The sequence below is a fragment of the Ricinus communis genome, chromosome 10, assembly GCF_019578655.1.
Source record: "Ricinus communis isolate WT05 ecotype wild-type chromosome 10, ASM1957865v1, whole genome shotgun sequence".
Lineage (NCBI taxonomy): Eukaryota > Viridiplantae > Streptophyta > Magnoliopsida > Malpighiales > Euphorbiaceae > Ricinus > Ricinus communis.
In genome coordinates, this window is record NC_063265.1 from 20504936 (window position 1) to 20575842 (window position 70907).

Genomic DNA, 70907 nt, shown 5'->3' on the forward strand with positions numbered 1-70907 from the left:
TAAAACATATATTTTAATTTAATTATATAATGAACTAGTAATTTTAATATCTTATTAAACTCTATAATGTGGTGTTACTCAATTTTAATTGTAGTAACTATATAGTTTTTATTACTATTAAAATTAAGCCGCCCATAGAGCGATGACTAGTCTAGTTGTTTTCTTGATGCGTTTGCCAATGAAGAAATTTATATGTGGAGAGCATATTGGTCTACTTTGGTCTTGAGTTATTAGCATGATTTGTGCTTGTCCTCATCATCTGTTTACCAGTTCCCTGATTAGAGTCGCATTCTATCCTTCGTCACCCAAATTTAGCTATATCTTGACGATTTAAAATATATTAAAGAAAAAAAATTGCTTATTCAATAAGTTTGTGCGCTTACCCATTGGCTATACCCATAACGGGAGCCGTACGAGATGAAATTTTCATATACGGTTCTCGGAGGGGGAGGCCTATAAATTAGAGGAAAGTAAAATAATTATTTTTATGGTTTAACATTTTGATATAAGAGGTTCTGTTTGTATTTTGGTGACACTTTAATACTCTCAGAATTACACCGTCAGCAATTTATTTTCAAATTTATTAATACTAACACTAGTTTTGTCCATTAAATTTTAATCGAAGTCTAATCGGTCCTATCAGATAGATAATAAAATATAGAGTTTTCTGATCTTGTTAAATTATCTACGACTCGTTGAAATTTACTAGAATTTTAAAATAAATATTGAATTATTAGAATGTTTTTTCTCTCTTTTATTTTTTTAAAATTTTTTATAAAAAAGTTAATATTACTAGCTTGGATGAAAGCTAAGTTGGTAAGTAGTAGAATGATAGTGGAATCACAACCAATTGGCTCTAAATGAATTACAACTATTGAATTTACAACATTAGTGAATTTGGATGCTTATTGTTAACGTCTTAATCATCAGAATACTATAAAGTGTCACAAGAAAAATCACAGGTCTCTTTATATTAAAAGATTAAACTGCATATTTAAATATTAAAATTTAATCTATAAATTAAAATGTTGCATAATAATATATTAATTACTATGTTTCTAATGGAAAAGTTACATATGTTATATATATATATGTACACACGTATTAAATATGTTGAACTAATGTTTTGCCATTTGTTTAATATATTTTATTGATATAAAATAATTTTTTTAATGTGTTATAAAATTAACCTCCGTTTATATATAAAATAATTTATATAAAACAACATATAATATTGATATATATCTATATAACTAAATATTACCTAATAAGTTATTTTTTTAATTAAATAAGTACTCTAATCTTAAAAGATAATATAATTATATTTTGCTATTAATTTATAAATATAATTAATGTACTAACTAATAATATTAATAGTTCCCCCACAAACAGCTAGTTATGATATATTAGAAAAAAATTGTAAATGTACTATTAATGGAAGAAAAAGAAAAAAAGGAATAATCACATCAAAATACTTGAACAATATATGGAAGTACAAAAAAATATCTTTCTAATCAATAAATATCAAGCAGAATAGAACTTCCATTCATCTTTATTGTTTCTTTATTGACTTTGATAAGTTTATAGTCTTTGGATATTGATGTCCCTGCAAATTAATGTGAGTTATTGGTGGCCATCCAATTTTTTGCACTAATTTTAATCTATGAAAGGGACTTACTTACGTAGAAAATGTGGGTTTTGAAAACTTGCACTAGCAGTCACATGGGGAAGAAGAAGAAGATGAAGAAGAAGAAGAAGAAGAAGATGAAGATGAACACATATCTTACTTCAATAATCCGTAAGGGTAATCCTCGAATAGGAAACACTAATCGATCAAAGAGTATTCTGATTAATATTTTTAATTATATTTATCAATATTAATAGGATTTTATCATATTATATAAACAATTAATTAGTCTTATTTTGTAGTCTACTATCATTGTACATCTAATACATAAAAAAAAAAATAAAAAAAATAAAAAAAACAGAAAAGAAAACGTTAGAGAAATAGAATATTCTGCTGTAAAAGCTATATGCATTATATTCAACCTTCAAGCGAAAGTTGTTCTTTGTCTTATGGGAACTTGTCTACTAATTATATATGTAATATTTAATTTATTTAAAATATGTTATCTTTTAGAAAAAAAACATTCACTATTTAATTAGAAGATTTAATTCTTTAAACCTTTTAGAATTATAAAGAAAAATTATTAATTATGAAATGCTAAAGAAACAATAACTCTTTCTGGATGGATCTCAATTATTTTGAAGAATTAACAATTATATGTTGATATATAATATAATATTAAGAATATAAGACCTAACTCCATTAGAATTTTATTTTACTAAATTAATTAACAACTTTTCTAATTCTATTAGGATGTTGTTGTATTAAATGAGTTATAAAAAAAATGGACCAATTAATAGGATGGTAAATGCAAGTAATTAAGCAGAAATTAATTATTAGGAAAATTTTGATCTTTATAGAACCAAGAAGTTAACTCAACATTCATCAATATAAATTAACTTCTCTAAAAGTAAATATAATTTCTAAAAAGTAAGAATTTAAGGTTTCATTGGGATGTTTATTTAAGTTAGTATGGATGTTAGCTAAAATATTATTAATAGATTTTTGGCTTTTCTAATGTATCTTTTAGTCACATAAAGCTTGATATTTATCAAGTATACTGAAACATCTTTTTATAATACCACTTTAAATAAGAGCAAGAATGCACATGTTAATATCTTCCATTATTCCTTCTCTCTTTTTAATGATAATTCTTATGGAAAAAAGAAAAAGAAAAAGCTTCGGGTTATAGAAATTCAATTTCTAAAATTTAATGATTATGAATTCTAATTATTTAGAATAAAGATATCCTTTACATTATTTCTGTTTTTTATCATATATACACGTAATTTTATTTAAATACAAGTGAAATTAGTAATTTTTAAATAATTGAATATGTGTCAATTATCCAATACTAGTATGTAAAATATATATAAACCGCTAATATATTTCTTATACACCTTATGTAAATAAGAATTCTATATATCTAGAAAAGATATCGGATTATATTAGCTAAGAATGCCGTGTTGTGCATATCAAGTTGTTTAAACTATAGTTTGTGCCAAATCTACACACCAAGTCGTTTTCATTAATGTGTAGTTGCAACATATATACACATCCAATCAAATATAAGTGGAAACAAAGACTCTTCAAAGGTGCATGAATATGGAATAAGGTTTAAGAAGGGCATATTGCTAGTTGGGCAATAAAGTATACTAATTTTATGTGGGCACGTTTGTGGAATTTTTTTGGCTTGAATTGGATTTTCTATGGAGTGACTGACTTGTTAAAAAGTGGAGAAAATTTATGCCTTTTATATCTTTAAAAGGGGAGCAAATTAGTGGAGTAAAGTAATATATTTGCAACCTCTTCCTAGTTTATTATCTATTACTTCTTTCAATATGGTGAGATCTTCTTCAGTTGGCAAAAGCCCTTCCATGCTTTCCATAATGCTGCTCTTCGGGCTGCTACTTGCAACCCTAGATACAACAGGTATAACCTGTGCTAGGTTTATGAATAATTAAACCCTATTGTTGGTATAATGTACGTTAAGATTAATCTTAGTTGTCAAGAAAGTTTGCTCTATTGATTACTTTCAGAGCCGAGTTACTTAAGTGCACTGTCAAATTGTAACATTTTATTAGTATTATTAAATTATTAGGTTTTCGTAGAAATAACTTCAGTACTACAGTGATTTATATTTTCCTAATAAAATAGTTTTTCGTGTTGATTTTAATTCCATGCAGGTGCCCAAATAGGTGTTTGCTATGGAATGCTTGGAAACAACTTGCCACCATCACGAGATGTTGTAGCTCTTTACAACCAAAACAACATCCGCAGAATGCGACTCTATGACCCAAATCAGAATGCTCTCCAAGCCCTGAGAGGTTCCAACATTGAGGTTATGCTTGGCCTTCCTAACGATGCTCTTCAGAGAATTGCTAGTAACCAAGCTGAAGCAAATTCATGGGTGCAAAATAATGTACGGAACTTTGGCAATGTCAGATTTCGTTACATTGCAGTTGGAAATGAGGTTAAACCTTCGGATTCATTTGCCCAGTTTCTTGTTCCTGCGATGCAAAATATTCGCAATGCGCTCAACTCTGCTGGTCTAAGCAATATTAAAGTTTCCACTGCCATTGATACTGGAGTTCTTGGAGAGTCTTTTCCTCCTTCGAAAGGCTCTTTCAAGCAAGAATATAGACCAATTCTTGATCCTACCATTCGGTTTCTAGTCAACAACCAATCTCCCTTACTTGTCAACTTGTATCCTTACTTCAGTTACATAGGCAACCCCAGAGACATTCGTCTTGATTATGCTCTTTTCACAGCTCCATCACCAGTAGTCTCTGATCCGCCCCGTAATTATCAAAACCTTTTTGATGCAATTCTTGATGCAGTATACGCTGCCTTGGAGAAATCTGGCGGAAGTTCTTTAGAGATTGTTGTATCAGAAAGTGGTTGGCCTACAGCAGGAGGGACAGCAACATCAGTTGATAATGCAAGAACTTACATCAACAACTTGATTCAACATGTCAAAAGAGGGACCCCAAAGAGGCCTGGAAAAGCAATCGAAACTTATATTTTTGCAATGTTTAATGAGAATAACAAAAGCCCAGAATTTGAAAAGAATTGGGGTCTCTTTTCTCCAAACAGACAACCTAAATATCCTGTAAATTTCAATTAAAATTCCTCCTAGCTAATGGCAATGTTCCCTATATACCAATAAATAAGACTTTCTAAATCCCTCTTAAAAGATGGGGGAAAAGCTATTTATATGATTTTGGCAAGATAAATCAAGAAAGGTTATTATATATGAGTTGGTATTAATTCTATACTAAATCTTTTATTTTTCATCATAAGTGCAATTGTACAACTTTTGTATCAAAAAACAATCTTTTCATTTTCTTTGCAAGACAGATCTTCACTGCAAAACAAAAGGCATTTAGTAACCACAGAAAAATAGTCGCTAAATGCCAATAGTATTAACCACTTGGCGACCTTATAGAGCGGTTAATTACATGATGGTCGCTAAATAAAATAGAGATCAAAATTCATTGAGATTGCTAAAATAGAGTTCACAAGTAATGATATTAAAATAGCCATATAAAATGTAATCACTGTTTAATCTCATTGTGATCGCTAAAAGTTAAATATAGGAGATCTTAAAAGACCATTTAACTATCATGTAGCGACCACTTATTTGTAATTGCTATATAATGGCTAGTTGGTATTAGTTGGAGACCACTTGGCAATTAAGTACATGTGACTGCTATTATTAACGACCATGGAAAGTCGTCACTAAGTCGTCTATATTTAGCTACTACATTGGAGGCCTTTTAGGAAAACAATATTCACACAAGTCCTTGCACAAAGCTGGTGAGATAGTTTTGTTCTTCTTTTTCCTCTTTCTTATTCACACCAAGCCAACACATGATTTGCTCTCTCCTTGACTTGTCCACAAGACTAAAATCAAGAGTTGTCATCCTTCTCTTTTTTTTCTATTTCTTTTTTTTATATGATCAATGATGTAGCATCATGGACCAGCTTAGATAGTACTAATTTCATCACTACAGGTGCAGATCAGGACTAGCAGTATCTGAATGTAATGTGCCTTTCGATTGTCCTTAAAAGTCATCGATTTTTTATTTTTTTTTTTAACTTCAAGATCCTTTTTATCTAATTCATCAAAAAAAATTTGAAAATCAGCATAAAAAGATTAAATTTTAGTGTGAAAGCAAGAATGAAAATAGGTAATCATTGTAGGGAGATTCTTACCTAAACTTAGTGTATACACTACAATTAATAGAAAAATGACACGTATGTCCAAGTATTTTATACACTTTGGTATTTGATGATTGTCACATGCTTCATTATTTAAAATTAATAAAAATGTGTCAATCATCTATCGGTTTGGTATATAGATGGGACATACACCAAGATTAAACAAGAATTTTCCATCATTGTAACATAAAATTGAATCATTCATATCAGATTCAGTTAAAAGAAATTATACTTTTCCTAAAAATAAGGTTTAATAAAAATGCAAGAAATCAATTTATTGAATAAAGAAAATTAATTTATTTTTTTGGCACTCAATATTTGAATAAAATCTTAAAATTTTCATTTCTTTTTTGAGACTCAACAATAATCCTAAATAAGGAAGCAGCAGATAATTTATATCATCAGTTTCTAGAAAGCTTAATTTCACTTTGCTTGCTTTTTTTATCTTCTTCTTTTGCTCTACAATCTTTATAAACCTAGTTTTTTTTATCCAGATGCATTGATATACTCAATTAAATGAGTGATCTTCTCATCTATTAGGAATTCCATACTACCCCCATAAACTGAAAATTCATAATTCCAATTACTACGTTAATACCGTTTAGTTGATCTCTGATAAGAATCAATACAGCTTTTATAAGGTTTCTCTTCTCAATGACTAGATCTTGGTACTAATCCATAATGACTAACGTTGAATCGTGAGTCTATTAATGAAACAAATTCAATAAAGTAACAACTGGTATCATAAAGAAGTGGCCATAAACTAGAGTTTTTATCAATTTGAAAGATTATTTGATATAGTTAAAATAACTAAAATTTGAGTAAATACAAATATTAGTAGCATAGTAAAAATGTGTTATTTGTCAATAATATGTTTACTGGCGGTAATTGTGGCCTCTCACGAGAATCGATGACTATAAATATTAGCTATTTGACTCGCTATTATTAAATAGATATTTAGCATCATAAAGACTTTTAGTACTAATATAAGGATAAAATTTTTAAATTATAGTATGTTTATCTATAAATGAATCTATTTATAATCCATAAATTTTTTATTTTTTATTTTTATTGCTAGAAATAAGTAAATCTAATGCATTTCATGGAAAGAATCCGCAAAGGATTTGCACTATATATATTGATCTAACTTCCTAATTGAAATACAATTTAAAACATTAGACTAACATATTCAATTAAAGTACTACTATCACTATAATCATTATATTATTATTAGTAGTAGTCATGAATTTTAGATAATTGAATTCAACGTTCTTATAAATAAAAATAAAATTACTTTGCCGATTTCACGTCTCAGATTTACATATATAACATATGTTACTGATATGAGCCGATTCATTACTAATCAATATTGAAATTAATTTATCCAAGTAAATATCATTATATGTTTTTTTGGAATATAACTCTTGTTATATCTATAATTAATAATAACTTGGATAATAATAGTTTATTATAGATAAAATATATTCTCTTCTTTTTTCATATAATAAAAACAGTACTTTATAGTCAATATTGAAAATTCTAATGGAATTAAATTTTTAAAATTAGATATGTGATTAATAATTTATTAATATTACTTATTAATTAATTTAATTAATAAGTAAATTCTTTATATTATAAACTTTTTATATACTAGTTTTTATGCATATGCTCTCCACGTGATTCGTTATATTTTAAATTCATAGTCTTAAAAGTTAAGAGTTTGAGCATGTCTCTAAATTAGTACTTGCAAGCGTACGAACCGTTCTTATGGTAAATTCACATTGAGGTCGACCTCTCGAAGAATTGTAAAGCTGCTTATTCTACAGATTAATTATCAACACAAAATAATAAAACTAAATTTAAACACTCTAAACCAATATTTGAGATAATAATATTCATAAAGTAAAGTATAAGAAACTATAAAATAAATATGCAATGATGTGATGTATAAAAACTATATGCTAAAGACAATATTTAACCTAGCCATTTACTTAGTAATCCTCTTAGCTTATTTTAAGTCTGGATTTAATGAATAAGATGATGATGTGTCTTTTTCTTTAATTACTCAAGCTAACGATGCAATTAAAGTTTCTTCTACCAATATAGATTGAAACAAAGATGGTGTCTCTAATATATTCACACAACAATTACTATTATTAAATTGATATGATGGTCAACTAACAATAACAACTCAAACTAATAAAAATATGAAGGTAAAGAAATCATTCATCAAATACATAAATAACAAGGTTCATACATAAGTAAAACGGCTAAACTAAACACTTATAAAAACTAGTCTAACATATTTAACCCAATAATCATGGTATTAAATAGAAAGACATGAAAACAAGAAAATAAAAGCTTCTTTGAAATCTAGAATCCTTCAAGTAGGAAGATAATTGGTCTTTACTTTTTACTTATTGAAAAGCTCTTTAGATCGTAAAAGAACAATGGAGACTAAAATTAAAGTGTTTATGGAAGATGAACTGTAGAGAATATTGTAAAGATAAGAATGGTGGACAGATGTAGAAAACGGATAGGAGAAAGCTCTCATTCCCTTTTTTGAACTAGGTTTGCTGAGATATATATATATAAAAAAATAGTCATCCTTTAAATAAGTATCCCTAAAGATAAGTATACTAATATAAGTATATCTAATAAATAAGACTATAAATATTTTTATTTCCACCAAATATTATCTCATAAATAACTCTTAATATAAATACTAATAATAATATAAAATGACTAAAGTACTCTCCTTGGGCATTGTATAATTCGGTTATGCTTAGCAATCCCCACGTCTTCTGGGATTTTGATAACAGCAGTTCTATTTAAGCTCTTTCTTGAGTATATATATATATATATATATATATATATATATATATATATATATATATATATATATATATATATATATATATATATATATATACACTACTAAAGCACTAAAACATCTTAAATATATATATACATAATATTAATCCATCATTGGGATATAAATAAATATTCTTTTATTTCTACTAACATTGTTAAAAAATATTTTTTAGATATTATTTTTATTATATACTATACCTAATAAATTACTTTTAATTGTTATCATATAATAATTTATTTCTCAATTAAACTTCTCAGACATGTGCTTTACGCATGACTCGATATATTTTAATTTATATTCCTATTGTTTTAATAAAATTTATATTAAATGACTTTTACTGTTTATTCTGATTAATTGAATTAGATGATTTCTTTTTTTCCTTATTCTATTTAAATTACATAATAAATAACTATCTACAGATTATTTTTCCTTGTATTTTCGTTGTATTATATTTTCACCCCTCCATTATTTTAATTCAACTGTATACATACTAAATGAATTATTTTAATCATTCTCACCTATAAAATTAGATGCACTTTTAGTATTAGAAAATAGCTTTATATTTCAATACAATTGGTTCATTAATATTTTAAATTATAGTTTTATTACTATCACAATTATTTTTAATTTTAATTCTATTAATTAATACTTTAGTGATAAATTTTATAAAATTTTATTAATTATATATTCATATTGTAATTCTTTTTATTTTTAACAGTAAAAAAATTCAATTATCTTTTCTAATGGATACAAATTCATTATATAGGCAAGGCAGTGGAAGATTTGGGGGGCCAAATATTAACTTAGGTTTCTTTTTATGTATATATTACAAAAATGATTTGAAAAAGTTTAGGGGCAAAAGCTCCTCCTTCCTTTCACAATGTTAAAAAAAAAATGCCTTGAATTAGAGAGTTTCTTTCTTTTTTGCTTTTTCTTTGTTTTTTCTTTTCATTATAATTTTTTAGAGTATTTCTAATACACTCTTTATATATGTCAAATTCTTCATTTTAAAGAGTCATAGTATAGAAGGACACTCCAATGACTCTTTATTCTTTAAATATAAAGTAAATAGTTAATATATAGAGAGCCAAATTTCACTTTTTATTCTATATTTAATAAATATTTCTATACATTTGATTTAATTGATATTTTTAATTCTTGTTTTTCTTTGAATAAAAATTAAAAAGAGAATAAAAGAAAATTTAAATCTATTAATTTATTTGAAAATAAAAACAAGATAAAAAATAAAATATAAAAGAGTCTATTGGACTTAAATAAAAAAATTTACTCTTTATATTTAAATATTTCTTAAGATTCTATTTGTATACAAACTTTGTCCCTATACTATAACTATATATTATCTTTTTAAAAAAAATTATTTTAAATTAATAAAAAAACCAAATCCATCAATCTTATTAATATTAATTATGAGGATCTTTCAATAAATTTATATGTCCTCCTCTTCACAATTTTATATATGTTTAAAGTCCAAAACACATATGCTTTAATCTGTCCTTGTATATGCAGATTCCTATTTCATTTTCTTTATTTTTATCACTATCAAATATCATGTAACCCATGCACTAAATGAATTACTATAACTTTCTTTTAAAAAAAAAATTAGATATTTCATTAATAATAATTAATATGTACATATATTGATATAAGAAATAAATATTAAATATAAAAAATATTTATAAAAGAAATAATTACTGACAATCCTTAATTATATTGATGCTCCATGTATACTTCATTCAATGGTGCTATGCTACATTTATAAATATCTTTTAGAAAGGCATGATTGTTTAGATATCAAATTTAATCTTTTTATTTTTTCACTCTCATAAAAAAGAAAATTTAAGACTTTAATAATGGAGAAATCATATGATTCTCTAAGAAAATATTATTTACTTATTAAAATTGACTAATATAAAATAAGAAGAATCCAATCTAAAAAGATAATTGGTAACTTTGATAAAATACAAAAAAAAAAAGAGAAAGAAATAAAAGACAAAGCATTATTTCAACAAAGCTTCAAAAGCATATTATATTTATTACACATATTTTGTTTATGCCACTCTTAATACACGCTTTTATTTAGACAAACTTTGATTGTTGATATATACTTTTATTTTTATATAAATTATATATATAAAAGAGTTAAAATACTCTTAAAATTAATTAATGACTGATGTATTTTCACTTAATTCTATATATATATATATATATATATATATATATATATTAGTAAAAGTGGTCAAATATTAGGGATGGCAGTCGGATAGGTATTTATGGATATCTAACCAGATCGAACCTTATTTGAATGGATACAGATAGTTATAAAAGAAATTGGAATGGTTTTGGAGTTAAATTTTAATACTTGTGTCAGGTTCAAATCATATTCAAATTTGATCCTTTGGTATTTAAAAGGATATGGGTATAAGGTATTTGAATCCAGTATTTGATACGCATTTAAATAATATATATATATATATATATATATATATATTATGTATATGAAATAAAATAATAAGAAAAATTAAAATTATTAATTTTTATTTAAAAATGAATGGTTTAGAATTTGTAATTTGTATTTTTTTATTAATTTTTACTAATATATTTCAAAATTTAATTATTATAAACGGATTCGTAAATGGATATCTATTTAATTATCCAAATATTTATGTAAATGGGTATTTAACGGATAGAATACCCGCTGCCTATTTAAATATTCATAAAGTTTGTTAAATAATTACATATAGTAAACAGATTTTTATCAGGTTCGAGTAGTATACGGATACTTCTATTCGAAATTGAGATAGATTTAGATAATAAAAACTAACTTTTAAAATGGAATTGGGACGAATTCGAATTCGAATAATTTTAAATGGGTGAATATTCTATTCGTTGTCATCCCTAATTATTATACTTCATCAAATATTCTTTTTATTGGTCTGGATACAAAGGCAGAGCTATCATCAAGTGGACAGCTATTCATTAAATATAGTATAGCATAATTTATTTAAAGGTGATTCTTATCTAGGCTTGATGTATATACCATAACTAATAAGAGATAGGATAGTGGCACATATGTATAAGTGTTTTACACTTTAGTATTGGATAATTGACATATATTTCATCATTTAAAAACTAATGAATATGTATCAATTATTTATTTATCGGTTTGGTATATAGGTGGTGACATATACCAAGCCTAAGGTAAAAATCTTAATTGATTGATTGGGCGCTTTCTAAATGCAAAATCTAGCTATTTCATGAGACCATGGATATAATTTAATTAGCTAACTTCCTGCAAGTTTAGTCCCAAGAGTAACCGTGCCAAACATGTCGAGGCAAGTGCCTGCCCTTCAATAACCTCTTCCAGCCAATTTCAACTACAAGTAGCAAAGTTGATGAGTTCACACAGTAGGCCTATGACTTGAAATTGGTCTACTATGCAAGCTTGGACAGGTTTTCCAGGCATATCATCAAGCACTTCAGGTTGCATTAGGTCTAAGATCATGCACTGGCATGTCATCTGATGTTGTGTCTCCAAATCTCAGGCTAACATGATTTGAAGTATCTGCTCTTCATTGCATAGATGCACAATTCAGCATCTGCATATCATCGAAAACCATCAGATTTCTGTAATGGATTAGAAATGTAGAAAGTTTAATACCTATCAAGAGCAAATTTTCTTGTATAATTATGTATGTCGTGTCAAGTTAAAACTAATCTAACCTCCTGTAAGACAAGGTAGATTAACCAATGACACTAATGAGGAACTCTGAGAATGAAATCCCGTGAAAAACCAAATCACTGCAGAAAAACAGAAACAGCAGCAGCTTCACTTAAAGAAAGAATACAGTATGCGCAGCCAAGGCACAAGCAAAAATGAACATGAGACATACCCAGGAAAACGAAGGCTCTACAGACATACGAGACCACTTTCTAACAAGAAATACTATGAACTGGTTGCATAATCGACACACCAGAAACAGAGAAGAACTCACAATTCAGTAGTCAAGTATTTTTCTCATAATAGAAATGGCTGGAAACTCAATTCACAGCATTGCACTCTCATTTCAAAATTTGATGTACATATGTAAACAAGAGTCTCAAACTGAAAGCACTTTAAATGCAAGCCAAACTTTACACTTCTGATAGCAAGTATTTTAGCACTTTTTAAGCATACCAATTCCACATGAAAAACCTTCCCAAGAAACACAGACCAAGCGCTTCTTCTTGTCAAAATAAAACGGAACAATTAAATAAAAAAAGAAAACCAATCATGTGATTCAATATGAACATCAACGATCGAAATAAGCTCTCAAAAGAAGAAAAGAAAACTTTCGAGCTTTCCTCGTCAATCAGGGCATCAATGGATCACTCGAGTTACTTTGGTCGTGTTGTTTTTCTATGGAGGCCTCAAATGACCGGATCTCAAAGTTACTTCAGTATCTTGTTAGAAGTTGACTGATCAAGTAAATACTTAAGCAGTCTTTTTTGCAGAAAGTCCTTTCAGAAGGGCTGGCATCTCAGTAGTGTCCATTTACGTTTACAGGAATACTCTGAGAAGCACCACTCTTTCCACTAGTGCTGAACAACTCACCATCATAAGAAGACCAGAAAGAAGGTCCATTCTTTTGTGACAAGCTGTGATCAAAGAAAACTTCCTGAATACCTATTCGTTGCCTTGGTGTGCTAATCGACCTTGACTTCGCCTTAGCAGATTCTGTTGCAGCCATATAAGTTGGAAAAACTGGAGAATTTGGGATGGAACTGTCATTTCCTATGTTACTCCGTTGAGTGCGAGAAAAAGATCTTCTTGGAAATGACACTGGTGAATTGAATCCTTCTATGGAAACTTGTTTTTGTGTATTTCTTGTTTTAACCTGTACTGCCCCCAATATATCACCAGTTGACAGATTAGAAATGGGAACTGGTTTTACATTTTCCATTCCTTCTTTAATATATGCCTCTTTCTCTGCAAATTCTTCCCACCAGTGGCTCTGTCTACCAATTTCCTTGTGGAGTACTGATTCTTCCAGCATTTGAGTGCTTCTCCTCTCCTGAAATAAATAAAATATTACAGCATTTGAACATGAGAAAGAAAGTTATATATATAGTAGTAGCCATACGAGAGCTTTGAATTACACCCTAGAAGGAGTTAGTCAAAGCAAAGTCCGTCTTTCTTAATTTAGTCAAAAACAAAACTTTCACAGGTCCAATAGGAGCTCATTGAACTGAACTTGTAGAGTGAGACCTGTGCTCAATAGGGTTCATTTCATTGCTTCTTTTTCGATATGCGGCAATAAACACCTGGCTTTCTTCAAAGGACAGTAAGAGGGAAAGGGAGACAATGGTAGCAGTGCTAAATTATTATGGAAGTTCTTTTCACTGTAATCAGCAGTAGGAGAAAACAAGGAAAGGTCATAAGATATAAATTACCCGGTGTGAAAATGAATATTTCATCATCCGATCTCTTTTCGTAGTAGCTTCTTGCCTTTTCGTCCATAGGGTTTCCATGTCTTCCTTTGAAAGCATGCTGTAGTCCCAACATCTTTGGCTTTTGCATTCAAGCTGTACATTAGGACAATGATGAACCTTATGAACTAAAGCAGTAAAATTCAGCATATAATGCACTTATGTCTTGGATTTTACCATCTGAACTAATTGTGAATCTTGTCTTTGATTCTTCCCCTGGAAAAATGGGGAAAAAAAACTGATGTCAGAATTGCACAAAATCTTCTCAACATTTAAGGAAACTCTGTCCCTCTACAAAAAGAAGTTCAAGAAAGGATTTTGGCTGTTGTTCCTTTGTTGTCCTCAAATTTCTTTTTGAACTTCCCAACACACAATTTGTTGAATTTAAGGAATTAAAACAAAAACTTGAAAATCATACACCTACCTTACTCTCCATGTCTCCAGAATCTTTGGACTTGAAACCTTTGTATTTATCATCTTTACAAATCTCGTCTATGCTATGAATGCTTCTTGCCTGTCCTTGTGACCGCATCTTTGTATTGGATGGCAAATGCTTCAACTTCATGACTACTTGGCGTCTTACTGCTTGTCCACGGACAATTGCTTGAAGCCTCACCAATCCTTTTAATGCACGCAAAGCTTTCTTTGCCTGGTTCAATCCGAGTCAAACTTCCAGTTAGGCTAGTGCATGATCATATAAATTCGCAAATATTCCAAACTTCAATTTCTGAAATACCATTGTACAATTCTGTTGATTGGAAATCAAAGTACAACTGAAAACTACTCGATTATATGGGAAATATTGTTGCTTTTTCTACAGAACGTTAAACCGTTACTAGAGCAGAACTTCTAGATTAAGAAAGCCAGCTGCTTTTTGTCAACTCTATTGCTTATTTCCAATGATAATTAAGAAATCAATTATCCTTCTAACCCAAGAAAATTCACATGGTCCAAACATCACTTTCATTTAATATTTTACTCAGTAATATCCTTAAAGTCTATCCTGCAAAGTCACTCCATCAAAGAAAAGACTTCTAGGTAGTGATCAATGAATACTGCTAATCAAAGCTACTCAAACAAACTATCCTCTCTTTTTGAGATTGAGCACTATAGATTGTTATATAACTCATGATCTCTTTCACATTGCTATCATTGATTAATAAACACAGGCACTAACAATCCAGTACGAACACAAATTATGAACTTTAAAAGGATATATGATTACCTACTGCAAGAGAAAACAATAACTAAGGCAAAGAAAGAAAGATCAAGAATGTCACTAAACTTACAAGATAAGCGCGAAAAGCACTCTGTATCTTAATGGCAGCCAAATGTTGATCTGCCTTGGTGAAATAATGAAGAGACTGGGAAGAACCGGTAAGGCGGACAACCTCTGCTGCTGCCTTAGCGGCAGCAACTGCAGCCTCAGCTGCAGCTGCTGTTGCAAGGGCAACAGTCATTGCATATTTTCTATGCTTTTCTGATGCTTCATCAAATGTCCTTTCTGGTGATGGAAGTGCAGGGTGCTGGTTAAACTTTATTCTTACATAAGGAATCCATCTCCACCTCTTAGATTTCTACAACAATTATGAGCAAAAATATTAGTGTATAAAAAATACAAAGATTTAGCAAATGTTAAAACCCAAAAGGATCATTATAAAATAACAACATCAAAAGTTATTAAAAAAAAAAAGAAAAAAAAAAAACTAAACCTTTTCTTTATTTGTTTTTTCCTCAGAGACAAATAGCTTCTTGAACCAACCAAACCAGCAAGTCTTCTTTGCCATTGTAAGATTTTACACGAAATCACATTAAGCCTTACTAAACCTCATGATCTCCAATTTCTTCAAGTACATGTACTTCTGAAATTTCCAAAAGAACCCAGAAACCTTATAACAATCTATTCTAGAGACAAGAAATTAAGAGAACAGAAAGACCTGGTGGATTGATAAACTAAGAAACAAACACTAAAAAAGTCCACCCAGTCAAATTCAACTAGTTCACATTTCACTATCCCCAGTTCACAGTAATAGTTGAAATCTGAAAACCAGTATCACGACCATTTCAACATAATAGCTAAAAGAAGTTACTACAAGAAAACCCAGAAGCAGAAAAGTGAAAATTTAGCAAAAAGATCATACATCAAGAACAAAAGAAAGAATCTGTGAACCTTGAAGATAAGTTTATAGGTGTATAAAGGAATAAGAATGTACTGAAAAATTGAAGTGGGTTTCTGTTTATAAAGAAGAGAGACTATATAGGGAAAGGGAATATCAAAATGGAGAATTTTTATGTGGGATGTGTCAAACAATGGAAGTAGCTAACTCTGTTCTACTTCAAAAGGAGACCCCACTCTCTCCTCTCCCTCTTCCAACTGTCTTTTTCTTTTTTTTACAACTGCCACTGACCTTTTCAAATGTCTGCCCTTAACAGAATTACTCTACTAACATTTTCCAATATTATTTTTCAATTTACATATATAATTACATATTTTATGAATCAAATATATTAAGTTTGAGTCTCGTTACCCATCATTATATTAACAATCATTATGTTAACAGGAAAATATATAAAAGATTAGCTACCCGTATTATATAACAGAAGGCTTTCTACCTTAATAATCACTTCAAATTTCAATGGGAATCATGCAATAATAAAAGGGTCATTACCAAAATTATGCCATTAATTTAGTCTCTGTATTTAAGCCAAAACTAAATTAATATGTTGACAAACATGACTGAGCAAAATTGAGTGTGATTTAATCTTTTTTCTTCTTTTTACTAAATCTCATTCGAAATTGTTCCCCCTCCCCCCAAATACTATATTTAATATAAAAAAAGGTGAAAAAAAAAAACCCATTGCTAGATGAATATTGTGAAAACAAACTACTTACAGTGAGGCTTTTTTGCATTGTATTTTGGTGAGAGCATGAAGAAGACATCAGGTTAACATGATAGTAAAATGATGATGTATGTTAAATTAATTAATGTTGAAGAGTACAGTTTTAGATTTGTCTCCTGAATTTTGGTAACTGTGAGAGATCCTTGGAATATTTGAGGTCACACACTAAACTAACTTTCTAGAGTTTGTAGGTTTCTTCAGCAGTTGCATGAGAGCCCATACAATGGGATCATGAGAAGCATAAGAAATTTTACTTAACAAATAAATAAATAAAATTGGTCATGCCCAAATAAATAAATTATACACATATTTTCAATCTTTTATATTTTTATAGAGTCAAGTACTAAATTAAATTGTGTAATTTCTTGTATTATAAGATAGGCATTAAATAATACCAGACATATATGATAAAAGGGAAACATCTACAAGCATGTAAACTTGCATGTATTTGTACATGTGCCCCATAATTAGTGCAAAATTAGAGGCATTGAAGCATGTACATCTTTTGTCAATATCAATTTTTTCTCTATTGTCTTCATCTTCTTGGAATGTTGAGTAAGTATGGCCATCCTCTTCTTCTTTTCCTTATTCTTATAAAATCTTTTGGACATTTTACTTAAATATATACCATTCCAAAAACCATATTGAGGGCTCTTTCAAATTTTTCTATAAAAAAAAAAAAGAAGAAAAAGAAAAGAAGAAAAAGAAATATTCAAGCATGTAGCTGCCTTGTATCTGATATGAAATTTAACAACTTTACAAATTTGGACCTACAAAATTTGTAAAACAAGGCATGCAAAATTTTGGCCCCCACATTCTCAATGATAACCCATGTGAACCTTAACCAATTTCTTGAAACCATATAATTTTAATGCCCAAGAATTGGCTACTTTTTGCTCTTAGCCTTCCTCTCTATTATGCCCCAGCTGCATTCACAGGATAATCTGGCTTTTGAGCTGTAGAAGTTTGTGAACCAAACTCTATATGAAAAAGATGCATATATACTCTTGAAGTTTTAGTTAAATTGCAATTATATCTCTAAATTTTAAAGTAATTCAGTTATATCCCTAAGATCTGAGTAAAATAATTATATTCTTAGAATTAGTTCGTTTTTAATGATGACGGTATAGATTTTTCTTTTAAAAGTGAATGAAAAATTATCATTTGATGATTCTTTTTACCTACTAAACAGTAAAAGTAATACTTCCTCGTATGAAAAATAAAAAAATATGAATTAAAAATAATTAAAACGTTTTCTTTTAGCCCCTATTTATGTCAAAAGCATTGCATAGTACAATAAATGAAGTGAGTTTCAAGATAATAATTATCAAGTTTTTCAAATTTTAATGGTGCAATTAAATTATTTTAAATTTTAATAATTTAATTGCATTCTTATTAAAAAATTTAAAAAATTATTTGTATCATTTACCAACTATATATAAATAAGTTATACCAACCGGGTCAAGTCTAGATCGAGTTTGAATATTTTCATCTATCAATAAAAGTTAAAATTATCATTTTTAGATAAATATTATTTCCATCGTATCATTCATAAATTTCATCCTATTAAATTTAAGTGAAATTGAAAAAAAAAGGTTTATCTATTTCTTGTACCTTTGCGGCAACTCCAATGAATTAAAGAAACAAAAGTTTTGTTTAATTCATCTATTCTTTGAATTTTGCTTATAGGAAAAGGCAGAAATTGGCCTTCTAGCTGTACTATGGCCCTTGAGAATGAACTAATCATGCAAACAAAAAACTTTGGAACCTTTGCTTAATTTCTCCTTTTGTTAATTAGTATCTCACTTTTATTTATTTATTTTCTCATTGATAAATTTAAAGCTTTAATAAATTTCTCTACTATTTGACTTGATACATTTTTTTTTTAATATTTTCTAAATAATTAACTTCCCCCTGAAATTTTAATTTATATTTCATAGAACATTTTTGGAACCCATTGTAGGTCTTCTTTTGTAGTTTGCCCTTTTCTTGTTTAATGAGACCCTTTTAAGTCATTTCTTTTTCTTTGAAAAACAAACTTAATTGTGAGCTAGATTTTCTTGAACAGAACCCTGTCTAGAATTTTGTTCTGCAGAGAACTAAGAGTACTATCAAGTTTTTATTAAAAGAATAAAATAAAATAAAAAGTTGTCCCATGTTATTGTTTACTGAATTAAAAAAACTTATTGTTCTTAGCCTTAAAAGAAATAAAAATTAAAATTGAATGTCTCTTCCTCTTGTCCTTAGGGCTATATTAATATTCACAAAATTTCTGAACCAATCTATGAGAAAATATTTACTGTCATTCTCTTGATTTCATAGAAATGATTTTATTTCAAATTTCAAGTAAGATTTTAAGTTCAAATCTTTTTCTTTCACTCCTATATTATTATTATTATTATTTTGATGATTAAAAAGTGAAAATTCATCATAAGAAGGAAGAAGAATTGGTGGTAGGGGACCTGAGTTCTAATATTTAAGAAAAGGTAGCAAAAATTAAGGATGAATGAATGATCACATAGAATAAGAACTTTTGACCATGTAATGATGAAAAATGGTATTAAAATTAGATTGCATATGCTACTTTTGATAACTTGAAACTGAACTAGAAGGAACTTGACAAAAGCAATTAAGTTGATATATATAAGTTGCCACAGAAAAGAAACCTTGAATAGTTAATATTATACACTATTATCACTGTCACTATAATTACTCTCACAACACCCCATTTGCCAACATTGATGCCTTGAATTGCTTCACTAGATTTTGTTATTATTTTAAGAAGTTTCTAGTTTTATTATTAGGCTTGATTATGAAAAGAGACTTCATAATTACATTGATGCAGCCAGGAGCTGCTGAGTGCTGACCCAACAAAGGAAAAGAATAAATTAAAATTAAGAAAAAAAAAATTAGAAAAGAAAGGTCATAAGTTGAATGCATTAGTATATTTATACTCATACAAAGACATTTCGGTGGCTTACTTTGAATGGAAGATGCTCCTTTTCTTTTTCTTTTTTTATGAGTAAGAATTATAATTATAATTGGAAGTTACAAGTGATTTTCTATATTTTCTAAAATTGATATGTTTAGTTGAAATTCATAAATAAATTTATTTTATTTAAAAAAATATATAAGAGAGAAAGTAAATAAAAAATAATAAAATTAAATAAAATATTTTAATAGTAACAAACTAATTTGAAGTTTATTTAGAAATTTTATTTATTTTAATAAAATTTAGTCAATTTCACATAATATTATATAAAATTTTATATTAATTTTTACTTCATTCAACTCACATAAACTTTAAGTTTTTAAATAAATTCTACAAATTTTAGCTAAATATAATATAAAAATTAATATAGTCGATAATTTTATTTATGCAAATTAAAAAAGTTTAGTGTCTGAATTTTCTCATTCTCTTCCGGATTTTATCCTTTTTACCATTAGAAAATATATTAAAAATATAGCACTCCTCCAAACCATTAGATTTCTAATAAAAAACCAAAGTAAGAAAAGAAAAACACACAAACAATGTTGAAAGATTGACTTTTCAAACAATTATGTTTCCTCATAAATTCTTAATTGACAGAAGAGGGAAAGAGGGTTCTAAGCATTGGCTGTGGACTTGGAGGAAGGAAAATCAAAATCAAAATAAAAAGAATCGACTGTCACATTTTGAAAAGGAAGCCTTATGAATTAGCTTATCAGACTTGTTAGATGAATTTAAATTAGAAAAAATTTCATTATTTATCTGTTTTTTAAAATAATTATAAAAATATTGTTTTTTCTTTTAGAAATACCTATTCTTCATCTTTTTTATCTTTTTCGTTTTTTTAAATTAGTTTTAGATACTTTACTAATATATACTATATTTTAATAAACATAAAACGTTTGTTGTTGAACATTTGAATTAAATTTTATTTTATATATTCAAAATATACTATTATTTGGTAATTATATTATTTTTTTCGTTCAATCTTTTTAAATTTGTATTTTTTATTTCATTTGTAAACGGTTGAGATACCTAAAATATATGTAATGTATACTATTTTGGTGAAATATATACTTTTAATTGTTATTTATATTAAATAATATACTATATATATATACTTTTTTTCTTTAATATATATTATAGTTTTTTTTACCTTGTAGCAATTTATTTAATTTCTTAGATATGATATTCTCGATATATCTCTAAATCTTTAAACCTAACATATACTTAATATATATTATTTTTGGTTAAATATATATCTTTTACTGTTATTTACATTAAAATGATACCAAACATATATTCTCTTTTTTTCAATATATACTTAACTTAGACTTTTTATCTTGTAGCAATTTATCTAATTTTTTAGATATAATATTCTCAATACATCTCCAAAACTTTAAATTAGAAAAGTACCTTTTAAATTTATTTATCATTAATATCACAAAATTAAATAAAATACAACAATATTTCATAAGAGATAATATATTTTAAATTTATTATCTATCGAAATTATACTAAATATATATATATTTTATTTAAAGCATACCCGACATATACTAAAAAAACCAAACCGAATATTTTTGTAAATAAATTCCGCTTTAAGATATTTCTTAAATAAAATTTCATTTTTAAATATTTTTGTTTTCAGAAATTTTTGCGGATGTGTTTGTAATTATTTTATATTTTTGTAGCATTTATAAAGAATCCCTTTAAATTAAAACCTTTAATGCACAATCACAGGTCAAATATTTTTGCATATGGTTAAGCAGTTCATAAACTTTATTTGTGTGCATATTAATATACATTTTTTGTATGCTTCTAGAAATTTTAAAAGGAATTTAAAAGAGAAAAGAAATTGTCAGAATTTAAATACAGATGTATTCTAACCTTTTTCAAGAAGTAGGCATTTGTTCATGATAATAATACAATTTAAGATACAATAAAGACAGTAAATTTAGCCAATTTTTCGTTGGGATATCAAAATAAGCAAAAATAATTGGTCTTCTCCTTTATTAACTTATAATTTAACTGACAATGCAATTGGAGAATCACTACTAGCAGATTTGTACAAGATAAACATTTACACATCTATTCTTCTTTTCCACTTGAGTGTTGTACTTACCCTTTACAGCTAAATTGCAGAAGAAACCTGTCAAGAGCTCAAGAGAACTTCACTGTGTACACTGCCATCTTCCATCCTTATCCATGACTTGATCGAGAAGGGCCGCTCGTTAACCTCCACTATTCTAGCTCCTCTAGGCCAATTCCCATAGCCTCCATAACCAGTATGCCTAGCATAGCACAGCCATAGCTTGCTATAAGGGCAGCACCAGTCTAGTCCATGGTTGTGTCCTACAAATACTGCCTGCCACAATCAAAAGGAATACAACCAATAGAACCCATTTGTCATTATCAAAGTTAAGAAAATACAAAGTCACTAGCTTTTATTGAGTTTCATCTTTCAACAATACTAACCACACATAGCACATGCATCATTTGGACCCTACTGCAACTTCTTGAAACTATCTTATTAGATATATTGACTTCCTTGTTTTGTAGACTTCTTTTTCCTTTTAAGAAAAATAGGTTCAGAAATATGCATCCAAATTTATTAATCAGCTCAAACATTCAAACTTCTGCATGTGAGGGGTGCAAGCTGCCGCTGTTGACTGTCACTCATGAAAAAAGTGTGAACCAAAGACCCAAATAATTTTAGGGATTAGCGATCCATCATAAGATGAATAGCTACAATTTGATAGAAACAAACGCAGAAAACAATGACCCATGCAATTAAAACAATATCTGATTGGAATGTATTCACATCAGATATTATTTGGACTTGGAGATGATTGGAATATGTATAGAGAGGAATTCATGCATGAAAAAATAGCCATATGATAAACCAAGGAAAATTTGCAATAGACATTATAATCTTATGCATGATTGAAAGTAAAAATAGTCTCATCACATTTTCAGGCACGAGCACTGGTCAAATATGATGAAACCATGCATTAGTTGTATACGTTTTCTCTTCAGAATTTGTGAGCAATGGAAAAACCCTATTTCTCTCCTTATGTCTGAGTGAACATTGGTCATAAACACTTGATGTTGAATAATGCATTGTTGTCAATTGAAAATAGCTTCCTAGCTTTGGGAAAGTTGATAAGAACCGGAAACAGCAACCCACATGAAGCATGCAAAGTATAAGAAGAGCCAAGTCATTTCGAATTTGAAGAGCTCATGCATCTTACTTGATCATTTTATTGGGATGCTTGTCTGTTCAAGTTCATAATCTAGGTGTTGTGCAAACTGTGTACTTTTGGTGCATAGACATGCAATCTGATGCTTACATAAATAGGTGTTTTTTGGCCCCAACAGATTAGCTCTTTGCATGGACATATATCAAGTAGGCACGAATAAAGACCTGACCTTAACAGAAGGCCTTTTAACAAGAATGTTCATGATACCATATTCAGCTTCTTGAGCAGCAACATGTTCCAAGTTAATGGAGCCCACACAAGGCTTGTGTATCCAAAACCTAGGAGCTACTTTCTTATATGCTTTACTTGGTATATGCCAAAAGACAATCTCAGGAACTCTGTCAAAGGAAGAAAAAGAAATGGCTGAAAGTTAAATAAAACATCAGGGAAACAGAAGGAGGATAAAGTGGAAAAAAGGAAATTTTCTTAACCTGACTTGATGACAGTAATTTACATAATAAAATTCACATTCTTCCGTTTTCACTCCCAACTTTAAGAGCAAAATTCAAGATTGCAAATCTTTAATTTAACATTGATCTGGCTTATCATTACTTGACTGTTAAAAGAAGTTTATTGACAAGTTATGGTCTTGCATTATCTGTACCTTGAATCAGGGTTTATCTCTTCAGATTTATGCTGGAGCCATTTTGCTTGGGCACTTGATATAACTTCAGGATAGGAACCGCCACCAGAGTCTAGAAAATACATCATCACAACTTTCGCTGTTGGATCACTGGAGGATGCAACTTGGAGGACATAGTTGGATACACTTGGCCATAGATCTTTAGGACCTGTTTTAGAAAATGATAAGCTATTATGCTTAATCTCGTTCTTCATCAGCTCTATCCGCTGTGTGCCCCTGAAGCTACAGGATTCCTCCCCTGGAACGGAAACCAAAATCCTGTGTAATAGAAGATAATACCAGTTTTTGTAATTAAAGGAAAAATCACATAAAAGCCTGAATCATCAATAACAATCTCTAAATTATTCAAAAAGAACAGTTTCTGATCCTTCGTTTGGAATCAGTTGCCAATACGAAAGACATCACATGCCATGCTTGTAATAGCAGTAAAATCCATTTTCTCTTTCTGCTATCTTTTAGATAAGACGTAATATGACTAAACCAACTCGAGTCAAGTTTTAATAAGATACCTTATTCTTCTTCTTGTTTTAGGGGCTGGAGAGATGCACCATTATTTTCTTCTTTTTTCTTTTTTCCCTTTCTCCAAGAGATTACAGATGTACACAAGGTATGGAAATATATAGAACCAGATAGGGGTTTCATTTTAAGGCTGGAGAGGTTATAAGGTACTCAACTAAAGAAGGGGGAGGAAAGTTTGTAGAGCTTGAGCGATAACAAGAGGATACAATATAGCTTGAATGCTACAGAGAGATTATAGCTCGAGTGATAGTTAATTTTAAATGTAATGCAAAAGGAGTCAATTTCTCAAGAAGGTAGATACGAGGAAAAAACATCGTGCTAAAGTTAGTAGTAGTATGGCATTATGTGTATTATAAGCATGGCTAAGCTAGCAAACCGACTTTGTTTCGTCAATTTTTATCCGACACCCAAAAATTGCATGCTATTCCAATAATCCCAACACACTCCACCCTAACTTGAGACTGATAGGTAAGACCTTTAAAAAAAGAACATTTACCTTTAAAGAAAATGTAAATAGTTTTCAAGTTTTGTATAACCTACATGTTTATTGTTGCCTTGGAAGGTTAGCTCAAAGAAGCAACCTCAAGAATAAAATGCAAGCAAGTAAAAAATGACCGCAAGTTGCAAACTAGATGAAATAAAGCATAATAGGTCTCTTTTCATTTTCTTTTCTTCTGTCATCAGAAGCATAATAGGTCTCTTATTTCTTAGTAATGGCCAATCTCATAGACATAATATGTCCATATCTCAAACATTTTGCTCACCTGAATGTGACTTATTAGTTGCAGGGCAATGAACAGGTGGAATTCCTGGGGATGAAAACCACTCCATCGGCCACTCAAATGATGCATCATCATGGTTCCCGAAAACACTAGACCAAGGTATACCCCTCTCCCTTGTCGGAGAGATTGCTTGATCCCAGTACAAACTTGCATTTGCAATTGGAATATTGTTGGCCGTAACGACATCTCCCAGATATACTACAAAATCTGCAATTTCATTCTGTTAAGTAATTAAAATATCAGGAAAAGAAAGAAAACAAACAAATTTCAGCTGAAGTGGCGTATTAAATTCTTAATAGTAATTAATTACAAAGTCAAACTCGCCATGCCATATTAGAACAGATTTAGCATAAATGTCAAAAACTTGACCAAGGATTTGACATCAAATTTACATTCAAATATAAATCAATTTAGTCGTTGGCATGCTTCGCCTAACTTACAGGAAACTTCACCCGGACATAATAATGCTGAAATATAATAATCAAAAGTTATGTTTGAACATTGAATATGATAATTATTGACTAATAAGCAAGACTAAAAAGTAATTATTGACTAATATATGAGCTTGCCATGGTCAACTTAAGCAACATAATAATAAAATAAAATCTTAAGGAGTATGTATGAGAGAATGACCTGGTGTTTCATGGTCAAGTACAGTGGACATGACTTTGACGGAGTTAACGTCTTGCTGCGGTCCCCAATCAGTCCAAGCGTCTTCTCCGAAATGTAAGTCAGCAAACAGGGCAATCTTGAAAGTTCCTTCAATCCTATTCTCCTTTGGCCGCCTGAGGGGGGTGCAGTCCGGGTGATGATGATGAAATCCGACGATCAGGATTGAATTAAACAGAGAGGTGAAGGAAAAGACGGCGATTAGCTGATTACCTAGCCACCGTTCCATAACCGGAGAACGTAGTGAGCAGGACAGCTGTTGCTCTTGTTTGTTGGCTACTGGCTACTCGTATGGTTTATTTGGATGCTGTTATGTGCTTTTTATTATTATTATAAAAGAACTTAAAAAAAGTTAATATAATTGCCCATTATCATTATTTTTATTTTCTTTTTACATTTATTTATAATTATCCGATGAGAATGCGACTTTTGAATTAATAATTAAAAAGATCCATTAATGCAAGTAAATTTCTAATTTATCTTTTAAATTTATAAGTCAGTAAATTGCATATAAACAAAATTATCACTTTTCACCCAGAGTTTTAATTTTAGTTCCAATTTAGTCTCTCTTATTTGAAAGCTAAATGAAATCATTCTTTATTTCTTTAAATTAATATATTTTAGTTCCTTTATTAAAATAATATATATCTTAATCAGTGATTTATGCACTCTAAATAACTTTTTGATTTATTTACTCAAAATAATATGCTTTGTTATTGCATGTATAAAATAATAAATTGTTAGCCTCTAAAAGTTGACAAATTGTTTTATTCTTGAAATACAAGGACTAAAATATGAGTTTATTATAAAACCAGAGGAATAAATATACTATGAGAATTAATAATGTGTATTTTTTTTAATTTTGTTTAGTTTTTAAAAAAGATGAAAACTTAGGATTAGGAAGAAAACAATAGTTTTGTTCTTTTTAAGAAAACTCCCTATAAATAGGAGATATATTATAACCGGATAAATTTCAATTTCCATTCCATATGACAATCCAAGCATAATGGATGTCTAATACCAAGCACCAAATCCCTTTTAGCAAGCAGAATTTGTATTTGGATACTTAATATTTAATTAAATTAATTATTTTAATATTTTGAAGTTTAATTTAATTTAATAAAAATTTAAATATTTTTATGACCTATTAAACACTTTTAATTTTTCTTAACCTAACAGCCCCTTGAATTTTATTTAATGATAATATTAAAATACTTATACATAATATACATTGACATGTTAAATAAAACTATATATTAAAAAATATTTAAATATTATAAAAATTATAAATTAAAATATCTCTTAAATTAAATTAAAAATTATAATATCAAAATAACTAAATGATCAAATCGCCTATTATCAAAAACTCTTCGAGCCATGGATAATGCTAAAGCATTTCCAACATCAATGCCATGCGATGTCAAAAACTTAGTGTTAGGCTAACCTAGATTCAACTCATGCCATTAAATAAGGAAAATGTTGACATCTCACTTATTTTTATTTCAACTCTTGCATATATTCATGTCTAGCATATAATATTTTTACTAAATTATCCTTTAATACTTTAGAATTAAAAAATAATTTTATAAAATATTAAATATATCTTACACATAGATAATAGTTAAGATAAAAATAAATAAATTATATAGTATTACTCTAATGGTTGAAAAGGAAAAAATTAGTATTTATCCTTTGATAAAGTCAAATATTTTTCTAAGATTTTGTTCATTTGATAATGCATGTGTTCTTAGCTCAAAATCGACTAAAAACTTGTACTAAAAGTATTAATAAGTGTATAAACATATAAATAATTACGTAATAAAATTTAATATATAAGTACATATTGGTATTATCTATATACTGTAAAAATTAAAAATAAATAAATAAATAAATGAAATCTTTTTCCTTAATATCTTGTTAGGTAACCAGTTTCTTTTAATCAATTTTTAGTATCTTTTTCCATGACCTACGGTGAAAATTCATATTTTATTATTCTGCATGTGTTAATCATGTATGATTTTTATTTTATGGTAAAGTAATTAAAATATAGCAAAAGGAAAGCAAAGCTCACTCAAACGCTTGTTTTATTTCTAATTATACAACATTTTTTGGTACGAGACTCAAAAAATCTAGAACGTTGTTGACTGTATCGAGATAGAACTAATTATTAACCTTTTTTTGTCTTTTTAATCTCTCTTATATTTAATTTTTAGATTTTTATTTTTATTTATTAAATTTCATATTTTTATTTGTTTGAATTGGGTTATAATTTTTTTATTTGCGAGTCCTCTTACTTTTGTCCTTTTTTCTTTTTTTAATTGAGGACTGCAAAATAAAAATTAAAAGATTTAATATAATTTTTATTTAAAAATTACAAATTTAAGATGCAGTTTGCATTATATCCGAAGCTCTGTTTGTTTCACAAGAAAAGTTTCTAAGCCTAAAAGATTGTTATAGCAATAATTGTCACTAAAATCATGATTTTATAAACCAATTATTCGTTGTTAATTATTATTATTATTATTATTATTATTATAAAACTACGTAACTTTTATGTTTTGACAATGTTTTGATGCATGGAACTTATAAAATTGAACTCACAAATAAATAATAAATTGATAAATCATAGATCGAACTGTCGATTCGGAAAAATGGAGTGCTATCGTATAGCTTTGTACCGGCTAAGTTCACGAGTTGGAGTCCGCTGACATCCGCCACAGGGTAAACCACCGCCTCTCGGGCCCCCGACTGATTCGAGGCCAACGATAGACAATAAACCCCCACCCCCCGAATATCAATGAATCCAATTATTAAAATTGCTCAAGATACCCTTTTTTAGCTTCTAGAATAATCCCAATTCATTAGGCCTTTCGATACAATCAAATAGAAAGCCCCAAGGACGCCATATTCTAAGAGACCAAAGAGAAAATTATTTAGAGATATTTTGTAATGACGGATATAATATTTGCCAGTTACACTAACTTAACTACCTAAGTAACAATGCACACAGATAATTCTCTATTTATAATAAATAAAATACTGATGCTATCTTTAAATCAAAATACTATATATAATTAAGATTTTAATTTATTAAATGGCTTTATTATAAAATATTAATTTTTTTATTTATGTGTCAAAATTATTGATATTATTAGAATTTTTGTTCTAAATTTAATTTATCATATAATTAGAATATTGGATGATAAAAATTTTATGTTTATATTCATTTTATAAATATTATAAAAATATTTTTAATATTTTTACTTTGATTAATTTTTGAAAAATATTTTATATTTTTTACATTTTTTATATATAATTTATAATAAATATAAAAGCATGATGAAATTTATTAAAATACTTTTATAAGTAATCACTAATTACTAATTTTATTTTCATTCTATATATCATTAATTTAATTTTATAATACTATTTGTTATTACTCTAATTCAATTCTAATCATTAATTTAATTTTATATATATATATATATATATATATATATATATATATATATGTGTGTGTGATGATATTTAAATAATTTAGATATAATTTTTTATAAAAATTAAAAAAATTAAAAGAAAATATATGATATTTTTATTAATTTATATAATCTATTACTATTAAACAGTAAAGGATATTTAAGTAAATTTAATATTTCTGTCGATTAGTGTGAATGTGATGTCGACTTGTATTATCAAAATCGGACTACTTAGGATTGCCACTCCTTACATTTACAGATGCAATCCCACTCTACCACTCCTAGCGTCACTCTCCTTTACACTACATTTTTGTTAAAAATATAACCAACTATTGTATTTTACTACTAGTCATTTATTAAATACTATTATTTTAATAAATTATGATAATAAATAAATATATTATCCGGAAACTATAATAACTACTATTAATAACAAATATGAATATAATTTATGATTAATTAATTAATTATTATCTTTTTCATTCTATACTAATTCTCACTTGTTAGTAGTTTATTTAGATTAAAAAATATTTAATAGGCTTAATTATAAAAAATATTGATTACATTAGATTAAATTGTTCTTTTATAGACATTGTAAAATCTATTACACCCATGACAATACAAGGATAAAATAAAAAAAATTAATACTGCATTAGATATATAAAAGTATCAAATAATTAAGATTTTTTTTACTTTAAAAAAGAGGTAGTTAGTATGGAATAGAGAGAGTAATCAATAATAATAATAATAATAACTTATCAATCATTGTATCATTAATTAATTATTTAATTAAATTATATACTAAAATAATCAAGATAATTGTCTAATTAATTTTTTTTCATTGTGGATCTAACGAGTTATAAATACTTAATAAGAATTAACTTCTTTTTATTTGGAATAAAGTTCAACTTAGCCTTTGAATTTTGTAGTCTTGTTCAATTTGGTCCTTTTTAGTTTTTACAGTCATTTTAACCTCTAAATTTTTTGAACAGGTTCAGGTTAACTATTGTTAAGCGAGTTCATTGCACGAATTATAACAACAGTATGAAAAAACGGCCGAATTGAATCTGACTGCAAAGTTTGAGGGCCAAATCAAACTCGAGCGACAAGTTGAATGGTCAATTGAAGTTTATTCTTTTTCTAAGTTAAAATTTTCAAAACGTATATTATTTTTTATAGTCATCAAAATTAATAAATAAATAATTTAACTATTATGTTTCTAATAAAAGACTCAACATAATAGTTAGTTGATTAGTTGTATATTTGTTTTTAGTATTTTTGCTAAATCTTTGTGCTATGGTATTATTCAATTTTAATATTAATAAATTTATAATTCTTATTGATGTTAAAATTTAACTGCCTATGGAACGGGTAATTATTTAGTTAAGATGGTAGAATCCATGAATGGAAATAGGTAACTGTTCAATTATCAATAGAGACGATAATATACAAAATTAATTTTTTAAAATTTTAATTGAATAACATAAATACTAATATTATATAATTAATAAAGGAGATGAAAAGTTAAATAATTTAAATAAATTTTATGATATTAGTTTGTAATAAACGAAGGAAAATTACTACTTGCCTCTTATATATTGTCAAACACCAGTTACTTTTTAATATTTAAAGTTATATTTTTTTATTTTTAATTTTATAATAAAAAATTCTTTCATCAAAATTTTTGATAAAAAATCATAAAAAGGGTTGCATTAAATAATATTTTACCTTTTGATTTTTTTTATCTAATATGCAAATTAACCCTTATATTTTTATTGCACTATAATTTCCTTGTATTTTAATATTATCTATCTCGTACAAAGTCAAGATAGAAATTAAATTGATATAAAAAGATTCAATTTGATAATATAATTTATTATCAAGTATCATATTAATCTAAATTTATTTTATCAAATTATAATAAAATTTATTTTTAGAAAATAATCAATCTTTTACTTGCTTGACTTTTTTAAAGCCCTTAGATTTAACAACATCTCAAAAATTCATATAATTCACTTTCGATTATCAGAATAAAATAAATATGTTTAGTTAAAAAATTTCATTATTAGTTTTATTAGATACTAGACTTGTAATAAAGATAAAAAAAGGATCAAATTATAATTTTTCTATCAATTTACTCATTTGATTGTGTTGACCTTTAAAGTCTAAAGAGAATTTCGTGCAGTAAATAAAATATAATGGACAACTTATGTATTATATAAAATATCAAGGGAGTACAAAGAATTTAACAAAACCTAGTAGCAGAAATTTCGATAAATAAAATAAAATAATAAAAAATTATAATTTTTAAATATCAAAAGTAAATAATATAATATAAAAAGATACATACAATAGATAATAAATAGATATAAATAATAGAAGAAAATTATAAAAAGAAAGAAAGAATTTAGTTGTAAGAAGCTAATTTATAATATTTCAAATCACATATTAAGCTAAATCAAGATAAAGAAAGCAAGTCAGATTATTGCTTTCGTATATATTAGTCTCTTTTTATTATTTTATTTTTTTCATTTGGTATTATAATTTTAGCCTTAATTAATAATATGGTTTTGCTGAAATTATTATTATTAAGTTATTTATTTTTAATAATTCCACTTTACTCAAATTTATATAACAATAAATAAAATCAATCTCTTTAAATCTGTGGTTTAATTGGGCCAAAACGAACAATAAGGGGATAATTGATTTTCCCCAAAAAGTTCAAGGGTTTATTTTTTTCTTTTGACGCTTTGGCCTTTTTCATGGTATTTTCTATTTTGCAGGCTAAGGTTACAGAACGCGCGGAGGGAGCGTGGTGTAGGTATAATGGTGAACATTCCGATAAAACCGACAGACGAAGTCCTTGCCAATCAAGTAAAACTCCAAAACCCATTTTAGTAATTTAAACAAAAACTAAGGGCTATATAAATATCTCTTATAAATAAATACCACCGGCTTATTTTACTCTCTTTTACAGCCAAAAGAAAAAAGAAAAAAGAAAAAAGAAGAAATATATTGAAACCCGCAAGTAACTTTCCTTGTTGTGATCATCCTCTCTAACAAAGCAAAACACTGTTAATCAAATCTCCTCTTTGGATCAACTCTTATCTTTCCAAATCAGGAATACCCATAAAAAATAAAAGTTTTTAGATTTTTTATTCTTTCTTGGTTCTTTCAATTCAGTTTGCTTGTTTCTCTGAACAGAAACCTTTTGTTTTTTGTTTTTTCTTTTTTTGTTCTGTTTTTTTTTTTTTTTTTGCGGGAAAACAAAGAGTTCTGCTTCTTTTTTTTTTTTTTTTTTTCTTTTTCCTTTCTTTTGGCTGTTTTTTGGAGTTTTAGATTTGATTATGAGCAACAGGAGGAGACATAAAGGTGAAATTCATAATCAAGAAGTTCAAGGGACAAGATCACAGCATAGAAAGCCTCCTTTTCATGGTATGTTTTTATTTTCTCTTTAATTACATTATTATTTCTTGCTTTGTGATTTTATTTGATAAATGTCTCTCTTGCATGATCAGGTACGTGGGTTTTTGTTTGATTTTGATTTTGAAGCCTCTGTTTTCTTTTTCTTTTTTTCCTTGTATGTAGTTAAATTTGTTAGGCTTTTATGCTGATTATAGAATATTTTTGCTATATGGTCATGTTATTATGGGGTATTTTTGGTAATGATAGCCATTTCTTTTAGTTGGGATTTCACGTTATTAGGAGCTTAAAAAGATGAGCTTAGATGATGAGAAACTTCTATTGAGGGTTACTTTTTATGATGGTTCTGTGACCTTATGTAATGTTAGAATTGAATTATCTAGAGGAGACAGCCAGACAGATAGACAGGTAGTTCTTCGTTGAATATATTGAATGAAACTAAGTTGGATTGTCAGAATTTGTTTGGTCCCCTTTGCTTGGCCTTTTCTGCTTGTATAATGTTGTTGCTTGTTGGCATGTGATTTGTAGCATGAAGTTCGCAGTTTCTATTTTATCTTTATTCTTAGGATTGAAGATTACTTCCATTAGATATATTCTTTTTTTATGTAAAATTATTTTCCTGATCTATCAGATTGTCACTTTGGGATATTTTGGAGTGAAACGTTTTATGTTGGTCTGAAATGATGTAATGATGAATTAAATGTACATTTATACTGTCTTCAGCGCTACAATGTCTTTTGAATTATATCTGGAAAGTGTGTGTAAATGGTGCAAAAATGACCCATCAAAATGGAAAATGTGGCACAAAATATGAACCATAGATGTGTGTTTTTTCTTTTGAGGTTGTACAAGGTATTATCTCAATCTCCTTTATTTCATTACACTTGCTGTTGATTCTTGTCATCTTTTGCTATTGTTTTATTCAGCACATATCTTTTTGCATTACCTTTCTGCTGCAGTATCTCATGTTCCTGTAAATATGTACTCACTTTCCTTTGCATCCACTGCATGTTTTCTTATAATGTTTTTTCTTTTTTCTTTTGCTTTTGCATTTTAAGAATAGTGACCTATTTGTTGTTTTATCTGTGAATTGGTAATTTTACATTTTGTTTCTAGGTAATTGGCAACCAACTGTACCATCATGGGAGAAAAGATTCTGCTATGCAGTTGGTTTGGTTCCATGGCGCAAGCTATTGGAAACCAAAAAGTCTATGTACCTCTATGAGAATGTGGTTCAATGGAATGATTCTGCCGGCGAGGAGGCATTTCATAATGCTAAAAACCGGTTTTGGGCAGAGATTAATGGACTTCACTGTGACATTTCATTGCCTGATCCTGATATCTATATTGATGAAATTGACTGGAGTTCAAACATCGACCCTGAATTGTACTTAGATTTGGAACGGGAGCCCAAATATCCTGCTGAGAAAGATAAAGGGGAGGAGGTTGTGATTTTTGGTAGTTCACTTCTGAATCAGTCGTTTTCATGCACTGGATGGGGGGAAGCCGAAGAGGAGTTACAAAAGGCAGGCACAAGAGCTTTGGATTCTGGGTATAGAGACTGCGGTCAGAAAGGCAATAATGAGAATCCCCAGGCTAGCAATCCTTATCAGGAAGATGGAGCCATGATAAACAATGAATGGGGAAATCGTTGGAATGATCCATATGAATGGAAGAATAGTTATAATGAGAGGGGTGGTGATAATAATGAGTGGAATGAAGTTGGTGATAGAACTGGTGGAGACTGGGGAACATGGGATGAGAATAGCAGGAAGAGAGAGGGCGCTGGCTGGAATATGTCAAGGTATAAAACTTCCAGATTTCATAATGACGAGCACCAGATGGATCGTGGTGGATGGTGGAGAAATGGAAGAGGGAGAAAGAGGACGAATTTTGTATATTAATGGTCATTTCTGGATTTGAATGTGATTTTGAGGTGGGGCAACACCATGAATTCTCGATGGGGAAAGTAGGTTGTTCATTCCATGGATCTGGATGACGGAAGTTTTGCACGAGTGAAGTATATAATACTAGTAGGCAGTTCATTTCCTATTATTTTATTTGTTGTTCGTGCGGGAACGTATATATAGTACATAAAAGTAGGATGATTCTAACTAGGCAAAGTCATTGGCAAGTTCGATTTGTCATGCATTTTTGTAGCTGGCTTGAGAAAGCTGAAAGCATGGGGACTTAGTAGGAGGAGGGAGTGTCTTGTTAGTCGATAATCTTAAATACACGTTTTGAAATATGTTCTTTCTGTAGGCTCATATGTAGCAAGGATTCCAATGTTGCAAATTGGTTTCTTGCTGCATTAGTTGTGTGAAATTCCATGGAGGGGTTTACTATTCCTGCTACCTTGAGCTGTTTTAGCATTGTCAAATTTGCAGCAATTCCTGACAATGCCCTGAAAATGTATTACTCCAATATTGTTTTGGGGAAGGTATAAAATTATATTGTTTGCTGTGAAAGATAATAGCAGCTAGAGAGTCCAGGGCAGCGGCGGAAATGGAAAAAGCAATGTTAATAGCGATGAAGCTGGCAAAGATGGTAAAAGATTTTGATTCACCTGGTTTACCGACAAACATTATGGTAAACCATGTGAATGTTTGGAAAAAGAAAAAACTAGCATAAATGTAAAATTAAAATTGAAAATCTTTTAATATAAGAAAATATTTCTTAATTTTAATTTATTTAATTAGTTTTAATCTTATTTTGTTACTTTTAAGTTTAAAAGGATGTAAATAAAAGAAAAGAATTTGAGCGAAGGGAAAGAGAACGATGAGTCGCTAAGTTATATGACCAACAAAAAAAAAAATGCACTCGGAAGTTATAATTTAGGCAAGTGGAAGTGTCTAAATAGCCACGAATGTATTTAGCCAATAATAATAATAATAATACCTCTAGTAAATTAATAAGAATTAAATTTGTTAAAATATTTAATTTTATTGAAATAATAAAATTATATAGCGTAAATATTGAAATTCAGTTTGTAAATTTGACTCAGTAGTGCTTTCTTAATGTTAAAATTTATACTTGAGTTAGTGTCATGTTAATATTACTGTAGTTTATCGATGCTAAAAAAAATATTTAAGAGTCCACTAAATTTTTTTTTTTTTTTTTGTTTCAGTATTAGAATAAAATACATAGTTGCATTTTTAGAATAATAATAAATTATTTATATTTTTAATCATTGGTCCGCCTAACTTGGATAAATTTTGAAAAGCGTTCTTTGCTATTCTTTTATAGATTATAAATACATTAGAGTTGGACTTTTTTTAAAAAAATAAAAAGAGTTGCACTGCATTAACTTGGCTAAATGGAGCTCTAATTTTAATTTAGTTAATTTATTATATAAGTTAGACAATTTCTAAAATTAGTTTATTCTTTTTAAATTTTTAACAAAAGAAATAGACATTTTCTTTTAAAATTTAAACAAAAAAGAATTCCTCGACCAAAAAAAATTAGATAACTTATATTATTATAAAAGTGTTAATGTTGATAACTAATTTAAAATATCTTCTTTTTTAAGCATTTATCTATAATCATTCCAATATTTGAACAATTTTTTTGGCAAACCAAACACCAATCATCAGATTTGCTGATTTCAACTCTAATCCCTAATTCTCACCAATTTCCCACTCTTAAATTTAATTTTGATTCAATTTTACTTCATTAATGAATAACTGGCATAAGTTCCCTAAGCTCAAAAATCCCCAATTTATTTTGTAATTCCTTATTTATGCTTAGCTAAGATTTCTAATTTCATTTGTCAAGTAAAGCTGAGATCAATAGAAGCTACATTATCCTTATCGACGAAAGTCGCATTATCCAATTATACGAAAACACTAAAGCTTTATCGCGTCTGTGTAGGGAAGAAAGCTTAGCATTCAAAGCCTATTTGCAAATGGTTTATTTGACAAAAGCTTGAAGAAGCAAAATTCTGAAAATTGTACGAGTTTTGTTTAGTTGAAAGTTTTGTTTGGTGAAATATGTTGGTTGATGTAATTCCAATTATATTATTGTTATTTTTTTACTTAATTTAGGCATTTTATTAACTAACTAAATTTGCATAGAGTTGAGTGAGATTGGCTATAGATAATAAGAAGATTATGTAGTTGGAGAAAAAAACAGGCATTGTCGGTGGCTTAGGCCAACTTTTATTCTTTGAATTACAAAATGGACATGTCAATCAACCTGAGGTGGTAGTTTTTTTTTAAAATTGTAATACTTGATATTGATTGAATGTGTAATTAGGTAAATATTGTTGTGCCTAATAATGCTGATGGTGTGAGAAAAAGGAATGTTCCATCAAAGAATATTGCATCTCAGGTTGGATTAGTGACACACAATTGGTATATTTGTTGCAATTTACACTCTCATCTCATTCATGCTTCTGTTAATTACTTGAAACAGGGTGATACTAGTGGTGTTCAATCAACTGTAAACCTAACACCAGGAATGCCTAATGCATCAAGGAGACAAGTATATTTCTTATTTGTATAGATATCTCTTAGATCTGTTTGTTTTCTTACAAATTGAAAATGACTTTTTATTATATTAAAATAATAGACTGCTAATCTGAAGACAAATGTAAACAATAGAAGTAGAGGCATGGGTTATATAGTAGGTAATGTTGGAAGAGGAAATAACAAAAGTGCAACAGAACTCCAACCAAAAAGATAAAGATTGAATGGCCTAGGGTGTTACATTAATAAAGAAACTGATTTAATTGCCTTATTCAACACTATATTGACTTTCAGTTTTATTTTTTTTCTTATAATAATTTGTTGAATTTTACAATCTCAGCAGCCTGGCCAAAGCAGCAGTAGAGTCATTATAAATCTAGCAAATTTGAAGCATGCTTTACAGCTTGTTGATCTAGGTTTCAAGCCACCAGGACTCAAGTGGAAATGCAAAAATGTTGTGACCAGCAAACAACTACAATAAAAAGCACAAGTTGCAATGCAAAACAGAAAAAATGCTTAGGGATTTCAAGATACTACCACACAAGCATCAAGTGCCCCACAACTTAATGTATCTAAATCAATATGGAAGCCATAGTTCAGTTAGGGTTTAAGTCCAATTTTTGAGTGCCTATTTACTTTAATAACTTTTTTTTATGTAAGTCAACGGTTAGTATTGACATTGTCAGTAAATTTTGCTTCTTTTTTGAATTGTATTACTATTAACAATTAGATCAATAAAGCCTTCCTTTATCTATATTATGTCTCTTTATCAGGATTCAACTACTTAAGTTAATATTCAAGCAAGAAATTGCCAATTACAAATATAAAAGGCAACATTGATGGACAAACAGATTTGATTATAGTAAAATTCAATATAGTCTTTCCATTCAATTTGCTTTTCTACAAAATATCAGAATTTCATATACCACAAATTGTCTAAAAATAAACACTAACATACTGTCTTAAATTTGTAAGAAATTAGACCATTAATGCAATTCAACCTAAGAAAACAATAATACCAACTAGCACTACCATCATAGCTTTGGCTTTGCATTTTTCGGTCTCCTTTTCAGCTTCAATTCTTCTCATACGCTTCAACAATTCATTAATTACATGTTTTGAATGTTCAGGCATAAGAGGATTAAACCACAGGAAATACCTACAAGCACCGATCCTCTGCAATTTTCACAAAATTGCACTTAATTTTCACTTTCAAAAAATAACTAACAATATCGCAAACACAACCATCTCTGCAATGCACACACTTACGCTAAAGTTTATGTACCCAAAGATCCTTCAGTCGGGGTTTGATAAGGTCCAAGAAGCCTTTAACACAACAGATTGTCTACAATTACATACTGAAAACACAAACTCTTGGGACAATTGATCGAAATCAACATTCTCCATTGCACAATTATAAAAAAAATTTTAAAAAAAAAGAAATAAAAGATAAAAAATAGAAATCCTAAAAATAACAAAAGAAGAACATAACACCTTTCAAAATAAACCCATTCTTTTCCACGTCATATTAAAAATATGAACTCACTCGCTTCTAATAGGTTGGTATCACGCGTTTTAGTATGTATGTGCTATGCAATTCACGAGTTTAGAGAGCTAGTAGATCAAAGATAAAGTTAAGAGGGCTATCTGACTATTTCAGCCAAGTACATTGGGCTAAGTATGTAGTTAGGCCAAAAAAAACAAAGTCATGCTCATAGCATCATGATAAGAAGCCTTGAAAATAAAATTATTATAGATTGCTTATATTAGGGCTTATTGCTATTACAAAGGGACTCTCTCTAGTCTCTACTTTGAAGGTAATTTATTCTCATTTCTCTTTCCCTCTTACAACAAAGAAACAGCCATTGCAGTCTTCTGTGATTCAAAATCTGAATGCCTTTCAGCTCGTAAACCCTAAACCCTAAATTATTATTTTTACTAGCCAATAATGGAATCAGAAGAGCAAAATTCAACAACACCAATGGCAACAGAAGTATCATCAAATGCTCCAATTCCGGCAATCACTCCAGTAGTAACATCCTTCATTCCTCCAATAGCACCGCTCCCAATGCGACCACCTCAAAACGGAGTAGAATCAGCAACAACAATGGACGATGACTCAGATTCAGACGAGGAGTACGACGCCACTATTACTACTACTGCTACTGCTACTGCTAATGAATACATTGAATCCGAAACGAGCAGACAGCAAAGAGAGCGGCAGCAAAAGGCTCTACAAGACCTCATGATGAAAAGACGTGCTGCTGCATTAGCTGTGCCTACAAATGACAAGGCAGTCCGCGCGCGTCTCCGAAGACTAGGCGAGCCCATAACCTTGTTTGGCGAAAGGGAGATGGAGAGGCGTGATAGATTGCGGATGTTGATGGCGAAATTGGACTCTGAGGGTCAGTTAGAGAAGCTGATGATTGCTCATGAGGAGGATGTAGCTAGTGCTACTGCTGGTGTGATGGAAGATGGTGAGGATGAGGTTTTGGAGTATCCTTTTTATACTGAGGGGTCTAAAGAGTTGTTGAATGCGAGAATTGATATCGCCAAATATTCTGTTGTTAAGGCCAGTTTGAGGATTCAGCGTGCTAGGAGGAAAAGGGATGATCCTGATGAAGATGTGGATTCAGAGATTGATTGGGTTTTGGAACAGGCTGGAAGCTTTGTTCTTGATTCTAGTGAAATTGGTGATGATAGGCCACTTTCTGGTTGTTCGTTTTCAAATGATGGACAATTGCTTGCTACTTGGTAATTTTCTAGTTTAACCTTTGTTTTCATTTCATTATGAGTTGTTCTCTTGGCTAGGCATATTAATAATTGTCTGTGCTTTGTAGTGCTTTAACTGGAGTTGCCAAAATATGGAGCATGCCACAAGTAAGGAAGGTTTCTACCTTGAAGGGACACACAGAGCGTGCAACCGACATTGTATTTTCTCCTGTGCACAACAACCATTTAGCAACAGCCTCTGCTGACCGAACTGCAAAGTTGTGGAACACTGATGGTCTTGTCCTTGGGACTTTTCATGGCCATCTTGATCGTCTTGCGCGCATTGCTTTCCATCCATCAGGAAAGTACTTGGGAACTACAAGCTTTGACAAGACATGGAGACTGTGGGATGTTGATACAGGTGCCGAGTTGCTTCTTCAAGAAGGTCACAGCCGGAGTGTCTATGGGTTAGCCTTCCACCATGATGGCTCATTAGCAGGATCTTGCGGATTGGATGCACTTGCACGAGTGTGGGACCTTCGCACTGGAAGAAGTGTTCTTGCCTTGGAAGGCCATGTCAAGCCGGTCAGACTTCTTTATCTTTGTTCTGTTATTCATACTTCTTGTTGTTCAATCTGTAGTTGTTGAATGAATTCTTAATGCATTTCTGTTATCATGTTTTAGGTACTCGGTTTTGGTCATCATTTTATTTTTAGTTATATAGTCGTTGATTAATTTTTCAATTTTGTTTTTTGTCATTTTAGGTACTTGGTATCAGTTTTTCACCAAATGGATATCATTTGGCGACTGGGGGTGAAGATAATACTTGTCGGATATGGGATTTAAGGAAGAAAAAATCATTATATATCATACCAGCACACTCAAATCTCATATCACAAGTGAAATTTGAGCCTCAGGAGGGTTACTGCCTGGTCACAGCATCTTATGACATGACTGCAAAGGTTTATCTGTTACTATAGCTGTTATTTTATAGAGGTTAAAAGCCTAGAGTTTTCTTTTAATGTTGTTCCTTGTTTGTTTAATCATCAGGTCTGGTCCAGCCGAGATTTTAAGCCTGTCAAGACATTGTTAGGGCATGAATCAAAAGTTACCTCTTTGGATATTGGTGCAGGTAACTTTCCTAACATCAGAAACTAAAGAATTTTCTTTCTATTTTTCAGAATTTCTTTTACCACTTTTCATCTATTAGTTTTTCTGTTTTTGGGATAAAGTTTCTTGTAATCACCATAATTAATGTGTCAATTGCCATGTCCATTAGAATAAGCACACCATGGGCTGTTAGGACCTGTCCATGCTTATTCCTCCATTTTTCTGCCGTCTATATCCAGTCTTCCTGTTTCCTCTTATCAAGTTGTCTTCGTAGAGCTTTGGGTTATTTCTCAACAACCTCAATTGGCTTGGCATGTTCCTGTGTCACTGCAATTTCTATGCAATCTAAATCTTAAACAGCTGAAATTAAACTCGGGAATGTTGCTTCGTGATGATGTGCAAGTGCAATACAAAATGATATGCTTATAATTCTTCTGGAATCTCCTTTTAATTCCTTAAATTACGGCAGTGAATGCTCACTATTGTCTGCCAAGTCCAATCAGTCTTAAATGTGCATGTATAAGTTATATTGTTTGTCTGGTGGCAGATGGGTGCTATATTGCAACAGTCTCTCATGACCGAACCATCAAGTTGTGGTGCAGCAGCAGTAAAAAGGAGGTTATGGATGTAGATTAAATTGCCTTGAACTCCCTGTCATGAGAAAAGAAAAGATGTTGGCAGTCCTAAGAATTAATCGATTGAGCATCATCTATCGTCCTCACTTTGCTTTGACTGTGATACTAAAAAAATCCTTGTATTACTAGCCACAGAAGTGAGAGATGAGTGCTAATTGCAGCTGTAAAACCCTTGTATCTGAAATCTGTAATGTGCAATATTCCTGTCTCGTTCTATTGATAAAAGGAGAGGGAAATGATATCACTTGATTCGATGAGGAATTGCGGCCTAAATTTTGCAGATAGTTTGTGTTAATTTTCTTTGTACTTCTGATGATTGTTCAGTCCAGTCCTCTCTTCTCGTCCCTTTCCTTTTCGGCCTAATGCAGTTATGATGACTTGGTTTATTCCTGCCTTTTGGGAAGATGGTAGCTCCCCTTCCTAGTCTTGTGTATGTAACATATTGCTAGTTCATGTTTATATTTGCAATTTGAAGACAGAAGTACAACAGGAAAAGAGGGCCATTGATCAAATCGTTCATTGTCAACTGGCAGATGCTCAGAAGGCATTCCAATACAAGGGTCAGTGATGAAAGTAGAGATTTATCTGAATGATTTGGGTGTTACCTTCAGGACACGGACGCCAAAACAGCTATTTCCTGACAAATTTTCCTTCCCCATGAAAAATTCTCAAAATGCAAGTGTTTGAGAGGTTATAATGTTATAGTTTTTGCAGCTTCTTCAGTGAATCCGGCAGAAAACAAGACTGATAAGTTCTGTTCCTGCTTTATAGGGATCCTAGGAATAACTTCCAAGAAACTCCACGTTTCTACAGAAGCATAAGCTTATCCTTTCTGCTGGCTGGTTATGTATGTATCATTTGCTCGATGATGTCCACATTTTCACTTTGTAAAATTCTCAAATTAGCAATGGACTGATGACACCATCCAAGAAAAACAAACATTAAGAAAGACGCATCTACCCATTGATCAAATCTTTCATCTTCAACTAGAAAATGTTCATAAAACTACATCACCACTTTTATCATCAACATCAAATACTACAAGGATGGTCATGGTCAATTGTGAAAATAGAGATTCATCATCTGAATGATTTGGGTCATAACTTCAAAACTCAAGCTAATATAGTAAGTCCTAACAGAGTTCCCTTCCTGTAAAGAGCTTAAATTACAAGATGTGTTAAAATCGAATCTCACAAAAGCATTATGCTTTTCTTTTCTTTTCTTTTCATTTTTTTGGGGTACAACGTAAAGTGCTCCCCAAGAATGTCAAAACTGCACGTAATTGTTGTCTATGAAAGATGTGTCCTGTGTACTGGCAGAACTCTTGAAACAAAGAAATTGTAGAACCAAACTAGTCAGTACAACATTCTTTGATCTTGCATCCTCATTTATACCAGCCAGCAAGAAAATATCTCAGCAAGAAACAGAAGCAGCATCCAATAGCCTGTAAAAGACAGGCAGCATGATGAGAACCATCTTGTAAAGAAACAGGCTTGTATAAGCAGTTTCACATGATTTTTCTTATCCAAGTCCCTAGCATGATGCATCCAGGAAAAAGATTCAAAGCAAGCAGGATCTTACATTAGTATAGTAATATAACAGGAGAAATCATACAATAAAAAGAATAGCACCCTAAACTATCTGTAAGTTACGGGAAGAACATCTATACACGAGCTAGTGTAGAATAAATCACATTGCTCTCAATTTGGAATCAAATAATGTCGGTGTTGTTTTAATGGGCGACGGTTTAATGATACAAGAGGGAAGTTCCGTAAAAGCAATAGGAAGGATTGCTCAGATACTGGTGAGTGAGGCTTATTTGGATCGTGTAACCGAATCATGAATAATGTTTCTACTTCTGTGAGCGGACCAATCACAAAAATAATCATGTTTCTTAATTGTGCAACTAACTTAATTCCCTAAAGGAAAAAAAAGAAAAGAAAATCATAGAAGGCTTTATTTGATTCAGCTTGGGATCCTAGTTGGAATACTACATAATCAATTATTCGCAATTCAAATGAAGGCTTCCCAAAATGGTAAGAATTAAACCCGAATGTTTTTGGTAAGTTTAGCAGGTGCAAGTTGATTGCCTACACAACCAAAAATAAGATAGTTCATTTGTACAACAATATCACATACAAAAGCGTCACATCACAGGGTTAGAGGGAATAACAGTTAGCTACCTTTTTAAGTCAGGATCCACTACCAACTAGGCTTCAAATCCCTTTGTCAAAATCACAACTTAGGTGCAATAAGTCCCAGGACCAAAATGCTTTACAAGGCGCATGTCTTTCTTGGAACTTCAAATGTCAAAGGGCCCATGTCTTGGCCAAAAATAGACATGGTGAGGAAGGAGAATCCTTTCACTCACCCTCAACTTGCCGCATAACATTCTAAGCTTCTCTCTTGTTCATCAATCATTCTTGGATCTAAGTTTCTCTCTGTGTTTTTCTTTTTCACAAGCTTTTGTGCTAATATTATTTACTTTTTCTGTCTTTCCCCCTTACCCTTCTATTGCTTCATTTCTAGTTCCTCGTAATGGTAGCATATGACAACACTTCCACATCATTTAACTAGAGATACTCCTTTGTCCTTTTCATTTCCCCCACGGATGAAGGCTTTGCTCCATTTTCACATGTTTCATCATTAGCTTCGTTCAATTGCTATGCATACTATAGGTCCATAGGATAGAAATTCTAAGAGATGTAACCAATTTAGGTTTGATGCACAACCTCTTCCCAAAAACATAATAGATAATACTATCCCATGTAGCTAGTGAACAGGATAACTAATGCAATTCTCTAAGCTTCCTGTAAATATATATTTCATAAGTAAATTGTTCCAATTCATTTTGAAAATGCGTGCCTTGCTTCAGTTAGGTGTACCATGCTCCTAGATCCCTAAGAGCATATTGCCCCAATTACTCTTAACATCACTACTCTGAAATTTCTTAGGGGCCAATGTAGAATTCCAAAAAACAAAAAATAATAGTCAGCTTCAATGAGGTAAAATTATCTCCTCCCAGCCCTCAACAAAATAGCATGAATGCATAATGACAGGCACAGCTTGCCATAGAGAGACAAAAGAAATATATGACATGAATAAATCACCTGAACAAGAAGAAGATGAATGCAAAGGGATTTTTCCGACTTCCTGCCAAATAATCTTAAGTAGACATTTACAAGGGTTCCATCATTGGTTCCAGTCAACAGTCCTGTCTGAGGATCAAACCTGAAGAGTGAAAGAATGATGTTAGTAAAATGATTTGCATCAAATGCCTCTTACAGGCAACAGCCCTAAAAAAAGGCATCAAGTGGTAGAGTAGAAAGAACTACCTAGGCAGGCGATGCCGTGGGCAATAGACATAGCCAGAAAGCTGAACAAAATGGAACTTCAAATTAGATGTCTTAATGGAAAGCAGAGGTTCAGAGCTAAAGATAGAAAAAAGTTAATACATCATACCTGGGGAAGTGACAAGAGAAAGTTTATTACTTGAGGTAAGAAGAAAATCAGGAGAGTTTCACTGTAAAAAATAATTCATCTATTAGGCTAACAGAAACATAATGGTAGGTCTAGATTAAGCTTGGTTACCAAAATGTGCAAGATGACACAACAGAATTTCATGATGGGCTACGATCTTAAGATGAGACAACAGGTCTCATACAATAGGCATGTCGAACCAGTTGTCAAATGAGCATGTTGTGTGAGGAAAAAATGAGAAGAGAGTAGCAACTCTCACATATCATTTATCTCTGAATAAGTGAACAGAATTTTCTAATGTAGGCCTCAAGCCAAGTATGTATGGAAAAGCGACTTGTATGAATAAACCAACAGAAATTTTCTTTACCACAAACACAAGTTACCACAAATTTTCTGCAATAAGCTTATTCTTATACAAATTTATGGAAACATAAAATTGCAAGGTTATGCACCTGAAATGGCCTAAAATCCCAACAACAGCCATAGTCATTCCAGCAAAGTATGTAAAAGTATCTCCAACAAAAACTGAAGAAGGATACCTGAACAGAAACCAAAGAAAAAGGTTCAATGTTACTTTACCACAAGGAAAGAACAGTTAATAAGACCGCAAAGAATCAAGTTTACCAGTTGTAAGAAAGTAGAGCCATGGAAGTAGCCAGTAAGGGTTGAACAAGATAAACAGAGAATAAATGGGCCTGTTGGTACTCAGGATCCTTAGATGCCCCGATTTGCATAATGTTATGTATTAAAATCTGTCAAATTGATAAACTGTATCAGATTCCATAACGAGCCTGATTCCCACTGTTTAAGAAGTTCTAAAATGTGCTTACAGCAGATGCGATCACAACTGTTTGCCCAACTTCAAGACCATTTATACCAGCATGAATGTTGATGGAGTTTGTGCAGAAAACCGCCAGAAGTCCCATATATAGCTTATATATCCATCCTATCAGAAAATAAAACATAAGAAATAGGACAAAGAAACAAACAATAGAGCACAACACAAATGAGACCTAATAAATAAATTATTCTGGAATTGTTCATAAGACTCTAATTTTCTTCCAAAAGTAATAGCACATTCCCAGAAAAAGGAAAACACATCTAAGAGCCCAAAAGGGAAAAGAGAAGTGAAAGCAAATAGGCATATTATAGGGAATAAGTGATGAAAACAAATGAAGCATGCATTTGGAGAAATTTCCTTAGGATTCAGCGTGAGACCAGCTTTGCTACACCTGGAAGGGTTCATCTTTTAATTTTTTTGTAGGTCCTACAAAGGCTTACAGTGCTGATCCCTCTCCTTTTGGCCATCCAAGTCATTAATATTCCTCAACTATTCTTTGTACTCCTGAGACATGTATCCTCCACCCGTAGTGAAGTTCTAGTCAGCATGAATAGAATTATTAGCAAAGGTCTCACAAACTCTGCAACTATAGTTTTGGTATACAAACATCTATACCCATTAACTTGTTTTATGACTCTTGTCTTCAGCAAATGACAAAAGGTGAACCCCGAGCTTCCACTCCACCTTGTAAATATAGCTTTGGCAACTTCAAACTTTTTCTTACTAATCAAAAAAACATGTAATCACTTTTTTTCCTTTTTCTTGTTTTATAGGTCCCAAATTTTATGTGTTGGTTGGAATCCAGATATTTTTGTTATCCTCTTGCATATACCATCAGAAGGATGTCGAGGTTACACCATATCCCATATGAAGCACACATTTTCCAATAAAACACCTTTTTAATAACATTTGAACATTAACTTCTTGTGCATTGCAAAGAAGTGCAGGGAGTCTTAGTTCTAACCACTGCAAGATCAAATGAAGCTCACCGGACAACTTTTAACATATCATAAATGTGATGCCTTCTAAAAAGAGAAATCCGTTCATAAATGTGCCAGTGATATATGTTAAACTGTCATAGACCTTACAACTTCAGTCACTTGTGCAACATAAACATTGTTTCATATAAGTAAAAGTGAGTTATTGTTCCAAGAAAATTTAACAAAATAAAAGAAAATATATGAATTTCTACTTGGATATAGAATTTCTTTTTGACATTTTGATATTGTGATAAAGCATCTTGGAGAAAGATATTTGTAAGGGTGAATTGAGTAACTAAAAAGATACCTAGGTCCAACACCTCGAGTCCAACATATGGGATAAGAGGCTTTGGTATTATGATAGTTGTATGTCCAGCATATGCCATCAACAATGGAAGAGCAGCAATCGATGGAAGAAGTAATTTCCTGCTCTTAACAGTTACAAGTGTGTGTAAGTATCCAATCAAGCATCATATCAAAAACCAAATGCTACAAGAAAAGCAAAAATAAATATTTTATATGTGTATATTATGAAAATATTAAATAACAAAATAGAAATGCTTGCAGAACAAAATACTTACACTCTCCAGGGAACATCAAGGACATCATCCACAAATCCGAGTAGAGTCATGAAGCAGATGCATGCTAATGCTGCATTGTACTCCACAAGCCACTACATATATGAGACTATCAATTTTCTAACAATCTATAAGTTCAGATACAGTAAAAGAATTCATGAAAACAAGTCCGAATATGTGAGAATGGCCCCAAAACTAGTTTAGTTGCACTGGAATTATTGCATAGAGGACACTCGTATAATCATAAAAAGAAATTGAGATGAACAACCCAGAAGTGAGAAATTGATTGGAGGAAATAACAAACTATGAGAAGCCAAATTAAGATAAATGAATTCTGTTTCTGTTTCTATTTCTGTCTTTTCAAATCCTACGTGCCAAACACACCATAAAGGTCCTCAATTCTCTGTAATTTGAGCCAAAAGGAAAGCAGGTAATGACTCCAACAAATCAGTAACTCTTCAGCAGAGAAATTTATAAAGGAATAAAGAAAGAAAAGATAAAAAAATATATTCAAAGGATAAAAACATACTTCAATATTAGAGAAAAAGAGAGAAAGAAGGAAAACGAAGGCAAAGTAATTAGTAACTATTCATTCTAGTGAGTTCCCAATTACCTAACTTAGACCAAACAAACATGTTTTGTTGTACTTCTCTATCTAGTATAAAGCTTGAATTGGATAAAGCATCAACCATCATATCTTTTTTCAAAGTTATTCTATCATCTATTTAATCTATTATCTTCAGCCTCTCTCTTGCCCTTCTAGCAGTAATTGCCTTTCCTTACAGTTCGCTATTAGTAGTCTTCAAGCAAACACAAAACATTCTAAGCTTTCTCTTGCATGTTACTTTGTTGATGTTACTTCTATTTTAAAGCATTAATCTAGCCAATTCATTTCTAATGATCCACCTATTGCATGTCCAATCTTTTCCATGTCGAATATCTTTATTTGAACTGCTTTCATATTTATGCATTCTTTTCTCCATTGGAAATTTTTACCACAAAAATTAGAAAGTCTTTTAGTGGACCCTAATACTTCTCTCTTTAAGAATGTGTATTTACTGATCAACTGCATTCTAGATATGCTTCTCTATAACTTTTCAATTAGGCAAAATTGCATGTACATCTCCATATTGCTTTGTTATTCATCCCCCTTTGCACAAGCCAAAAGACGATGAATCCAAATCTGACACAATATCCATAGACATTTTAGGCATCTATGCACCATAAAATTTATTGAGCCTTTGTTTCTTGCCCTAATTTTGATATGATCATACTAATAATCCCGTCTCATAACAGCAGAACTCTGTAACTTACCAGCATACCAATTAATTCACAATTTCCAACCTGTAGTGGAATTTTTGAAGTTTAGCTTTTTTCAGGGAATTCAAGAATCCTAAGCTCTTGAATTTTGATTACTAGAGCTCCACGATATAAATTTAGTCAGCTGAAAAAAGTTGCAGCATGCTTTAATCATCATAAAAGTAAAGTTTTAATCATCACAAGTGTGCTTCCATATGCAACTAGTTCAGAATTGTAATTGGAAAACAGAGGCCATCAGATAATGATATTGGTCATGAATAATCATTTGCTAACTGCCAAAAAGAAAAATTCAAAATCAGGAACATAATGTAAGAAAAATTCAAACTCAGCGGCATAATTTCTTACATTGGAATCTGCTGTGAAGTTAAAATACTGAAATAAGATTGCCAATACCAAGAAGACTATGCCAACAACTATACCCAATGACTCAGGCCTGCAGAATGTAAATTAATGGGTTAAGAAAAGAAAACATGAGCATTAATGGGTTAAGAAAAGAAAACATAAGCATTAACGGGTTAAGAAAAGAAAACATAAGCATTAATGGGTTAAGAAAAGAAAACATATTCAGTTCCTAATGATTTTAACTTCAGTGTTAAAACTGATCATCTAGCTGCTCAGTTGTAATAAAGCTTCCCAATTCTGTGAAAGTTTACTTCATAGGTTATCTCTAATAATTCAATGCTGCAGAAAACACAAGCCTGAATCAACAACTTTTTCTGAACTTGTTGAAAAGAGTCAGTCACATAAAAGCTGAAAATAGAAGTAAAAATTTCCTTGAAAGATATGTGAATTTTGTATTCAGCATCAATAGTAACCATTAACTGGACAAGCACCATCGATTGTATTGTTTGAGGATACAAACACAAGAATACATCAGGACAAACAGAAGAGTAAGAAAACCAAAATCACAAATTTGATTTTGAAACAATAGCTGATGTATAGAGCTTGCATATTTAACTTGAAAGAAAGACACAAAATCAACTAGAAAAGAACAGAATGTTCAGAGAGAGAAACTATTTTTATAGCAAAGATGTGCATCAAAATAAGTGAATGCATCCAGCATTGTGTTGAATGATATAAATATTATCATAACGACAATGAAATTGCTTTGAAAATAAACAATTACCAAATCACATTTTTATGATGGACAAATGAGAGGTTGCTAAACAATCTAGCATCAAACAAAAACCAGAATTTACATTTGCACTCAACAATTAAATATGAAACTGCAAGTTGCCCTTGATTCACAAACCCAATCATCAAATTGCACCAGAAAAAATTTCCACAGAAAAAAGAGGAGTTTACAAACTCAATTGCATCGAAATTCAACTCATACCCACTTTATAAAGTGAAATAAAAAAAACGAAGTTAGAATAAAAACTCACACTTTAACAGTGCCTTGAGGGGTACCCTTCTTATTAATATCAAAACCGAAAAGGTTCCTCTTCAAAACATATCTAGAAGCTACCGGAATCATCTTGACAGTCAAGAAAAACCCAGCAAGGCTAAGACAAGCATTGATAAGGATCGATCTTTTGTGGTCATGGTGGATCTTGTAATGATAGAATAAGAAATAAGAATAAGGAACTAAAAGCAATAGAAAAAATTTAAAGATAAAGCCTGATTTAGGAGGTGCTATTGGTGGGTCAACAGTTTCTTTGGTTTTGTTATCTATTGGAGCAGATTTTTCTGTGCTTGTGTCTGTTGTTCCAGTAGCTCTCTTGCGAGCTGCCATGGCTAAGTGTGTACTTGTGTTGGCTGTGTTACGTTTCTTCCTCAAGTTTTGGCATCGCAAGACTGAACTCTTTTTTGTTTTCGCTTTTGTTATTTTTCTCTTTTCACAAGCGTCACTAAAGCTAATCAAATTGTGCCACGTTGGCACCAAATGAGGAAGCAGGGCCCACTGAAAATTTCTGCCATATAGAAGGATAATTTCATTTCTGAGCCTTTAACTTGTTAAGTTTTGGTATTTTTGTACTTAGTTATGAATTTTAGCCTGATTTGAGCCTCTTTATTTGCAAATTCAGTTTCAAAAGAAACTTTTTATTATTATCATTTATGTAAATTTATAATTCAAGTATAATCAGGTTTAGCACTAAAATAAATTAGATTACTAACCTCAAAAAGAAATACCATTCAATTTTATTAGAATTGAGTTTAAAAAAAGTGATTATTTTCTCTTGAAAGAAAATTAGGTGTGATTCAATTTTTTTTCTTCTTTTTATACTTAGTTCTAAAAATACATAAAAATGAAGATTTATAGTCTAATTTAAGTGGTAAAAATATTATATCTTAAAGTTAAGTCAAAATCTTTTATTTTATATTAAATGAGTTATCATCTTTGGCAGGCATATAGAAAAATAATTATCATTATTGTATAAGCCACGTCTAATTCAATAAAATTAAAAGGATTGTATTTGTATATTATGTATGTACACTCAATCCTCTAACTGTATGGATAACTACCATACACAGACTTAATCCTCCCACTTATTTACTATTTGCTATGTCAACTGAAAAGCAATGTTGGTTTTCACATATTTTAAGCACTGTGTTAGTAAAAGCCTAAAAAGAAAGTGTGATGCATCCTCACCAGATAAGCATTTTTAAGACAAAAAATCTGACTACCCTTTGGGGCTTCATAGAATCTTTGGGCAGACCCTTTGCTTCAATGGACAGGAAAATACCAAATACATGAAAAGATACTCTTGACAAACAGAGTTTCCTAAACTATTCCATCAAAATCCAAAAACTAGTCTCAAAACTGCAAATGTTTGTTCAACTTCCATTTGCTTCAGAAGTTACCAATGCTAAATTTGGATTTTGATAAAAGTTGATTTTATAAATAATAATATTTCAAGGGAGCACATCAACTAGCAAAATCGGATTCTGGTTTTTAACCCTATCATGAAACTGCATTCTCATTGTTGTCCATCAGGTCAAATTGATCCTTATTGCCCCCCTGTCAATCACTTTTAGCAAAAGCTAGACCTTGAGTACTAGGCCAATTGGGCAATGATCACTGCCAGTAACATCAGGAACAATGTACGAATCATGAACTTGGTCTGATATAGATTCAGAGACAAGGAAATAGTCGAGCCGCCATCCTGTTTCATATTTCAATTTAACTAAAGAAGATTAAAAAGTAGATGACAAATAAAGAGATAAACACTTCTCATGGCAATGCATTATAACTAGAAACTCAGCATTGGAATTGCATACATCATTCAACATATAAGATATTTATATGATGTTGACTATTTTTTCCATTCAACATTAAAATGAGAATTCTTAAAAATATAAAGGCACAAGACTATCTTTAATTATAAGATTTGACCTAGAATGGCAAGTCTTATATACACATCATTGATGGAAGCCAATGATGAATCATAGCATCAGAACTTTTAAATGTCTAAATAAACAGCAAACAAATTGTGCTTAAACTATTCTAAAATGGTTGGATACCTTTATTAGTTTTCCGTCCACCATGTCGATAACCCCAGTAAGTGTAGCCAACAACGTCAGGATGCTGTTTTCTAAAACTATCCACAAATCCCCTCGACAAAAAGTTTGTTTCAAATGATTGTCTTTCTTCATCTGTAAACCCAGCATTTCTTCTATTTCCCTACAAATTGGTATACAATTAGCAAACATACATGTATAGTACAAAAGAAATGCAGCAAAATCCATCATAGCAATACTATCACCATCAATCGATATGTCCATTAGAAGGCACAAATCAAAGAAATCTTTAGCTGTAACAACAGCAAACACTTCCAAATAGATAGACAAAAAGAGAAGTAACTTGGACAAAAAGAAACGAAGTGACTTAGACATATCTTTTTTGTCGATAACCTTAGACCAACCAATCAAATATTGATTAATACATAATCCATCGAACACTACTTGAAAAAGAAAATGGTTCTTCTGCTCAGAAATGAAATATTCTTGGAAATTCTTGCTCCCATTAGACCATTTGTATCTATATGCATTAGGATCCCAATTCATGGATCTCTCAGTTAGAGAAAGAAAAATAAGATGATCGAACCATTTCTTCTTACTCTGTTTCAAATTCGATAAATGTTGGTTGATCGTATAGGTACACAACCTAGAAACATGCAGATAAGGATCATGTATCTCAAACAATGTGCGTTCACTAATTTCTTTTAAGCAACAAAAGGGCTATTCCATGTGTTAGTCATTGCCCCTTCCAGTCTAGGGCCACCTTTTTCGCCATTGATTGGCCCTGATTTAAGAAACCCACATAGGGTGCACAGGAAATTGAGCATTGCTGGGAAACAACCACTTCCTACAAGTTCACAATGATTTCCAGTCCTTGGAAGAATATTCTTGAGTCAAACATAAGTAGGCCACCAGAACATCAACATCCCCATTTAATTGCTACATAGAGAGTAGTGAAATAACAGTGAATTGGTTAACCAATATTAAAACAATAATCTACTTATTTCAGAGTTGCTCCATAAAGAAATCATAAGAAATATGGTTCCATATTGCAACTGCCACAACATGCGTATGAGACAAATAACCTCTGTAAAAACAATAAAGAGCTCCATACAGCACATTGACTTTTATATCACTTACAGCAGGGTTGTAAATATCTATCTCTTGATGAGCACAATTCAGATCACCAGTCAAAATGACTGGTTTTGACTTTTCCAGTTCCTGCATCATACACGCAAAGGAACATTAGCAATATATCACTTATGTCTTCCAGAGTTGCCTGAAGATATACATCTGTAAAAAGATCATGCCACCATTAAGAAGAATGAAGTTATTCCAAAGACAAAAATATAATAAGCAAAAGAACACTTAAAAAATTTGTAGAAATTTGAAAAATCATAAAATTTTAGGAGCATTTGGAGCTAGCATGGATTTATTAAGGCTTTAAGATCAAATCAAGAAACAAATGTCACAATAAAATTGGTGATCATTAAGAGCGCTATAGCATCTCTTCATTTTAAATAACAGATACTCATCCTCAATTTTCCAAAAGACTTCAACCCAAAGATCCTACTCTCACGTTAGGTGACACATCATGGTTGCCAAAAAAATTCATGTAATAGAAAGCAGAAAAAAAAGAATTACATTGAGACAACTCTATGACAAGGAAATAGAAAACAGAAATAATGGGAGGAAAAGTATCTGAACATTGATATGATACAAACACATAAAGAAATCACTACAGAATATGATGTTTACCTTCATATAGTTGCTAAGAGAAAGATCCCACTGAGAAACCCTGTATGACTACAATTAAAACAGATTCCTTTTAAGTGAGATATTATGATGACAAAATACATAATTAGTCGAAAGTTGTAAGATGACTAATGTCAATACCAGTCGTTTTAATCCATCTCCAGAGTTAGGAACATATGCATTTAATAGATAGAATGAATCAAATTCCGCTGTCACAAGTCTTCCTTCACTATCATGGTCTGCTATGCCCAGACCATAGCTGACAGAAAGTGGCTTTACCTGTCACATAAGTGCGAAAATTAACAAGCTATTGACAAGCTAAACTACTACACATAAAAGCAAAGTTTCTCATCAAATAAATTCTCAATTACATTAAAGGTTCCTGCATGAAATAACCACCTCACTAGCATATAGGTCAGAGTTTAGCTCAATTTATCAGCCAAAATGAATTCAAAATATGGTAGATTTCCCAATAGAACACAGAGAAAAAAAAAAAAAGGAATAAGACTGGATAAGCTACCCGAGAGACAATGGCAGTGCCTGAATAACCAAGTTTGGAATGGCTACACGTCCAGAAGCTATTCTCGTACCCTTCTATCAAACATTGTTTAATAGACTCGACATCCTTTTCCTGTTCCAGATTTAGCAAAGGAAATTAAGGCACTATTGATTATCAATCTAGCTCAAGTAGTTAAATATAATCAGGCATCTTAGTCTAGTACAGTAATGGAAATTTCTTATCAAAGAAAAATTACCTATCCCACACAGCAAAAAGAAAACATGGTGACAACCATTTAAGTAATAATATACTTGCCTGCAGTTTGGTCTCTTGGAAGCACAACACATCAAAATTTTCTCTTTGGGCAAGTTCAACAGCTGAGAATCCCTCTAACTTTAACAGTGCTCTTAACCCATTTACGTTCCAAGACATTAGTTTCACAAACTTTGTATCCTCGGCAAGAGGTGGAGGCCTCATGGTTCTGGGATTGTATGCAATCCAACTTTTCTGAGGCTTCTTGTGAGCAAGAATTGTCCAAGGTTCAGCATGAGGCTCGATAACCAGATTATCGGGAGAAGATAATTTTATCCTTGTCTGTGAGGACGTCCGAACTAGCAACGTTAACCACATTGCAGAAGATTGTTTCAGTTTGCCTTTTGTAACATTAATTAACAATTCCCAGGATATAGAGGGAAAAGAAGTTCTAGAAGTAAATGAGGTAGTAGCATATATTTATACTGGTGAAAAATATAACTAGATCCTACAATACCTGAGAACTTATTTTTTTTAATTGAAAGCTTCTCTTTTGTTGTGACGATTTGAGCATCATTAACAGTTTCGTCCTTGCTAGGAGATTGTTTCACCTTTCTATTACTCTGTTTAAGACATGAAACTTCTGAAGCAATACTGATGTTTTCATCACATACATTATTGACATTGTTTTGCAGCAAAATATATTCTGTAGGAGTAGAGCAAATTCGGTCCTCTGCTTCCTTAGAGCTTTCACCTGCATATGCCAGAAACACCAATAGCATATAAATGAACAAGGAAATCGTTTACTATAAAAGGTCTCCTCTTAAAATACCCAAAAAGAACATAAAATTTGTTTGCGGTGATATTGTTGATTACCATCCAAGTGCTTGTCCACAAAGGACTTTAAAGAAGATACCAGCTCTGATTTGCGACCTTTGGCAGGTATTCCAACACTCCTGAATAAGCCATCATAGAACACTAAAGACTGTGACACATACAATCAAAAGGTTACATTTAACAACAAAGCATATACTCATGTTTACTCTAGAAGCCTGACCAATTAGGATAATTATAGACATAGCAGCTCTCCTGCTTCAAGATCAAAGGCCAATCAAAGAACAGAAACAATTGAATGTATGGTGAAACAGAGTATATAGCTTCTTTAATTGGTGGGTAAATCCATTAATTGTGCACTGAAAGAAATGATACAAAGCTTCTTAGTAGCAAATGATACAGAGCTTCATGTGCAAGAAATGAGTTCTTGCAAGATCTGTATATATAAGGATGATTTCATAGTTTTTCTTTAGATGAAAGAATTGAATTCTAACAAGACCAGCCTTTTCAAACTTAAGAATTGACCAATATAATTCAATACGCTTAAGTTCTTGCAAACAAAGACCATAATACAAAAATAAATAAATTCTTTCTTTAACTATGCACAATTGTTCATGCTCATATATGTCTAGGTTCATAAGAATAAAAATGTTCCCGCATTTTCTAAAATGTACGCAAATTCAAGCGAACTTCTAGCATAAACACTTTCCTCTTGATTGATGTATAAATTTATTAAATAATATCTTCTATACAAAACAGCTATATTCAAACTTATTATAACAATTGGAAAGACGAAGTATTTAGGGTTGAACATTGCACGTACCTCAATGTTGTCCGAAGTTGTTGAACTGTCATTTCCTCAATTTTGGAAGGATCATCTTTCATACTTTGAATTTCAACTGATTGGATTTCCAAATCATTTTCCTATCCAATATTAATCATTCTCTCATTTATCGTCCAATCACTAATAACAACATTCAAAAAGCATAGCAATATACCCAAAAAAATAATAATAACCTACCTTGGCAGCATTACCTCTAGAATTGGGGATTGCTACTCTTTTCAATCCCTTATGTTTCTCACTATCCTTCTTGTCCTCAATCACTGACGAAGAAGATGAACGGTGTCGTTTAGCAGTCATTAAGCTGAATCTTAAAGGAACCACTGATTTAATCTTTAACTGTCTTGATCTTGCTGCAAGACTATAATACACATAGTTATTCAAATTGAGAAACACGAAGCTTAAGCATAATTTTAAAAAAGAAAAGAAAAGAAAAAAGCATAATAAACAGACCTGGAGAGATTAATTAGAGATTTGAAACCTAATTGAAATGACTGCTGATTCATCTACTGAAATGGCTTCACTAAGAAATGAATATGGCGCAAAGGAGAAGATGGTTAGACAAGAGAGAGACGCCGGAGAAGATGCGTATCTTAAGAAGAGAACGGGCGCATGTTAGCATTTTATCAGGAAATGTTATAGAAACACCGCACGTGTGCTTTCCCGCGGGAGTTATGCACTTAGTATCTTCCTTTCCCTTTTATCATTGGCAAAACACATAATTTAACTTTTAAATTTCTCTTGTTTTTATAATTATTTTAGTAATTGGCCTATTAAATTCAAGTTTTGATTCGTATAAATTTCATGAGTTTTCTTCACAAACAAAATCAAGCGTATTGAATTACTATAAGAAGTCCGTTTGAATCGTTTTAATGTATAATTTATTATAATAAATTAAAGTTATTTTATTAATTTTATTAAATAAAATAAAGATATATTTATAAAATGATTAAAACTAACTATTGTAATTTTTTAATTTTTCTATCATCAAAATATTTTCTTATATTCACAGACAATATTCACATTAGTAACCGTAGCAATAAAAATATTTAACAGACGATTTAAAAATAGTAAATTTTATTTAAAAATTAAAATTTACTATTTTATCTTGACACATAATTATATTACAATAAAAATAATTAAAAAATATAGAATTTCTATGAAAAGTTTCTTCTCGGTCTTATATGCTTCTATTTAATAAATTGAATGCAATAACATAAAACAAAATATTGAACTGATAATATATCAAGAAATTATAAGAAAAATTTCACTAGAGAAAAAGTGATGCTAATCAAATTATAGAGAAAAGATTAAAAAAATAAAAAAGAGAATTGTGTCAGTTAAATTAAATAATAACAATAAAAATTAAAATAATTCACCAAATTTGAGTATTAATAATAATAAAAAAAATTAAAGTCTATAATAATAAAATATATTTAAAATAGTTTTCTTATTAAAAATTATTAAATTAACACTAATTGAATAAATGGATGGATAAAAATTTATATGGGTTATATTAATTTGGATATTCATATAAATTTTAAATGGATTATATTAGATAAATGAGTTATTTAAAATCTACCATCTTTATATTCAACTAATACCGGACGTACCCATCCATTTGCCACCTCTACCATTTACGTATTTAGCCTTTATTATTTTTATAATCTTGCAAAGGCCAAGCTTTTAGCTCGTTTTAGTTTTCAATTTTCTTTTTTTCATAAACAAAATACTAGACTTTATATTTGCTTCCATGTTTTTTAGATTACACTTCTAAATAGAAGTGTTTATGTATGTATATGCTATGCGTCACATGTCTTTGACATTCGTCTGCATATATTAAAATATTTAATTATTTTTATTTTTATCAATATAATACAAATATGACTATTACAAGTTTAAAACAAGCCTAGGATACTTTTAAGACAGGGCAGGATAATTTTAAAATTTTAAAAGCCAGACTAAATTGTAATTTAATCCTTTGATTTACAAAAAATTCCATAATTACTTTTCAAATTAAATTTTTCAATCTAATCAGCCCATTATATTTACAAACATAATTAATTTTTTATCAAATTAAAAAATAAAATATACAAATAAAAAGTGTAAATTTAAATATATAAAAGGAATATTATTAAAAATAAATCATACTCTATTTATATGAAATATATTAATTGTATATATGAAAAATTATATTTTCTGAATATAATAAATATATAAATTTTATTTAGCAATGTCCTTTCTGCATCGTATTTTAAATTTTTTAAAATAATTGTATCAATTTTTTTTATTTAAAAATTTAATTCGATTCGATTTATTTAATAGACCTGATTGAGTTTGATTTTGAATCGAACCGACCGAACGCTTACCCAATTCATAAATTATTCCAAAAGGTCTTTTTTTAGAAAAAAAAAAACTCTCTTTGGGGTTGAGTTGCAGTTGCTGAAGCATGGGACTAGGGCTGCAAATGAGCCGAGTCGCTCTCGGCTCGATAAAAACTTGTTCGAAATCGTTCGTCAAGATAAAGGAGCTGAACTCGAACTTCATTTTCGAGTTCGTTTAGTGAACGAGCTGAGTAGTACTCTGCGCGTCTGAGCTTGCAAGCTGACTCATTAAGGAGCTTGCGTGTTGGCTTGTGAATTAGCTAAATAAATAAATAATTAAAAAATAATATATTCTAATGAAATAAATAAATAAATAAACCATAAAAATTTAACTTTTATTATATTAAAATAACAATATACATCAACAAATTAGATTTTAAATTTAAATTCTCTAATTGAATAATTTTAATTTTACTTAATCAAGTGTTAGTTTAACAACGTTATTAATTAAGTTGGCATTTGATTATGTACATTTAATTACTATTAATATCTTACCAATTTATTTTTTATTCTAAATTAATTGAAGTAAAATAATAAGATAAAAATTATATATAAAAACAATGTAGTTTTGATGTACGATATAGGTAACTTAAATCAACCTAAATTATATTATCTTACTATAAAACTACGTAGTTTTGGTGTTGAATGACAAACATATATATTTAAATGCTTAAAGATATTTGAAAAGTTGTTGTCTATACTTTTTTTTTTAATTAACGAGACATGAGTAAATATTTTTACAATATGCTTAATGTGAAATTTATAGATATAATAAAAACTATTATAAATGATAATTACTTTAGCGCTTTTTGTGAATTGCATTTGTCTTTAGCGCTTTTTGTAAAAATAATATTGCATTGTCTTTAGTGCTTTCAGAAGTTTCAGATTATTGCAGGCTGCATTATATCACTTATGTTATGACAATATTGTCGTTTTCTAATTTTATTTGTTGTATTCATAGAGTTTGTTGAATTCTTTATTTTTATCAAGAATTTAATTTAATTATTTTAGTTTTTGAATTTATATATATATTTTGCTTTTATAATTTATTTATAATTACAAAATTAACAGATACATATTTAGTAAAATCACGTTTGCTTAACGAGCTTGAAATCGAATCGAGCTCGAGCTTCATTCATTTATATAAGTACCGAGCTAATAACGAGTCGAACTCGAATTCAACTCGTTTATATATAGTATCGAGCTAATTACGAACCGAGCTCGAATCGAGCTTAAGCATGTGAAAATTATAACGAGCCAAGCTCGAACTCTAAAATATAAAATATTATTGAACTCAACCTTAATCAAATTTTTGCAAGCCGAGCCTGAATATTGAAAAGTTCAGCTCGGCTCGGCTCAGCTCATTTGCACCCCTACATGGGGCCCTTGTGAGGCTGTCCATTTTGCAAGTGCGAATAGCTTGTCTAGAGTGATTTTGAAAGGGATGCTAAGGTTGTGGTTGATGTTGCTGGCAATTGCCTCTGAACCCCTCCCTGCCTCTGTCCATCTTAGTTAAATGATATCCAGTATTTATGTTCTACAGTTATCTCTTCTTCTGATGTTGTTTTTGTTCCTCGTACTGTCAACTGGGCGGCTGATTGTAATGACTCGGAAAGCCAGTGCGTATGGCTTATAAGTCTGCATCATCTGTAGCAGCAGCATTTTAGATCAATGAAAAGGTTCCATTGGACTTTGGACAAGTATTTGTCCTTACAGAAGGTTGAACCATCAGACTCTCACTCTTCTTTCTAATCACTACCCAAGCACTATCTTCAGCCTTCTTGTCTACCTTTATTTTGTCTTTGCAGAAATGGGCCTAAAGAACCAGAAGAAGTGGCAGGTGGACTCATACTACTACTGTTTTCGTTAAACACGTGTCCTCGCTTTTATAAAATATAGGAAAATTTCTTTTTTAAGTATCTTTTGAATTGGTTGATTAGCAGCAGGATTTCCCATACAGTCACATCAGGCTTACCAATTTAGAGAATGATCTGATCAGGCTTCCCATACTGATCAGATGTCCACTTGTACTCCAACAAATTGCCTAATTTGATTACCCTTCACATCCTCTACAATAAGGTCCATCTCAACTACAAACAAACCTAGAGTAGCCAAGTCTAGATTTCTGCAACATGATCCATTAGTCTCAAATTCCACATCACTAGGGCTGTACTTCACCAACTTTGAATAAACAACACGACCTAAGATTACTAGAATAATACATGAATAAGAAACTCTTCTATTGTAAACACAGAAAACGAACAGCCAAAGGGCCATTTCAAATTTTCAATTAATAATCATACCTGTGTCATGAATGGGGGACTGATACTATCATACTTCCCCTCACAATGTGTATAAAGAAACAATTGGAATGGCAGGATTTTCCCGTTACAGCTGAAGGCAATCAGCTGCGGCATATAGAAAAACTACCAAGAAGACAAAATTCATCGCATGTAATCAGAATCCCGCTCTACACCTCTCACTCTATAGAATCTATTATCTACTTCAAATTTACAGCAGCGCTTGGGTAATGATCGGGAAGAGCCCCACGAAACCAAATACTAAAAGTGCACCGCCACCAACAGCCTATGCGGCTTCTCTCATGCCCTCAGGATCTTTTCGCCAACATTTCAAAAATCTATAGCAGGGAACAATGCCAAGAAGGCCAGGGCTGCTGTGGATTTAATGCCACTATATCTCTACCTCATTTTCTCCCAGGCTGGGAGGAGATTGTGGTGGAACAGCTGAGGGAAGAGAAATATCACCGCTAATCTGCAATACCCTTCTTGCAGTTGCCTGAGATTCTCCATTTTGACCAATCTTTCTTGAAGAAATAACTCCAGATTTTGCTGTTTTAGAAGAGTCACTATTTTCAACAGATGACAAGAACTCTGTAAGGTTTGTCTGCGCCATTGCTATGGCATTGCTAAACACGCCAGATTCTCTGAGTCCTTGGACAATGACCTGTGAACATGAAATTCAAAATATTTTTGGAGTGCTCTTGAAATTAACTACTCATCAGCTCAAGGTCCTAGAAGCAAAACTAGAACAGTTAAACTAACCATGGGAGCATAAATGCGAGTTAAGATGCCCTTCCTCATGAGTTTAAGATTCAGTTCTTTGTCAGTCCACACAACACGTTCTTGGTACCTAATGCAATGACAATTATACAACTGGTCATTATATAGGATGTTGGGCAATTACTTCGCTGCATCTATAGAATGAGGAATGCCCTTTAGAATAGAAACTATCGCATGAATCTTATTATTTCATTTTGCAAGAGCTGTAAAAGGTAAATCAACTATCATCATATCTGATTATAATTGCAGCTATTTCTTAGAATAAAACCGCAATATCTCCATAGGTTCACATCAATCTTGGATTATTCACAACAAGAAAACAGCAAGTTTATATATGATTATTACCAACGTAGCATTTCCTCCTCCGTTGCTGTTGAAGCAATTATAAACGCCTGCTCAAAACATAGTCAGGATAAGAGTCGTAAGTATATGATTCAAACTTGCAGTGCTCAGAATAGACTCACATGAGAGAAAAAAATCATTGCACGACTAGCACAACAGTACACAATAAACGGATATGGCTATTTAAAGCAACAAGTGTAAAAAAGCAGTGCCAGAGGGCATGCACAATTGTGGAGCAAAAAGGAAACATTAGTGACTGATGATCTTTGAGCATGCATATGTGTTAGCTTTCTAATCTCTAGGAACTACATCTTAAGTCATAATTGTTTCCAGTCAAACTGGTGGCAAAGCGAATGCTATTAAGGAACAGGTTTTTATCAAAATGTTTGATCAGCATACAACAGAAGTTTGTCCATAGGGGTAAATGCAAACTAGGGTGTAAAATTACAATGACCACTCTGAACATCACAAAAGAAGAAAAAAGGAGAGAATAATAAAACTAATGTTTTTCTTCATAAAATATCTCTATATAATCTTTATATCATTTCCCTTTATACCTCCAAAACCAAAATATGTGTAATTGTTTCTAGGCTTGTTTGGAGCTTCTTAAGAATAAAATGACGAGTAGGTTTAGGATTCTTTTGAAATGAAAAAAAACGAATGAAAGCCTACTAAACTACTAAGAAACCCAATTAACCAGGCTCTTAAATATTGGCATCATAGGTTTTGAGCCAATATCACATTGCATCAAGTCATGAGCTTTAGTAGGTGATTAAGTAAAAGCCATCGTTAGAGTTACCAATTAGATCATCAAGTTGAATCCTTGTTAGGATAATTAAATAAGAAAATTGCTGACAGTCTCTACATGAAATATAATTACTGTGAGATAATATCAGAAAGGACACAGTAAACAACAAAAGCAAAATATATTTATTTCCCTCCCCACTTTTTTGACATTTTCTCCTTCTAGTTCTATTCCATGTGGAATCTACATAACTGATCATTTCACCTGATTGTCCTAACTATCAACAAACGCAGAAAACTTTACCATGATTGAGATGGAACCCAACAGAGGCTATAGGTGAAACATTTAAAGAATTCACTAAAATCAAGAAATTATCTGCATCTTACCCTATTCATGGTCACTAAATCGTAAAACAGCATTATTCAAATGTGTATGTAAGCATGTGTATGGCAGGTAAGTATAAGGGAAATAAGAAAAATAGAATACTCCCACTGAACAAGAACTGTCTAGAACAAGAAAAGAAAAAAAAAAAAGAAAACCAACAAATAAGAGAAGCATGTCTAACAGAACTTACAGCTCTGTCGAATTCCAACATAAAGCATCTTTTAACATCATCCTTTGTAGGTTTGCATCCACACCGATCACGTCTTGAAGTCAAATCAGAAAACTTTGTGTATGTGTAATGCAGAACAGCAGCTTCATCCAATTTGATTTCACTACCAAAGTTTACATGGAAATATATTTAGATGCTTGCAGAATCTTTCAGCATGAGTAAAAACAGAATGGATTCAAGAAATAAGTAGATAGAGAAATGTAATGACCATGATCCTTTCTTAGGCAACAATAAATAAAATCGACATAGTTGCACATAAAGAGAAAATATTCTGATCACTTCTGATTCAATGATTTGCAAATCTACATATCTATGAATGCATATATATGCGGAGATATACATCTTTGCCCAAACAATGGCAAACAAATGCGGAAAGAAGATAATTTGTGTATAGTTATTAGCATTTAAAGAGAGTGACTATACTTTGGAGTCTTCATATAGTTGTGCCATCTATGTGCACCATTGGGACGAAGATGATCTTGAATTCGAGCAGCAGACTTCCCATTTCCATATGTCAGAAAGTAGTTTGGATTACCACGAGTAGCTTCTTTATAATTGCCAAAGTATACATCTTTTGGAAGATGGTCATAGTTCTTCTTGAACATTGAGACCTATGACAAAAGGAAGAAGAAATGGATGTTGGCTAAAAACATAAGTTACTGGTATATATGCATATACATATAGAATTCAAAAGTACAACTAGTAAGTATTAAGGGATGTACTAGCTCCTAGCCAAATATGAGAGAACTTGTCTCTGTGTATAAACCACATATAGGGGGTTTTCACAAAGAATGTTAAGAAACTGGGCTAGTTTCATTATACAAGATTTAAAGGCACAGCGACTTTAACATTCTCTTTTTCTAGATGGCCACATGATTGGATTTTCTTGAAAGATAAAGTGCAGTTCTACATTAAACAAACAATTAAAAGAATTTGAAAAACTCAACAACCATAAAACTTGGAGGCCTCAGGAAAAATCAGAATGTTCCTAAACTTCAAACTACTCCAGTTATTGCGTCGCTCAGTATTTCCTTCTCTAAGTATATATTTAAAATAATAAAATTTTAAGTTCTATATAATCTAAACTATTTAAAGTTGTGGAAAAATAGAAATTATAGAAAGCATACCTCACTAAAAGGCTCCTTAACATCATCTCGCTCAACACTACTCTCCTGAGACAATAATGCTTTTCATTAGTTTACAAGGAGTGAAAGAAACAAATAAACATACAGCATGATCAATGGACAAGCTTTTACACCAGAAAAAGTTGAATTTATCCTTCCCACTTACATAATTTGGAAAGATAACCATGTCAACATTTCCAGGAACATCTGACAGCAATTGTCTCAAAGAAAATTCATGAGCTCCCGCAGGATGTATTAGCTCATCAGTATCAAGATGGAATATCCAATCCATGCCAGCTTCCTAAAGTTCAATTAAACAAAAAGATAAAACCTTCATCAGAGGTAACAAAAGGCAGATGGCTTGTGCTGTCTGTAAATGAGAATGTAATAACCATACCCTTGCCATGACAATGGCCATTTCCATGTTGAGAGATTGTTTTACAAATAGCTCATAATTACAGGGTTTGTAAAAAAAGCTTGCTAGCCAAGTCTCATTCCAGATCCGGCTGATAAACAAATAAACGATAGACACAAATATAAGTTTTATCAGATTCATAAAGAAGATAGATCGGTCATCCAGAAAAGCAAAGAACATAAATTTATCATGTAAAAGCATCTTGACAGTCTCTATTTCAAATTCATCAACATTCGGCATATCAAGAGAAGAAACTTGAACTTAAATACTTTCAACTTAGCTTCATTGAATAATTATTACATCCTAGAAGAATATGCACTAACCTTCTAGCTTGTTGTTCCTCTAATTCTTTTGTCCTGTATATAATTTTCACTCCCTGAAAAGACGTGCATAGTTCATAATAACAGTAAGTCCATAAGAAGCAAACGCGGAAAACAAAATTATCCGTGAAAACATGCAGCAGCAGAAAAGTGTAACAAGTTATCAGATTTGTAAGAAAACTTGGAGACGAGGGACAGGACATCTAGACTCACAGGAATTGTTTGGAGAACTTTAGAAACTTTAGGAGAGGCAGCCTTCCCTTCAACAAAAAGGAAAAAGGTAGAAACTCCAATAACCTTGTGATAAAATATCCATGGCAAAGTCTGTTCTAAGCCTGCAGAAGTGCTTGTAGTTATACATATCTGGCATAAAGAAAAAAAAAAAAAAAAAAAGAGGAAATTACAGATGGTAAAATGTCATAACACAACCGCAATTTTCATTTTCACAATTGATTATCAGAAGTGTATAAAGTAAATAGAGAATCAACCAGGTCGTTTATATACTATAAAAATTATATGCACAAAGTAAAATGAAACAGACAGTAATCCCCAAATTCATCTAGCTATAGGAACACAGCTATGCTATTTACATGCATATCTAATCACACTCTTCTAGAATCATCTCCTAACAGTAACCAAAAAAAAGTAGTAACAATAATAATAATAATAATAATTTAACACCACAAATAGCAAATATGAAAATAACCCAAAAAGAAAAGAAGAAAAGAAAAGAAAAACACCCGCTTCCTCTATCCCAATTCACAGTGATGACAATTTTCTTTTTCTTCTTTCGAGAAAAAAAAAAAAACAGAAATAATAATACTTTTTAAAATAAAAGGTCAAAGTCATTGATAGTTTATGCATTGTCATAGAATCATGCAGCACTTGAATCCGCATTTTGCAGATTACAGATACCGGATCCAAACCTGACCCGAAAAAGGGTTATGATTAGAAGAACAAACGTATGAGGGGAAAAAGACAAGAACCCAAAAACGGACCTTGGGTTTCAGATCGGACCCAAAATCGAACTTCCAGTTTCTATAATAAGGAAAGGAAGGAGAATGGCTCCGACCAAGAAGATCCGAGCAACCCGAGTCCTTAGGTGTGGAGGAAGAGACACGGGAGGAGAGAGTGTCCATGCCAGGGAACTGATGGTGGTCGGGGGACCAGCGAGAAACGGGGTCGGTTAAACCGCCACGCCATTGAAGAAGAAAAGCGAAAAGCGCAAGAGTTAAGGGAAGGAGAGTTAGGAGTAACAAGAGACGTGAAGTGAAGGCTGCTTGCTGTGATGACTGAGAAGAAGAGATTGAAGAAGAGGAGGGTCTTGAACCCGCCATTTCTTATTATGATGATTCAGATTATAATCGTCAGGATTAATCAAAATGAATTGGTGCATATATATGTATGTTATATGTCTATATGGTAACTGTGTGTGTATATATATATATATATAGTGAGAGAGAGAGAGTACAGAAACTGAAAATGGCTTTGTTGGAGTTGGGGCTGAATTATGCAGAGTAGCCGTTTTGTCGTTAGGTGTAGTTATTGCCGTCGTTCAATTTATTTAACCCAAAAGAAAAAAACAAACAAACAAATAAATAAATAAATACCAAATGCTTATTTTGGTACCTAAACTTAGGATGCGTCACAAATAAATAAATAAAATAAAATAAAGATATAATGAAAAGAACTATGATAAGGGCTAAATACTAGTCCTGATATTTAAATAAAGTTTAGAAATTGTCAAAGAAAAATTGTCAACCTATCATTTTTATTCATAAACACAAAGGTGATATGATTATCATTAAAATTATCAGACATATTTATAAATATAATAATAAATAGAATTTATTTAACAAAATTTAATTTTAAAATATTAAAATAAATAAGAGTGATATATTTATATAACGACTATTGATAATTGTGAAGCAATCATAACTTTAACTATTGAGAATGATAATACATTATATTTAAGCATTATATTACTCTATTACTAATTTATATAAACATAATATATTAATTAACAAATTAGTTTCTTAATTATATATTTTATTTTTAAGATATAGTATAATAATTTTTTTATTATCAGCATATAAATTGATATATTAACTAATAACATTAAATCAAATTTTGAATTATATCAAAGTAAAAGTAATAGTATGGAAATGAAAATAAGTTGAACGATTAATTAAAATTATGTTTCATGAGAATGAATTGAAATCTGAAAAATAAGGAAGGTAATATGGATATATATGGTATGGAAATTGGTAGTTTTGCATGTGATTTTCACTTAATTGTATGCTAACATTGATTTTCTTATTCTACAAATTTAAGTTTCTGTTTTTAATATTTTTTGAAAAAAAAAAAAAGATTAATGGTTTTTGTCTCTTTTCTAATAAGGAAATTATTCCATAGAAAGCAATGTTTTATGGAAATTCACAAAAGTGATAATATAGAATTTTTTGGATGATTATCATATTTGGAAAGAGTGTATCAATATCACAAAATCATATCCAGAATTTAATTTGGTAGGGAGAAAAAAGATTTCAAATTTATTGAGCTATTAATTAGTGGATTCTCTTTCCTTAATTTACATATAAAACCAAAATACTATAGTCCTATTATTTTCTAAAAATCAAGTGGATTCATTATGGTATTTTTATAAATTAAATTATTTATATTCAAAAATTTAAATTTGATAATAGACCCATATCTCAATTTATATGAAATTTAAAATTTTGAATTTCTTTTTCTATTGTAATTAAAAAAATTATTTCATAACTAATTTTGATTAATATACAAATGGAATTATAATGCGTAAAAAATTAAATAGTAATAAATTTCACCACCTTTTTTTAAAATATTTATAAACTAATTTTAATTGAATATAAATTTTAAAAATGATTATCCATTGGAAACTCAAATGTAGAAGTTAATAAAAAAAAAAAAAAAAGGAACTTTTTAAAGAGAAAAAAGAGTCTAAGAGTGTAGAGTTGAATTCATGATGTAACCTAGATATTAATTGTGGGTTCACTAAATTAAAGGAACTTCAGTTAACATCCCTCAATGAATGTAAGTCAATGGTATTTGTATTTCACATTACTTCTACCTTTACACAACACTTTATTTATTTATTTTTTTTAAATTAAAATAAAATTTTATTAAGCAGAAACATTTACATCAGTTTGTAAAAGGTTCCTTATGAGTAAAGGAGCACCATGCCACTCATTACAAGCAACACCAAAATAAGCCGATTTTGCCAAAGCATGAGCGACTGTATTTGCTTGTCGCTTCACAAATTCAATACTAACAGAAATACAAGAAGAAGCAAGATTTTTGCACTGCTGAATTGGAACACCAAACTCTGAAACATCAACTGCATAACCATTGAAACTGCCAGCAACAAGTTTTGAGTATGTCTCAATCAAAATATTGCCTTTTCACCCAGCCAAAAACTTCTTTCAAACAACAAGCCTCTGCAAGTCGAGCCTCCCACCTGCCAGACACCTACATTGTCACACCAGCCAAAGCTACTCCTTCATGATAACGTAAAACCCATCCAAATCCAACAATGTCTGTGTTCAAATCTATTACAGCATCAAGGTTGATCTTGAAAATACCAACAGCAGGTCGGGTCCAATGCACCGTTTCAGAACTTAGAGTCCTATAAAAACCAGTATAACCACTCTTCCTAGCTTTCTTAAATTGCAACAACAAACTCAAACAACCATTTACAGTTTGAAGCGATGAAGGCTGCACATTTGACCATAAAGCATTATTTCTAGCACACCAAATCCCTCATAGAACCATACACATGCTCCACATACTCTAAATCATTTGGCAGCAGTACTCTATTCATCCATTCCATTTATTTGATTCATGTATATTAGACAAATCGAGCCGCATTTTCTGCGAACATTCTATTGCAAATCAATAATCAAGAAAACGTGAGGGGCATGCTCACCAACATCATCACAGAATACACACACATTAGGCACATGTACGGCTGAGCATGGATCTCAGTGATTCCCGCCTGAACCGAATAACCGTACCGAAAAGTACCAGAACCGAAAAAAACTGAAAATTTTTATAACCGAATTGAACCGATCCGAATTTTTTTACTATTACTGTATGGTACTGGTTTTTAGTAAAACTGCATCAGAATCAGACGTAACCGATCCGCCAGACCAAACCGTAGAACCGAATTTTTTATATATATTTATAAATAATTATTTATATTATATAAATAATACATATATTAAAAAAATAATACATATACTCTATAAAAAATTATTTTATATTTATCATTTATATAAAAAAATAATACCATATACTATGCCAAGCTGAGGTCGGGTTACTACCCAATTGAGCTAAAAGAAACCACCCCCCTCCATGAAAAACTAGTTAGTTTTGAGAATACGATTAATAAGAGTTAGACAACACTTTATTCAATTTATGGTAGAATTGAGAAAAGTATATCATATGATTAATTACCACTTATTTTTTCAATTTCAAAAATTGATTTTCTTATTGCATCTACATATTTAGTCCGATAATCTTAAATTTATTTTTCTTTTCACCTATAAATAAGAAGTATCTATGATTTATCGTTTTAATATCTATCACTAAAATTATATCTACATATTATTCATGATAATATATAAAAAGTTACTATTCTCGATTAATATGCCAATTTTTTATTTGTTTTGAAGAAAAATAATTACATTTATCATATTGTATACTTCTAATATAGAAAAAGAAAAAAAAAAGAATCAATTTATAATATGTATAAAACTAATATTCTCAATTGATGTTTTACTACTAAATATTTTTGTGCCCTTAGAGAAAAATAACCATATTAGTGAATTTTGTTGTTTTTAACATATCATAAACTTCTGATTTAGTAAAGAATACAATATGATAAATGTGCGAATGTATTAATTTTTGTAATTCTTTTATAATATTGTATTGTGATTGATAATGGGCATTTGGTAATTCACTAATTTTATTAGGTTTCTTCCCAAGTGACATTTGTGGATGTCCCATCGTGACTATGATTTGTCACTGAAAATAATGATTCGCCTGCATACTTTCATATATTTACATATGATTAGTCACCAAATCAATATTTATCACTTGATTTAAACTATTAATTATATATATATATATATATATATATTAGTTTTTTTCACAGACATTATATATAAATATTAATAATTAAATTTATTATTATTAATTTAT

At 30.5% G+C, this 70907-nt stretch overlaps 8 protein-coding genes across 16 annotated transcripts; 3 read left to right on the forward strand and 5 right to left on the reverse strand.

Moving 5' to 3' along the window:
* Positions 1-3398: 3398 nt before the first annotated feature.
* Positions 3399-4883, forward strand: LOC8263552 (glucan endo-1,3-beta-glucosidase, basic isoform-like). Its single transcript, XM_002533852.4, has 2 exons — positions 3399-3559; positions 3814-4883. The coding sequence occupies exons 1-2, from the start codon at positions 3469-3471 to the stop codon at positions 4752-4754; spliced, it is 1032 nt and encodes a 343-aa protein (XP_002533898.3). The 5' UTR covers positions 3399-3468; the 3' UTR covers positions 4755-4883.
* A 7882-nt stretch (positions 4884-12765) lies between these two features.
* Positions 12766-16561, reverse strand: LOC8268024 (protein IQ-DOMAIN 12). Its single transcript, XM_048370243.1, has 6 exons — positions 15926-16561; positions 15503-15790; positions 14638-14862; positions 14391-14429; positions 14178-14309; positions 12766-13798 (listed from the first exon to the last, which is right to left on the reverse strand). Exons 1-6 carry the CDS (start codon positions 15998-16000, stop codon positions 13265-13267), a joined length of 1293 nt encoding a protein of 430 aa, XP_048226200.1. The 5' UTR covers positions 16001-16561; the 3' UTR covers positions 12766-13264.
* Positions 16562-22089: 5528 nt separating this feature from the next.
* Positions 22090-26299, reverse strand: LOC8268023 (probable inactive purple acid phosphatase 16). 6 transcript variants are annotated; one of them, XM_048370018.1, is made up of 7 exons: positions 26193-26299; positions 25944-26095; positions 25293-25530; positions 23971-24247; positions 23574-23704; positions 22582-22676; positions 22090-22471 (listed from the first exon to the last, which is right to left on the reverse strand). In XM_048370018.1, exons 1-7 carry the CDS (start codon positions 26206-26208, stop codon positions 22259-22261), a joined length of 1122 nt encoding a protein of 373 aa, XP_048225975.1. In that variant the 5' UTR covers positions 26209-26299; the 3' UTR covers positions 22090-22258. The 6 variants fall into 6 exon arrangements, with proteins under 6 accessions (XP_048225975.1, XP_048225977.1, XP_048225973.1 ...); XM_048370020.1 differs by having other exon boundaries at positions 25293-25517; positions 26193-26292; XM_048370016.1 differs by having other exon boundaries at positions 25293-25517; positions 25944-26296.
* Positions 26300-32411: 6112 nt separating this feature from the next.
* Positions 32412-35346, forward strand: LOC8268022. Its single transcript, XM_002530055.4, has 2 exons — positions 32412-32890; positions 33995-35346. Exons 1-2 carry the CDS (start codon positions 32803-32805, stop codon positions 34780-34782), a joined length of 876 nt encoding a protein of 291 aa, XP_002530101.2. The 5' UTR covers positions 32412-32802; the 3' UTR covers positions 34783-35346.
* Positions 35347-39088: 3742 nt separating this feature from the next.
* Positions 39089-42062, forward strand: LOC8268021 (U4/U6 small nuclear ribonucleoprotein PRP4-like protein). The gene is made up of 5 exons (XM_002530054.4): positions 39089-40098; positions 40185-40641; positions 40821-41018; positions 41107-41188; positions 41714-42062. The coding sequence occupies exons 1-5, from the start codon at positions 39293-39295 to the stop codon at positions 41800-41802; spliced, it is 1632 nt and encodes a 543-aa protein (XP_002530100.2). The 5' UTR covers positions 39089-39292; the 3' UTR covers positions 41803-42062.
* Positions 42063-42742: 680 nt separating this feature from the next.
* On the reverse strand, positions 42743-50821 carry LOC8268020 (UDP-N-acetylglucosamine--dolichyl-phosphate N-acetylglucosaminephosphotransferase). The gene is made up of 11 exons (XM_015725950.3): positions 50386-50821; positions 49346-49433; positions 47684-47775; positions 47410-47528; positions 46112-46227; positions 45906-46033; positions 45734-45820; positions 45264-45324; positions 45137-45177; positions 44912-45032; positions 42743-43245 (listed from the first exon to the last, which is right to left on the reverse strand). The coding sequence occupies exons 1-11, from the start codon at positions 50733-50735 to the stop codon at positions 43186-43188; spliced, it is 1263 nt and encodes a 420-aa protein (XP_015581436.2). The 5' UTR covers positions 50736-50821; the 3' UTR covers positions 42743-43185.
* An 817-nt stretch (positions 50822-51638) lies between these two features.
* LOC8268019 (DNA-(apurinic or apyrimidinic site) endonuclease, chloroplastic) lies at positions 51639-57294 on the reverse strand. 4 transcript variants are annotated; one of them, XM_015725941.3, is made up of 12 exons: positions 57097-57286; positions 56824-57004; positions 56626-56726; positions 55845-55924; positions 55486-55722; positions 55032-55327; positions 54738-54848; positions 54359-54496; positions 54221-54268; positions 53603-53683; positions 52466-52625; positions 51639-52107 (listed from the first exon to the last, which is right to left on the reverse strand). In XM_015725941.3, exons 1-12 carry the CDS (start codon positions 57147-57149, stop codon positions 51986-51988), a joined length of 1608 nt encoding a protein of 535 aa, XP_015581427.2. In that variant the 5' UTR covers positions 57150-57286; the 3' UTR covers positions 51639-51985. The 4 variants fall into 4 exon arrangements, 3 of the variants coding, with proteins under 3 accessions (XP_015581427.2, XP_015581428.2, XP_015581430.2); XM_015725942.3 differs by having other exon boundaries at positions 56824-56996; positions 57097-57255; XR_007214438.1 differs by lacking the exon at positions 51639-52107 and adding an exon at positions 53062-53401 and having other exon boundaries at positions 52491-52625; positions 57097-57294.
* A 3993-nt stretch (positions 57295-61287) lies between these two features.
* LOC8268018 (glycosyltransferase-like At2g41451) lies at positions 61288-67272 on the reverse strand. The gene is made up of 11 exons (XM_048369897.1): positions 66665-67272; positions 65880-66029; positions 65670-65722; positions 65329-65437; positions 65098-65232; positions 64935-64979; positions 64231-64418; positions 63769-63910; positions 62453-62499; positions 62090-62177; positions 61288-61991 (listed from the first exon to the last, which is right to left on the reverse strand). Exons 1-11 carry the CDS (start codon positions 67001-67003, stop codon positions 61719-61721), a joined length of 1569 nt encoding a protein of 522 aa, XP_048225854.1. The 5' UTR covers positions 67004-67272; the 3' UTR covers positions 61288-61718.
* Between the last annotated feature and the right edge of the window lie 3635 nt (positions 67273-70907).

Coding starts and splice junctions, on each gene's coding strand:
- LOC8268024 (XM_048370243.1), bottom strand. CDS start 16,000: ATGGCAAAGAAGACTTGCTGGTTTGGTTGGTTCAAGAAGCTATTTGTC. Junction 14,310..14,390: donor ATTCACAATTAGTTCAGATG/GTAAAATCCAAG, acceptor CCTAATGTACAG/CTTGAATGCAAAAGCCAAAG. Junction 13,799..14,177: donor AATATTCATTTTCACACCGG/GTAATTTATATC, acceptor TATTTATTTCAG/GAGAGGAGAAGCACTCAAAT.
- LOC8268020 (XM_015725950.3), bottom strand. CDS start 50,735: ATGGCAGCTCGCAAGAGAGCTACTGGAACAACAGACACAAGCACAGAA. Junction 49,434..50,385: donor CCTCAAGGCACTGTTAAAGT/GTGAGTTTTTAT, acceptor TACATTCTGCAG/GCCTGAGTCATTGGGTATAG. Junction 47,529..47,683: donor CTTGATGTTCCCTGGAGAGT/GTAAGTATTTTG, acceptor TGTTAAGAGCAG/GAAATTACTTCTTCCATCGA.
- LOC8268019 (XM_015725941.3), bottom strand. CDS start 57,149: ATGAATCAGCAGTCATTTCAATTAGGTTTCAAATCTCTAATTAATCTC. Junction 55,925..56,625: donor CAACTTCGGACAACATTGAG/GTACGTGCAATG, acceptor TGGCTTATTCAG/GAGTGTTGGAATACCTGCCA. Junction 55,723..55,844: donor TGTGGACAAGCACTTGGATG/GTAATCAACAAT, acceptor TGGCATATGCAG/GTGAAAGCTCTAAGGAAGCA.
- LOC8263552 (XM_002533852.4), top strand. CDS start 3,469: ATGGTGAGATCTTCTTCAGTTGGCAAAAGCCCTTCCATGCTTTCCATA. Junction 3,560..3,813: donor TGCAACCCTAGATACAACAG/GTATAACCTGTG, acceptor AATTCCATGCAG/GTGCCCAAATAGGTGTTTGC.
- LOC8268022 (XM_002530055.4), top strand. CDS start 32,803: ATGAGCAACAGGAGGAGACATAAAGGTGAAATTCATAATCAAGAAGTT. Junction 32,891..33,994: donor TAGAAAGCCTCCTTTTCATG/GTATGTTTTTAT, acceptor TTTTGTTTCTAG/GTAATTGGCAACCAACTGTA.
- LOC8268023 (XM_048370016.1), bottom strand. CDS start 26,208: ATGGAACGGTGGCTAGGTAATCAGCTAATCGCCGTCTTTTCCTTCACC. Junction 24,248..25,292: donor AACTAATAAGTCACATTCAG/GTGAGCAAAATG, acceptor TTTCCGTTCCAG/GGGAGGAATCCTGTAGCTTC. Junction 23,705..23,970: donor GAGATAAACCCTGATTCAAG/GTACAGATAATG, acceptor TTCCTTTGACAG/AGTTCCTGAGATTGTCTTTT.
- LOC8268021 (XM_002530054.4), top strand. CDS start 39,293: ATGGAATCAGAAGAGCAAAATTCAACAACACCAATGGCAACAGAAGTA. Junction 40,642..40,820: donor TGGAAGGCCATGTCAAGCCG/GTCAGACTTCTT, acceptor TTGTCATTTTAG/GTACTTGGTATCAGTTTTTC. Junction 41,189..41,713: donor CTCTTTGGATATTGGTGCAG/GTAACTTTCCTA, acceptor GTCTGGTGGCAG/ATGGGTGCTATATTGCAACA.
- LOC8268018 (XM_048369897.1), bottom strand. CDS start 67,003: ATGGCGGGTTCAAGACCCTCCTCTTCTTCAATCTCTTCTTCTCAGTCA. Junction 64,980..65,097: donor TGGTTATCTTTCCAAATTAT/GTAAGTGGGAAG, acceptor TTATTGTCTCAG/GAGAGTAGTGTTGAGCGAGA. Junction 64,419..64,934: donor TTAAGGAGCCTTTTAGTGAG/GTATGCTTTCTA, acceptor CTTTTGTCATAG/GTCTCAATGTTCAAGAAGAA.